The sequence below is a fragment of the Salvelinus namaycush genome, chromosome 11 (genome assembly GCF_016432855.1).
Source record: "Salvelinus namaycush isolate Seneca chromosome 11, SaNama_1.0, whole genome shotgun sequence".
Taxonomy (NCBI): Eukaryota; Metazoa; Chordata; class Actinopteri; order Salmoniformes; family Salmonidae; genus Salvelinus; species Salvelinus namaycush.
Window position 1 is genome coordinate 26,782,192 of NC_052317.1, and position 72,089 is coordinate 26,854,280.

The window sequence follows — 72,089 nt, forward strand, 5'->3', positions numbered from 1 at the left end:
GCACATACACACACACGGACATACACACATGTAAGCTTCAAACGAGAACACGCGCACAAACATTCAAACATACACAACCACATACACACACAAATCACACATGGCGTAAACATAAGCCCCAACACAGACACAGAGGCAAACATACACAAGACTAGACGCCGCAGGCACATTGTGCTGAGCTCAGGCCCCTAGCACAGCTCCAGATCCAGAACAGGTCTGGGAGTGCGTGGCCTGGAAATAAATATCATTAAACTCAGCTGTCAGTTTGGATTTGGCTCCGCTGAGCGCACCACCATCAATAAGAGCCTGGCTGTCCCCCGCACACAGACTGCCTCCTCACACCCTCTCACGTTATATACAGACACAGACACACACACAGACACACACTCACACCCGGACCACCTGGGAGATCTGTTTATGGTGCCTGCAAGGACCACACCACCAGTAACAGGCCTAACTTTCATTTCTGTTATAGATCAAAAGATCAAAAAAGTCATTAATGGCCACTAACTCATTTACATAAATACAATGAAACATAAACACATACGAACACAGAGACAAAGATAAAGACACAATGCAAAATAGTGGTCATAGAATCGAAGGTTTGTAATCTAATCTTTCTGGTGGTGTTTCTGTATCACAACCGGCCGTGATTGGGAGTCACAGGGTGGTGCACAATTGGACCAGCGTAGTCCGGGTTTGGCCGGTGCAGGCCGTCATTGTAAATAAGAATTTGTTCTTAACTGACTTGCCTACTTAAATAAAGGTTAAATAAAAAAATAAAAAAATAAAGAACAATTCTTAGTGACAGTCTGGTCAACCAAGTTCAAAGGACAAAGTGCTTACCAATGACAACAACCTCAACTACTACTGTATAGCAACCAAACAAAAACTTAAAGTCATTATAATCATCATCATAATCATTATGATTCTCAGTGAAACTACTGAGATTAAAATCAGACTTATAAAATGACAACTGCCTGTCCTCCAAAGAAAAAGGTGTGCTCTCCAGTCAACCTGTATAAAGGGTTTCGTGCAAAGCCCATGTTTCCAGGCACTCACCTAAAGGGAGTTCCTCCTTCTGTTTGCACGCAGGTCTCCTTTGTTGTTGACGCGCTCACTTTTCCCTCCCCCTCCCCCCTCCCTGCTCCTCACCCCCTCTCCTTTTCTCTTATTTGAAAATAACCCAAACAGGTTCTGTAGATGTAGGAACAGTGATATTATCTAAGCAAAGCACTTCACCTGAAGGGGGATCCCATCACAGTGCTGTTTTTTCTCTCTCTCTCTTTCCCTCTCTTCGTCTGCACGGAAGAAAGAGGCCCGGAGCAGAATGGCTTTTACAGGCCAAACAAGTTGAGCACCGCTGAGGCAGGCTAAGCCTTGCTAACACCTTTCAAATACTTTTTAACAGCCTCACCGTAAATAGTCATTTTCTCAGGTGAATACACGCGATGCGTCGGGGTCAGGACCTTTGTTTGCACAGACATCATATAAATCACAGCCACACTAATGGAGACAGAGATGGTGTGTCAGTTGAAGTTGAGAAGAAGGTGTGGGCATGTCTGTATGCATGGATAAGTCACTGTTGTCAGCCAGTCCAACTTTAGGGGCTGGTTTCCCAGACACAGATTAACTTGTCCTGGACTAAATAGCACTTTCACTGGAGAATCTCCATTAAGCATGATTTTGAGTCAAGCGCTATGCTTAATCTGTGTCTAGGAAACCGTCCCTACGTGTTTAAGACGGAATCTTACATCACTATTGGACTCAATAAATGATTAATAAAGATCACTGTGCATCTTTCAGCGCTTTACATGATAGATACAGTATGTATGTTTTGCTGTGAGTGTCTCAACTACATGCACTGTAAGTATGCAAAATCAAATCACATGACAAAAAATGGGCTATCCCAAACCATCTTTCAGATCCCACACAGTGATTCTGTTTTGGGCACAGAGCATCAGACCATGGCCTCACGCTACCGTCAACTTCTCAGATAATGGATCCTTCCATAACCATAGACAGTCAGTGTTCATGACATCAAACACACCCCAGATGTACACTAACAAAACTATAAAGTAAATGTAGTTCGGGGTAACTATCAGAGAAGAGATTAAAAGCCTGACATTCCTTGGCTGCCTTCCAGACATTGGAGACAGCGTGTGGTGAGTCTCGTTACACAAACAAAGGTGAGGAGGTTCATCTGATTGTGTAGCACTTGGGGGAAGGAAGATGTGTGGTGTGAAAATGGATGGCTTTCTCTTGCCTTGAATTCACAACACTGCAAAGTGAAACACTTCAGTGATTGACAGTTGACATAATTGCTACATTCAAGTCTGTGGCAAGGCTCCCAGTTCTTTATAGTGAATAAAATGCAAATGTTCATAACAGACGAGTTGGTGTCAAATACTTTGTAGTGAGTACTAACTGAAGACAATGTGGCCTACATTCCCCTCATCTACAGCACCACCGATGTTCCTATAGGTCCTCTTGACAAGCATCTGTCTGTATAGACACCGGTACCATTTTGCATTTGATTCCGCTGCCCGTCAGTTTGAATATAATTGGCATTGTATAAGTTATCACCATTGGAGAAGGAAATAAGAGTCAATTGTTCAGCTATAATTAGGGGTTATCCACAGGTCAACTGCACGCTCAACACTGTTCTCTGTAACTGTCGACAAAGTGGCACCAACGGCATCTGACCAGTAACATGAAAACAAGCAACAACCAATGCTTGTGAAAAAGTCCCCGCTTGATTCTTGCCTCTGTTCTTCCAGAGGCTATAGCTTGAGAGGTTCACCGAACTGAAATTTAAAAAAGGAGAAGCTTTAGAGATTCAAATGTAAATTGTACAAGAGGGTAAGGGAAAATCCAATCAAAATGTTGATATGTTATCAAGTGATAAATTAAGTGTCGATTGCAATGCCTGACTGCCCCCATTCGCACAACTTTCTGATAACTGTCTGCTGCTTTTGTGCAATGGTGCAGTTGTACCATAACCTTAAGAGTGCTTCGGTCAACTTCTCATGGTCAAAATAACTGTTCGAATTCACACACAAATAATTACATATCTGCCACTATGCCATTAAACCATAAATAGCCGTCAAAGCCAGACGAAGAGCAGGTTCTGGCCTGTTACGTTCAACTTGTTTCTATTTTGGTTTTGTGGTCTCCTCTCTACCTCTCCTCAGGGCTTGGGTACACAGCCTGCCAAACAGATGGCAACAGAAAATGTATCAAGACTGTCAATTAAAGTTAGGAGGGAGTGAAGTAAGGTTATCCACAGGTGACAGTGAACCTAGTGTATCTTGTGAAACTGAGGTAGCAACTGTATCTGACATAACTGTCTATCACGTTTTTAATCAACAATGCTTAAGGATAATCCAATGCCTACTATTCTTCATTACCTGTGTCAGGTGTGCACTGAGAATGTGTTTATGAATAACATAATATGTTATTGCTCTTAGTGAGTCCTTATGACTCTGTAGCGAACACAATGTAACTGTGCTTTTCTCTGTCATAATGTGGGACAGAAAGTTACAGTTTATGGGGAACAATATAGTTCATATGAGAAAGTTCAGCCGTTGATGTAATCATTGCATTGGATAACAATGTAGGATTCTCTGGACAGATTTCTTCATTACAATATCTCATCTAATTGCACAGTGGATGTTCGTCATTGATGAGCATCTTATGTATGAAGAGGTAATTGGCAAAGGATGTGAGTGGGTACAGATCTGGCAACTGTGAAGAGATACTGTACATCTAGAGATACTTGGTAAAGGTGAAATTGCAGCCATTGAAATACAATGTTAATTTATCATGCTGCCTTTGGGCCTTGCAATCAAGGCTATAATAACTAACATTGTACAAACTATGACTCAAACAAAGCGGCCATAGCAACTGACAAAAGTACATTTCTGTAATAATTCAACTGAAATATTCTCCTTGGTTCACTGAGTTTGATGGCTCTCAGCTAAGCTGTGAATGAGGTGTAAGGGTCTGTGACAAGGACATGACTGAGAATAAACAACCTACAGTACGACTGCACTGTTCTCTGTAGCAGAACAAGTTCAAAAGAGAAACTGTGTTGTTCCCATAGGATATGATATGTTGGCCTTGCTTACCATGTCAGAGATATACTGTATTTGACTATATAACGTTTTGTAAGACTGACAGAATTCCTCTCAAACTCATGAAACACAACCAGCAGAGTTGGGCTTTATCTAGCCTCCGTTCCAAGCCTACCTAGTTTGACATTATTGGTTGGTGCGTGGGGTGGATATGCAATGAGATGTTTATCTGATCCCTCCCTCGACAATGGTGTGGCCTTGTTAGTTCTCATAGCCCAGCTGTTAATGTAGCCAGAGTCTGTCAGTAACAGCTTACACAGATCTGTCTCTCTCTGGTCTGGCCCTTCACACTATAGCCCTCCCTCCACAAGGGCCACAACACCACCACCACCCAAGGCCTATAGAAGAATAAAGAGAGGGGAAGGATTGATCCCCATTCTAAACGCTTTAGCTGTCTGTTATCACTCACCATGTTATGACGCTGCCCCCATTCAACAGTGAGGATTTTTTCCTCTCTGGAGAGGCTCAATCGTATCTCTGATCTCCCCCTCTCTCTGCACTCTGCAGCAGGCTCACCTACAATACAGTGCTGCTGCCTTCTTGGCAGCGGTTCCACCCCTTCCCCCCTTTTTCTTTCTGTCTAAACACGAAAGAGGAGCCAAACAGCGTACTCACGCAGAGGGCTTGCACGAGATGCACCGCTTAACCGCCATACCACAGTGCCCTCCAGCACCCCCTGCTACCCTCCACCTCTCTACCTCTACACTCCACTCTGGCTCCCTCCAGGTCAGGCAGCGGAGGATGTGTTTCTCCCTAGGCTGGCTGGATTAAACCAGAAAGCTCTGGAACCCTCTGCGCTGAAAGACTAATTGGCTTTTGAGGCACAAAAAAATTATACCTGTCACCTTTTCACTTGTGTAAACAGCCCAGAGTGTTAGAGGGAGGGGAGGTAGCCTAGCGGCAGTTAGCCTAGCTGTTAGATCGTTGGGCGAGTAATCGAAAGGTCGCTGGTTCGAGTACCCGAGCCGACAAGGTGGAAGATCTACCCTCATTTGCTCCAGGGGCACCGTACTACCATGGCTGACCCTGTATAACAGCACATTTCACTGCACCTATCCTGTTTATGTGACAATAAAACATGAATAATTTATTTTCTTTCTTCCGATAAGTCCCAATGCATTTTTCATTCCTACTCATTACCAATGGCTACGTGCCCTTCACCTTACTCAGTAACCATCTAGATGATCTGGAGAAGATGTCAGTCATCTATCTGAACTAAGCCAACAACCTACCCTTTTTGAAATTGCAATGGGAACCTAACCTATTCATCAAGGACCACACGCATGCAGCAACACAGTCATAACACTTTGCATTGTGCTATGCTATCCCTTCAATCAACAACCTTTACAGTACATTTACGTATATGTACTTCATACTCCCTAAGCAGTGGCGCTGTTCGTGCCCATATATAATCTTCCCAACGTGCTGTCTTCCCCATCTATTACACACAGTTGCAGGTTGAGAGGCCTCTACGAACTGCTTTCTAATTGCACACTGACAAGGCAGTAAATTGTCAGCGAGCGCTCATTCCTCTGATTGTTTAATGGCAGCGTTAAAACGAGAGAGGAGCGCTAATCATTTAGCTTTTGACTCCTTGACCCTGTGTGGTGGAGTTTTTATGGACTTTGTTGGTGGGTGCTTATATTTGTCTTATTTCACACATGGACAAGTGTGTATTATACGCATGTATGAATTGGAAATGTTTTTTTTCTTTCATATCCCAACTCCCTCTGAGACACCTTCAGAGAGTGCAGTCACCGCCAGGGTCGACCATTATGTGGCAACACTCTAACCACTGGGCTACCTGCCACCCTAATGTTGCGGTATTTCTGCAAGGCTAAGCTTTGACTGCTCTATTTGGAGGAGACTAAGTTTGAGAGACGCAAAGCTCCTTTTCACCTGCAGATAACCGTCTCCCCGTGTCATTTTAATTGTGGATTTTGATAGATTGTTGTTGCCACCTGCTTGGCATTGATCATGTACCATAGTTGAGAGGTGAGGAGATCACAAACCAAAATATAAACTTCTTCCAACCAACAAGAGGCAAGGGCATGCTCCCTCTAAAATGGCTACGTTTCACATGGGAGGCCATGAAAGAACTTGAGCTTTGTTTACTGTTATCTTCACATCATTTCGCTTTATCAAAGCATTTTAAAAGCTCTTGTAAACTGACCTTGCTAAAAACTTACTGTATATCATAATTGGAAAAAATACTAAGTTGAACACTTGGCTCAAATACATACAGAGGAGGATTATAAAGATAAAGATCAGTGCTTGTCTTGAAAAGCAATGCTTTTGCTTTTGGAATGCAATATAATGTAAAAGAAAACAGCACCTGTTTCCATATACTGCTAAAACGGTTACGAAATAGGATTTCAAATGTCCACAAGAAGGTAGGACTGGGACCAACCCTACATGAAGAAACGGCCTCTACTGTAAGTCATGTTATTATTACCGAAAGCACACAGAAAAATATGAGGAAAATTAAGCTGTCGAGTTGGCTTAATATAAGGAATTTGAAATGATTTATACTTTTACTTTTGATACTTAAGTATATTTAAAACCAAGTACTTTTAGACTTTTACTTAAGTAGTATTTTACTGGCTGACTTTCACTTTTACTTGAGTCATTTTCTAGTAAGTTATCTTTACTTTTACTCAAGTATGACAATTGGGTAAGTTTTCCACCACTGAGAGACAAACAACCCCTCGAGCTGAAACTATGCAGACTTACTGCTTGGCAGGTATAAGATCTACAGATGAGGATATTTTTAGACAGGACAGGGTAATTAGCTGACACAGTTTACATTACTGAAATACTTATAAAGTCAACACTTTGAAAGGCTTTTCTAACCTCAACAGATGTTTCTAGATAGTAATAAACAAAATAAACTGCATCTTTTGGAAAAGCCTAGGCCTTTGCTCAAATGTACCTGTGTGACCTGTGCTCAAGTACAATAACCATATATTGACATAGAAAAATATTCTTACACTTAAAACATTTATTATGAAAGAAATACATGTAGCATACATCCATATCACACTAATGTAATATTAGCCTAACGACACAATTACAGTCCACAATTACAGTACAGTTGTTGGCACATAGGGCAAACAGTACTTGGTACAGTACAACTGGTCAACCATAATGACTGAAAAGCTTATGATTCATTCTTCAAATGAATTCAACTATTCTATTGAAGGAAGCAGGAAAGGAGAAGAGAAATCAGTTTTTCATCGATCATAACATTTGTCCTCCATACTTTCACCCCCTCCTCATTTCTGTCCTCTATACTTTCACCCCCTCCTCATTCCTGTCCTCTATACTTTCACCCCCTCCTCATTCCTGTCCTCTATACTTTTACCCCCTCCTCATTCCTGTCCCCTATACTTTCACCCCCTCCTCATTCCTTTCCCCTATACTTTCACCCCCTCCTCATTCCTTTCCCCTATACTTTAACCCCCTCCTCATTCCTTTCCCCTATACTTTCACCCCCTCCTCATTCCTTTCCCCTATACTTTCACCCCCTCCTCATTCCTTTCCCCTATACTTTCACCCCCTCCTCATTCCTTTCCCCTATACTTTCACCCCCTCCTCATTCCTTTCCCCTATACTTTCACCCCCTCCTCATTCCTGTCCTCTATACTTTCACCCCCTCCTCATTCCTGTCCTCTATACTTTCACCCCCTCCTCATTCCTTTCCCCTATACTTTCACCCCCTCCTCATTCCTGTCCTCTATACTTTCACCCCCTCCTCATTCCTTTGCCCTATACTTTAACCCCCCCCTCATTCCTGTCCTCTATACTTTAACCCCCTCCTCATTCCTGTCCTCTATACTTTAACCCCCTCCTCATTCCTGTCCTCTATACTTTCACCCCCTCCTCATTCCTGTCCTCTATACTTTCACCCCCTCCTCATTCCTGTCCTCTATACTTTCACCCCCCCCCCCTCATTTCTGCCCTCTATACTTTCACCCCCTCCTCATTCCTTTCCCCTATACTTTCACCCCCTCCTCATTCCTGTCCTCTATACTTTCACCCCCTCCTCATTCCTGTCCTCTATACTTTCACCCCCTCCTCATTCCTGTCCTCTACTTTCACCCCCTCCTCATTCCTGTCCTCTATACTTTAACCCCCTCCTCATTCCTTTCCCCTATACTTTCACCCCCTCCTCATTCCTGTCCTCTATACTTTCACCCCCTCCTCATTCCTTTCCCCTATACTTTCACCCCCTCCTCATTCCTGTCCTCTATACTTTCATCCCCTCCTCATTCCTTTCCCCTATACTTTCACCCCCTCCTCATTCCTGTCCTCTATACTTTCATCCCCTCCTCATTCCTTTCCTCTATACTTTCACCCCCTCCTCATTCCTGTCCTCTATACTTTCACCCCCTCCTCATTCCTTTCCCCTATACTTTCACCCCCCCCCCCCTCATTCCTGTCCCCTATACTTTAACCCCCTCCTCATTCCTTTCCCCTATACTTTCACCCCCTCCTCATTCCTGTCCTCTATACTTTCACCCCCTCCTCATTCCTGTCCTCTATACTTTCACCCCCTCCTCATGCCTTTCCCCTATACTTTAACCCCCTCCTCATTCCTGTCCTCTATACTTTCACCCCCTCCTCATTCCTTTCCCCTATACTTTCACCCCCTCCTCATTCCTGTCCTCTATACTTTCACCCCCTCCTCATTCCTGTCCTCTATACTTTCACCCCCCCCCTCATTCCTGTCCTCTATACTTTCACCCCCTCCTCATTCCTGTCCTCTATACTTTCACCCCCCCCCCCCCCCCCCCCTCATTCCTGTCCTCTATACTTTCACCCCCTCCTCATTCCTGTCCTCTATACTTTCACCCCCTCCTCATTCCTGTCCTCTATACTTTCACCCCCTCCTCATTCCTTTCCCCTATACTTTAACCCCCTCCTCATTCCTGTCCTCTATACTTTCACCCCCTCCTCATTCCTGTCCTCTATACTTTCACCCCCTCCTCATTCCTGTCCTCTATACTTTCACCCCCTCCTCATTCCTGTCCTCTATACTTTCACCCCCCCCCTCATTCCTGTCCTCTATACTTTCACCCCCTTCTCATTCCTTTCCCCTATACTTTAACCCCCTCCTCATTTCTGCCCTCTATACTTTCACCCCCTCCTCATTCATGTCCTCTATACTTTCACCCCCTCCTCATTCCTGTCCTCTATACTTTCACCCCCTCCTCATTCCTGTCCTCTATACTTTAACCCCCTCCTCATTCCTGTCCTCTATACTTTCACCCCCTCCTCATTCCTGTCCTCTATATGTTCATCCCTGCCTCATTTCTGTCCTCTATACTTTCACCCCCTCCTCATTCCTGTCCTCTATACTTTCACCCCCTCCTCATTCCTTTCCCCTATACTTTCACCCCCCCCCTCATTCCTGTCCTCTATACTTTCACCCCCTCCTCATTCCTGTCCTCTATACTTTCACCCCTTCCTCATTCCTTTCCCCTATACTTTCACCCCCCCCCCCTCATTCCTGTCCTCTATACTTTCACCCCCTCCTCATTCCTGTCCTCTATATGTTCATCCCTTCCTCATTCCTTTCCCCTATACTTTCACCCCCCCCCCCCCCCCCTCATTCCTGTCCTCTATACTTTCACCCCCTCCTCATTCCTTTCTCATATACTTTCACCCCCTCCTCATTTCTGTCCTCTATACTTTCACCCCCTCCTCATTCCTGTCCTCTATATGTTCATCCCTGCCTCATTCCTGTCCTCTATACTTTAACCCCCTCCTCATTTCTGTCCTCTATACTTTCACCCCCTCCTCGTTCCTGTCCTCTATACTTTCACCCCCTCCTCATTCCTGTCCTCTATATGTTCATCCCTTCCTCATTCCTTTCCCCTATACTTTCCCCCCCCCCCTCATTCCTGTCCTCTATACTTTCACCCCCTCCTCATTCCTTTCCCATATACTTTCACCCCCTCCTCATTTCTGTCCTCTATACTTTCACCCCCTCCTCATTCCTGTCCTCTATATGTTCATCCCTGCCTCATTCCTGTCCTCTATACTTTCACCCCCTCCTCATTTCTGTCCTCTATACTTTCACCCCCTCCTCATTCCTGTCCTCTATATGTTCATCCCTGCCTCATTCCTGTCCTCTATACTTTCACCCCCTCCTCATTTCTGTCCTCTATACTTTCACCCCCCCCTCATTCCTGTCCTCTATATGTTCATCCCTGCCTCATTCCTGTCCTCTATACATTCATCCCCTCCTCATTCCTGTGTAAAACACTCAATCTGTTCAAAGTATAGTTGTTTATGTTTGGCCCCATGGCGGTTGGGCACTACAGTCCATACTTCAAATGACTGAGGCCCACTTTGGCTTTGGAAACTAACTCAAAGACAGAGGAAAGGAATTAGAGGGACTATGTATTTTATGATTTACTGCTGAAGCCAGTCAGAGTATAGTTCTGCTGTAAACCAATTTAGGGATGTTTATTTGACTATGGTACTGAATAGTGTGGGGTTTTATTTTGGTCCTGTACGGGACACTGGGATACAAGCATTTAATCATGTCTTCAAAGACATCAGCGTTTTCTAACAGAATTCCATCCTTCTGACGCAGATATAATAAAACGTGTCTAACGTTTTACCTGAACATACTGTACTATATGCCTAATCATTATGCTGACATTATTCAACAACGTAATTCATGTTGGAGTGTCCGGCTAAACTGCATGTAAAGCACATTCCATGAACCCAACATGTGAACCAGTGTGTGTGTGTGTCTGCGAGACTTCGTGCATGTGAATGTGAGTGTGTGTCTGTGTGTGTGTGAACCTGACTGAGTTCGTTAACTGGAGGTGTCTTATCTGATCTAGGGCCTGTGGCAAGGCTCCTGAATGTAATCTAACGTCCTCATAAATCTCACAGCACTGATCTTGACACAGGAGAGATTGAGAAGGAGATAGCAGGTAGCAGAAGCGTCCGTCAATCACAGGTTTACTTAATCAATCAATTGGTCAGACACCATGTGACTGGAAGGGTGAAAGTTGACTAAGATTACAAATTGTTGACACTATCTTTTTATGGTCAGCTTACACTAAAGTTCAAACCCATACACCCATTCATACGCTAACAGTCTTACAACCATGGCTATATTCATATTGACAGCTAGGCTATCACACCAAGTCATCCTGGTTTTCTATGGTGGCACTGTTCTATTCTATTCCATTATGTCACGTTGACTTTCACCTGTACTCTGATGATGTAGGTCCCAATGTGATATCTCATCATTACAGATCTATGTGGGGCTTACCCCTCTCTTTCTCTCTTTCTTTCTCTCTCTCCCTCTCTCCAGTCCCACCTGCTGTAGCATATCAGCCAAGCTATTATTAAGAGGATACAGACATATACATGTACACATATAGACACACACCAACACAAGCCGCTACATGTGAGGAGAACGCATACATGCCATCTGAGCCTTAGTCATTGTGTGGTTGGATAACAGAGACCTATAGTCAACACTGAGTCTCTTCAAAAACAGCGACTTTGCCGTCACAGACAGCACAAACAGATGATCACACTTAATCTGCTCTGAAAACACACACTCACACAGACTATGACACACGCACACACCTTGATATTCATAATGGTTCTTACATAAACATAAAGGATGGGGGGCTTTGTGTCTGGAAGAACATGCGGTCATGTCTATGTCCTTATGTTGTCAACAAGAAATGGCTGAATTGTTATCATTTGCATTAACTATGGATGGATTCAATTGCATCTTACTTAAATGCACTATGTGGTGTGGGGAAGGAGAATATTTCACATACATCTAAAGTAAACATAACATCATTCTGAGCTGAGGTGTGGTAGTGCTAAAGGAGAATGAAAGCATTGGCGTTAGCCATAGGGGGAATCACATCGTAAGTCATGTTCACTCCACAGGTTGACTCTGCTACAGCATGCCTTCAGTCTGCTATGTCCCTTTGGAAGAGGTTGGAGGAGATTGATAGGGCATAGAGAGGTGATCAGCTGCTACTGTATGCCCTTTGCCATGCCAGTTCCACATAGTCCCTTGGCATACCTCTAACTTCAAAACCAATAACTGTCTGTCTTGAAATTTTACCAATAGAATTCAGGAATCCTCAAGACATCCATGACAGTTGGGCTAAATACAGTAACATTCACTGCCAGTGAAATACGATGCATTACAGAGAAGGAAAGGGTTTACAGTACAAGCCAGCTGGCTATGGTTCAGTACCACGACAAACAATGCAAAATCTCCATGATGTGAGTCACTTTCACAACCAGTGTTTTGCTAACCTTTTGGTGGGCATCCCCTGGATTAGATGGCCTAACCAAACCCTGGAACCAACACCAGAGATAGAGAAACAGACAAATGCTTTTTCACAGTGACCAAACAGCATGGGTGATCTTCCTTCTCTTTTGCTAAACTGTGCATGACCTTGAGATGAATACTTACCCAGAAAGCATTGGGCTTGCCTTGCTCACTCTTTGCATATCTTCCAGAAAACCTGTTCCATCATGGCTTCCAGCCAGACGCTCGGTTTTCACAATTATGGTGTCACCTTCGTATAATATCTGCATAACTTGCCGTGTTCCTTTAAGTCATCAGTAGCCTTAAGGCTATTTATGTAGCCCTTTCCTGCAGTCAAATGACCAAATTGCCCTCTAGTGTCCTGGGTGGAACGTTATTAATACGTTTCATAATTTCATAATTAATAAACATGTATATTTTTTATTTTTACTCAAAAAATGCGGTGTTTCTATATCAAACGGTTTAGTAATATTTCAATATTTCAGAAGATCGCCCTATTTGGTAAAAGACCAAGTCCATATTATGGCAAGAACAGCTCAAATAAGCAAAGAGAAACAACAGCCCATCAATACTTAGTCATGATGGTCAGTCAATCTGGAAAATGTCAAGAACTTTGAAAGTTTCAATGCAGTCGCAAGAACCATCAAGCGCTATGATGAAACTGGCTCTCATGAGGACCGCCACAGGAAAGGAAAACCCAGAGTTACCTCTGCTGCAGAGGATAAGTTCATTAGAGTTACCAGCCTCAGAAATTGCAGCCCAAATAAATGCTTCACAAAGTTCAAGTTACAGACACATCTCATCATCAACTGTTCAGAGGAGACTGCATGAATCAGGCCTTCATGGTCTAATTGCTGCAAAGAAAACACTACTAAAAGAACACCAATAAGAATAAGAGACGTACTTGGGGCAACAAACACGAGCAATTGACATTAGACCGGTGGAAATCTGTCCGTTAATCTGATGAGTCCAAATTTGAGATTTCTGGTTCCAACCACCATGTCTTTGTGAGACACAGAGTAGGTGAATGGATGATCTCTGCATGTGTGGTTTCCACACATGGAGGAGGTGTGATGGTGTTGTGGTGCTTTGCTGGGGACACTGACAGTGATTTATTTAGAATTCAATGCACACTTAACCAGCATGGCTACCACAGCATTCTGCAGCAATACGCCATCCCATCTGGTTTGTGCTTAGTGGGAGTATCATTTGTTTTTCAACAGGACAATGACCCAACACACCTCCAGGCTGTGTAAGAGCTATTTAACTAAGAATGAGAGTGATGGAGTGCTGCATCAGATGACCTGGCCTCCACAATCACCTGACCTCAATCCAATTGAGATGGTTTGGGATGAGTTAGACCGCAGAGTGAAGGAAAAGCAGCCAACAAGTGCTCAGCATATGTGGGAACTCCTTCAACACTGTTGGAAAAGCATTCCAGGTGAAGCTGGTTGAGAGAATGACAAGAGTGTGCATTGCTGTCATCAAGGCAAAGTGTGGCTACTTTGAAGAATCTAACATGTAAAATATATTTTGATTTGTTTAACACTTCTTTGGTTAGGACATGATTCCATATGTGTTATTTCATAGTTTTGATGTCTTCACTATTATTCTACAATGTAGAAAATAGTAAAAAATAAAGAAAAACCCTTTAATGAGTAGGTGTGTCCAAACTTTTGACTGATACTGTATATAAAGTGTAATATTGGGATTCAAAATCAAAATTGAATACATTTCAGCTATATATCTGACATGGTACAGAGGTGTCTTCTTTTTGTTAAGACCATAATCATGTGTGTGAGGTGTATACTTTTGTTTCAAAGTAGATTTGTTTAAGACTACCAAGAAACACTCTGTGTGACCCTGATTTAGCCCACTGCAGGCAAATGTTCAAGATAAATTAATTCATCAAAATAAGTAATTCATCAAAATAAGTAATTCATCAAAAGAGGCCAACATTCAGTAGCACAGCAACAAGTGGGAACAAGTATACACAGGTAAATAGTCTAGCTGCTGCTGTTTAGGAAAGAAAGACTCACACAACAACATCGGTCTCTACGTGGGTGCAGGAGTTGGCATGAACATGCTTTCAGCTGCATCAAAAAAAGTGCTTTGACGTGTGATCATGAGAACACTTGAAAATGTCACTTTGCACTTTAAAACTATTTGTTTTTATTTTGTCTTCTTCACCCTGAAATCCACAAGTGTGAATGTTCTTCAAGACAAAACAACTTAAGACTCACTACTAGGAGTTCACCATTAGCCCCGAATGCCCTTAATACCTGCCTTGTGATCAGTGTTGGGGAGTAGTGAACTAACTACATGTAGCTCAACGAGTAATAAAACTACATTTTGCAGTAGCTTGGTGGTAGTTCAACTAAATTCAAATCGAGGTAGTGTTTTCATTACTTTTTTCCCATGTAGCAGTGTAGCTAACTACTGGAACAACACTACTTTTTTTGCAAAAATTTGATTAAATATGGTTGAAGTAGAGGATAATTTCCATTATTTTTCAGCATCAGTCCTGCCTAATTTTCACTTGACACATTGCTTTTGTGTTTAATAGGCTAAGTTACACATTCTGTTAACATATGACCCCAAAGTTATCTGTTCTTGCAATTTGTAGTCTGTGACATTTCTGATTTACATACTATATGATCATTTTTAAACGCAGTAGTTTGGATGTAGTGAACTACTTTTTCAAAGTAACTTTAGTTGAGTAAACTATAGTTTTCGTAGGGGTAACTTTAGTGGTGTAAACTATCGTTTTCGTAGGGGTAACTTTAGTTGAGTAAACTATAGTTTTCGTAGGGGTAACTTTAGTGTAGCTTAACTTCATTTGGTGTGAAGTAATCGGGAGCTTGGTAAACTATCTTTTCAGAGTCGTATCCCCAACACTGCTCGTGATGTCCTCTCTACATTAACCATAGTTTAATAAGTATGGAATTCCCACACACCAGCATAGGACAACTGAATGTTAACTATTTATAATGGCATTTTAAGTTTTCAGCTTTTTACAGTAACATTAACCTACTGCTGACTTTACAGAGAATGACTTGACTATGAGTGTGCTTCTGGGATGTCCCCATGGTTGACAGCTGAGATATCTCTAATTTGTTTGATGGAATGCTTTTATCCTAGATGTAGAGCAGGCAAAGACTAGAGAAACTGTGGGAAAATAATATTCAAAGTAATACAAGCACTGCATAGCATCTTTATATAAAAAAAATATGTTTTTTTTCAGCGGAGGCTGCTTGAATCAAATAGGGCATTATTAAGTGTATCTGCAGACATATGATGGCCAAACTGAAACATTTGAAGAATTCAAACAAAACGATAATAAATCAGGTATAACTCTCCATAATGATGGTATCATTCTAGACAGAACGGATGGAAAGGAAAATAACGCCACCTGTTGTCTCAGGTGAAATACTCTTGAGGTGTCTACTTCCACAGCCTGATCGAGTTACACATGAAAGGTAGCCTATACCTGTCTTGTTATGCTGAAAACAGGAGGGTGAAAGGGCTATTCATCGCAATCGTATTTCCAAACAAACATTTACATAAAAATAGATATGATGATTTACGATGTGTCATAAACATTGAGAGTGCATGATATTTCAGTTGTTCCAAAATATCCATATCATTATCTAGCCCCGCCTAGTTGGGTTGGTACTGAGGTGAGCCTGTGCTATAAACAGGTCACCAGACAGACAGGAGGTGAGACGAGCTAGTGAACCCAAAGGTATGAGGACGGTGACTTCATCAGGTACTTCTAGGATATTTTGACTGAAAGCGGTCTGCGTTTTGACACTTTTACGCACTAGACTTCATCTGAGGACGTGTCTGTTTTTACTTGAGATTCCGATACAATTTGGATATAGAAATAGCAGTAGGCTATAGGATAAATAATCATAGACAACATGAAACTTGAAGTATTCTGTGGAAACCACCACAACGAGGTGAAATCTTTGCAGGAGCTGTGCAGCGATGCCGAGGGCAGCGTCCGCTCGCCTCTCTCCGGTGAGGAAGAGTTGGGTTCGGATGGGGACTGCGTGGCGCACAGCCCGCCACCTGTCACACCCGGCGCAGACGGCATAGGCATGGGCAAACCGTACATACGGAGACCAAAACCTCCGTACTCTTACATCGCACTTATTGCCATGGCTATCCGTGACTCAACATCTGGTCGTCTGACTCTGGCAGAGATCAATGACTATCTGATGAAAAAGTTTCCATTTTTCCGGGGCAGCTACACTGGTTGGAGAAATTCGGTGCGCCACAACTTGTCACTTAACGACTGTTTTCTAAAGGTCCTCCGGGACCCGTCTAGACCCTGGGGAAAAGACAACTACTGGATGCTGAATCCTCACAGCGAGTACACCTTCGCTGACGGAGTGTTCCGACGCAGGAGAAAGCGCATCAATAAAAAAACAGGCAAAGAGCAAGACGTCTCTGACCCTGCTGCCGACGAGAACGCACAAGTCACCATAACCTCCACACCACCAGCCACTAACACCGGACCCAGCAGTGCCAAGTTCTCCAGTTCCTTCGCTATAGACAGTATCCTCAGCAAACCGTTCAAGAGACAGGAGTGGGCAGAGGATTCTCCCACCGTTGCTGCATTACCGTGGCCCGGTTACACTCAGATGATGCCACACATTATGAGAGGATCACCTGTCGCCTTGCCACATCACGCCCAGTCGATGTTCCATGTGGACTCATACGCTGCGCATGTGCTAAGGGCATACGGTGGTGGATTTTATTCAGAGGTGGACAATCGAAAAGACAGTTACCCCGCAGAATATTATTCAAAGGCATAATCAGTTTACCAGATAATCTCTACAGTACCAACGCCAACTACTTAAAAGAGCTGACGCTTACCACCTATTACAAATAGACAGTTTGTTGTCGTAATGGACCCGAGGGGTGTAGCAAATGGAATGAAAACACTGGGTTTGCACTTGTGTACTTTGCCAGTTATTATTGTGTATCAACTAAATGCTTTTCATTGCATTACCTTAAATTTGGACAACCAGTCACCTAGACAGGGCGTCGTATTATTTCATCTGGACATTTTAGTATGGACATTTAGTGTGGAAGGAGTAGGCTTTATGTCATTCCTTTGAGGTTCTGTGGTAATTTCCCTTTCAATCAATGGCATTTTTTGTGCTATACAGTGTACAGTTTATGATGTATAGATTATAGGCTATTTATGTCGTTGGTTTGTTGAAAAGTTGTTACTTTCGACAATCAGTTGACCTTCAGAACATGCTGTTAATAACATTTGGCATGTCATTTGTGCAAGTCGAGCTGTTTGTATGTTTTTATTTAAAAAAACACGATTAATATTTGTAATAAAGAGTCACTTTAACGTTGAAATGTGATGTGTTTCTATCTTTATTATCTTATTGAATCCATAGCGCATAGATTGTGAAAAAACAGATATACAAGATATCTGCGCTACAAGTTGTTTTCAAGAAAAATGATATTCAAAACGGCAAAATGCATGGAACCTTTGAGAGATAGGCCTATTAATTACTAAATCCCAACATACGGTCAAAGCCACTGGCAGGTGTATGGTGTAGGCCTGCAGGTGCATTTAAAAACAAATAAAGAAATTGCCTAATCGACTTGGTCTATTATCCAACCCTTTTCAAAACACTGCTTTACCATTTCTATCAAGGCGACATATAATTAGGCTAATTTTATTCGCTGGCTGTCAAATTGAAATTGATTGGGACATGCGCGTGACATGATGCCTAATGCGTAAAGCTTCGTTGACTGAAAGCTGTCATTCAAAACGTATCCCTATCATTGTCAGCACTCAAACAATGAATGTGCTGTATGAAACACGTTGATAATGTTGTAAATATTCTTACAGTATAGGCTATTGTCGTCTCGCCTAGACTATCGCTGTATGAAATAGCTTAAACACATTAAAAGGGAAAGCAAGGGAGGAAGGCCAGAGAAGGGAAATAAGGACGGACGAAAGTATAAGGAAGGAGGACCTGAAGATATCGAAAAGGGTTGCGAAAGGGTAGGCTAATGGTAGGCTATATATCACATCTCACTTGAATCAAAATCACTTAATATGATCCGGTCCCACTTTAAATGACGTTCGGCTTATAAAGGCTTCATAAAACCCTCGTAATACCTTCATAAGCACTACATAAATGTGTTACAAACTATCTATAACCTTATGTCATGCTTTATAAAGGGTTCCTAAATATGGCATAACTGTGTGACATAATCACCAATGTAAAATGTGACATAACCCACTATGTCGAATATGATATAAACACCTGCTTTATAAATTGTGACATATTGTGCTAAAAGATGGCAGACACTCTATAACTTGAAGTCATAGTCACATTACACCTAATCTCATTCCCAGACCCTTCCTCTCAAAAGCGCGGAAGGGCTGGTAGACCAAACTATCAAATTTGAAAAGTATTACTCTTTTGTATAATCTACCAACCAATCATCTCCTACAACACCTTCCGCCACGTGTCGTTTGCACTTCTGTCCTATCGGTCCGACACGTCTTGGCAATAAAGAGATGTTTTGTAACTCTTATTGGGATAGTTTTCCTCGCACGCGCGACACACATTGACCATAGGTTGTAAGGGTGTAGTCTTTCTTCTTCTCTGTAAAGCCATTAAATAGCTAGCTATGTCCTTTGCTAATTAGCTAGCTGGAAGGTAGGGCCTGTTTTTTCTCTCCCTTGAGGCCAGGTGGAATGGTTTCCACTAGATAGCACAGCCATAAAGTCAAAATTGGCTTAATTGTACAAATTTATGAAAACAAAAATGAGCTTATTGGTTTTAAGGTTAGGTTAGGCATAAGTTTAGCAGTGTGGTTAAATTGTGGCAATGGGCAGAGTTTAGCCACAATTCTGACTTTCTGGCTGGATTAACTAGTGACGACCAGGGGTAATGTTTTTGCTAGCAAAGAACATAGCCTGATGACAAATACTTGACTCAGTAAGGTCGCTCCCGTCAAATTACATGGTCACTCCCACTAAGGTCCAAGTTTGAATGGTTGATATCCCAGGCTTATATGTGATGTGTGAGCAATAGCGTTAAACGTACTGTAGTCTACAAAAGGAAATTCAACATAAGGAACTTGAAAGTGTCTTTATTCTGGAACCAAGCTACATGTTCCTCAGTACACAAACAAGCACACAACAATATAACGAGCCATACTGTGCAGGTGCTGGGCCCAGTCAGGTCTTTGACATATTCACCCACTCATCTGACTTCACCCACTCCCCCGCTGAAAGATCAGCCACAAAATGATGGCACCTTTGTAACAAGTTGTAATCAAGCCCTAGTCTCCATTATGGGAACAGAAGAGGAATACCTGTTGCGGTAGTCTCAGGTAGGACTACTCCAAATAATCTTGGCTCTGACACACACACGCACACCCACTTAAACTCAGGCTTTGCTGGTCCATCAACCCATCTAAATACCTCTCACACCGTACAGCAACCTGTAGATCATGAGAACCATAGATGTATAATCTATTTATTGACAATGTATGTAGTGTCCTGTAATACTTTAAAGTCAGACACCTTTGGTCATTCATAACACATACAATGTATTGATGTATTAAGACTTAGGGAATTGTCACTAACAGCTAAAACAAATAAATATTAAAGACATCTTTAAACCATACATTTCCTTTTATTTTTACATTTTTAAAACAATACAAATACTTTAAGTTTAAAAAAGTCCAGCAATGCAATTACATTGAACATTACACAGGGCTACGAATAGAATAGCTTGTCCCTGAGCTGGTGGACAGATGGTTCTTGTCTCTGCCTGCTGGAGGTAAACTACTGCATGTTGGTTCCAACCTTAAAAGTAACAACAAAGAAAATTAGCAGGTCTGTTAGGAAATACCTTTGCCACACCACCTGGATAAGGACATTTCTGTGCTGAACCAGAAATACTCTAAATGGGGGAGAGAGAAACTCATTTTGATTCGTTTTATTAGATTCCTCTTAAATTTACAAATCTCATGACATGACTATGAGACATTGATGTTTATTGGGGGATTTGTATTTAGTTGAGCATGTTAGTTAGCTACATTTTGTGTTGGTATAGTTAGCTAGCTATGTAACTTAGCTGGCTAGCAATTGCTGTGAAGTCCCCAAAATTATTTGAAATAACGATTGAGGTAGCTATGTAATATAACTCATCGCTTAACTACTACAAACTAATTTAAATTACAATAGATAACGCTTAACTTACAATTTTTTTGCTGTCCAGTGGCACCACAAGTGGGAATTTGATTTGCGAATTCCATCACATGGGAGCTTACTGCACTGCAGAAACACCAGTTAACCAAACAGTGCATGCTTTAAATGGGAATTAAAGGGAAACTACACTCAAAAATGTACGTTTCTAAGATTTTTCCCAGACCTCTTAAGGGGTCCACTGATGCATTTTAAGCATTGTTGTGAACACAGAAAATCTAATTTTGTGGTTTCTCTATTAAAAAAGTGTGAAAAAAACAGAAAAAAATGGGGATATCCGAAACCTGGAAAAACAAATCCAAGAAAATGGAATTTGCGGAAAAAATTGTAAGGATTAGGCAAAAGAGAAAAACGGATTTAAAATGCACTACTAAATTGTTGTTTTTTTGCTATGCAAGACTGCACTTTAGATCGTGTCATCCTGCAGCACAGCATTATTGTAAGGCCTGGGTGTCGGAGTGTGAAATCAAAGCGCAGGAAACAGCAGGTGCAAATACAAATGTTCTTTAATGAACACGGACAAACTAGGCCACCCTACTAACACACTGGGTGTACTTCTTAACCAACCCCAGACACGGGGGAAACGAACACAGTCCAGTAAACACGTAGCACAAAACCAACACCACTACTTACAAACAAACAATCCCGCACAAAGAAACGTGCGGGCCGGCTGACTAATAAGCCCAACTAATTAACCCTAATACAAAACAGGTGAACCCAATAAACACATAGGGAGGGGGAGAAAAGGATCAGTGGCAGCTAATAGGCCGGTGACGACGACCGCCGAACGCCACCCGCACGGGAAGGAGAGCCTGCCTCGGTCGAAGTCGTGACAATTATGGGGAAAGTTAAGGTCAGGTCCAATATTGGCTATGCACCCAAGACGGAAAGAGGTTGGGCCATCCTAGAAATGTTTTAGAGAAATATATATGCCATTTAGCAGACACATTATCCAAAGCAACTTACAGTAATGCGTGCATACATTTTTACATATTGGTGGTCCCGGGAATTGAACCCACTATCTTGGCGTTGCAATGCTCTACCAAGATGTGTGACATTGTTAATATGATTTCTAGAGCCTTTATTAAGCGTTGCTTATGCCACCCTTTATAAAGCACAGGTTTATGTCATATTTGACATAGTGGGTTATGTCACATTTGACATTGTTGGTTATGTCACACAGTTATGCCACATTTATGAACCCTTTATAGAGCATGAAATAAGGTTATATATGATTTGCAACACATTTATGTAGTGTTTATGAAGTCTTTATGAAGGCTTTATGAAGCCTTTATAAGATGCAGGTCATTTAAAGCGGGACCAATGATCCAATAACAGTTATATGCATTCAAATGTTTCATATATATTATTCTAGATTTAACCTAACATTGTTACCAATATCACAGTAGGCCACTTCATATTTAGGCCTACTGCGTTACAATAATCATTAATAACTATCGTTATTTACAAAAATATGGTATACTATTACTACTACTAATAATAATAACAACTACAACAATAATAATAGATTCAGCTATTATGTTCTTTATATAAATAATGTTTATCATTATTAATGTGGCACAAATGTCATTATTAATTGGTCCCTGTATTGGGGAAGAAATACGCCAAAGTATTTTTTCTGTGTCCGAGAAGCTTGCTGTGAGTGGATACAGACATTCAGAATATATATATATATATATATATGTCTGAAGTTACAAATAGCCGACGCCTCAAATAGAGACACATGAACAGGGTGAGAGACAATCACGAAGTAGACTTTTAGTAGATTTCAGTCCACATCGATTTTTGTTAGATTTTTACCAAGACGATATGGCAGTATCTCTCATTCTGTGCATAAAATTTTCAAAGCCTTCCAAGTATTCTTCTGTGACTGAGACAAAAAGTTCCTTGAACCAGCTGTGCATCCTGAACGCAGCGGGGTTATTATTGCCGGAAATTCTGAGGAGATTATGTTCTCTACCTTTGTTTTTATAATGAAAAATGATCTTATCTCCACATCCTTGTTTGGTTAAGAGTTTGAGCTTGTCATTTCTAACTGTTGCATCAAAGCTATTGGCTTAAAATACCTTACTGTTATTACACATTCAACGGGTAGGACAAATTGCTAACACCGCGTCTCCAAATAGCTTCAATGTCGTCATTAAATCTTTGACTTGATCATTTTTGTTATTTTCCTGTATTGCCTTATAGGAATATAAATGCATATTTGGGTTAAATTATATTGCATGTACACTCAAAAGTGTCGTCGATCCACGTTTCCTCGATTATTTTTTATTTAGATTGCCTGAACTGACTTGAATTGAAATTGAATTTATCCTGATCACATTAATTGGGAGATGCGACACTTCCTACCAGTTTTCGTTTGACCTTCTTTTGTTTTCCCAAACATAATCTCCTTACAAGCATTGTGTATGCATTACGCATGGTACAATGTTCCCCAGCATATGGGCACAATCGGCATGCATGCATGGTTTCTTCTTTTACATTATAAGGAGTAGGGGCCTAGACTCATTTGTTTAGCTTTTAAATAATTATAAACTCAAAACGACAGAAAAATAACAACAAAAGAACATCATAATCATCATCAATAGGGTACTATCAAAATGGAAACATTTACATCTATCTCCAAGACCTCATTTGGATCTGTGCAATTAATTCAGCTCTCGGGGGATATGATCCAGGCTCGAGCCCGTAAACTGACACTCGCGCGATGTGTGTGGTATACTGGCAGCGTCTGATGGAAAAAGCATGCTTCCACTCATGGCAAAGTCCTATCCTGAACATCCACTAACAAATTAACACGACAACTAAGGACTATTATTACCTTTGCTAGACAAAACCACAAACTCTAAGAAGCTCTGACTGTTCAGCAAAATACCATTATCTGTAGTTATCTGCTCTTCTTGGCTTTTTTTCCATCTTCAAGTACATCATAGGTCCAATGTGCTATCATTCAAGCGCAACCTATTTTGAATAAGGACAACAGAGAGCATCATGCATGAACACAATAATTAAATCATTTGAATACTATCACAGTATATATATCCAAAGCTCCAATATATATATATATATATATATTGTATAACTAAACTAGAATTCTACTAAATAGAATAGGGCTATATTGTGTTTCTGTCTCACTGGTATATATGCAAGCGGTGTCATGGTTAATTTGGAACCATTGCCTTCATCCTTTGGCTGTTGCAGTGTTGACTGCAGTGTCTAAATAAGTTTGATAAATGGTGTAATTGCGTGTATTAGAGTGGTGAGGAGCGGGTGGGAGGAGGTCTCTGTTAGTCCTCTACTCTGCGCTGTGTTATGTGTGGCTCTTGCTAGAATTATGTCTGGACGGAGGCCAGATCTGGCAGGGGTTGGATCTCGAGATCCTAGCGATTTCTTAGAGGGATTTACCCGGGATCTATAGAGCAGAGAGAGATTGAAGAATTGATAGGTGGTCGAGTATTGTTTGGCCGAGTGGATATGCGCAGGAAAGTCGAAGAGCTTTATGTTTCCCCTCTTAAGGGGTTATTTCCAGAGATGGCCACAGTGAGACGGAGTTGGAGCAGCGGCCACACCGATACACAGCTGCTGTTCCTGATTAGAACAGCAATACACGTGCAGTGAATCGCCACTGGACACTAACTTCTTCGATTATCCATTTGGAAACCTATTTTTAGAACGTCTGAAGTAATTGACTGAAGAGGATTTGGTGTAGCCTACTTCTTAGCCATTTCAGGTCAGTATTAGACATTTCAGGTCAGTGGAACAAGAGTCGAGCAAGGTATTGGTCATAGCCTACACTTGTCCTTCTGTGTCTCTAAAGTGGACGCAAACATGACGACTGAGAGCTCACAGCAACATCTGGTGCCGTCTCATCCTCTGAGATGCAGCCCAGCAGCCGGAGTGATGCACGCCACACTGATGAGCGCACAGCCAGTGGCGGAGAGCTCACCAAATGCATCAAACAAAGGGAAAAAGGGCAACTCTGGCTTGAGGCGACCTGAGAAGCCGCCCTATTCATACATCGCCCTTATTGTGATGGCTATCCAAAGCTCCCCGACAAAGACGCTTACTCTGGCAGAAATATATCAGTTCCTTCAGGCCCGTTTCCCGTTCTTTATGGGGTCTTACCAGGGCTGGAAAAACTCAGTGAGGCACAATCTGTCTTTAAACGAGTGCTTCATCAAACTGCCTAAGGGCCTCGGCAGACCAGGGAAGGGCCACTACTGGACTATAGACCCGGGCAGCGAGTTTATGTTTGAGGAGGGATCCTTCCGTCGCAGACCTCGCGGATTCCGTAGGAAATGCCAAGCTCTGAAACCAATGTATCGAATGATGAATGGCATCGGTTTTGGAGCGTCGATACTGCCCCAAAACTTTGATTTCCAGAACCCCTCCGCGTCCTTGGCATGTCATGCTAACGGTTACAACCTGGACGTGATGGGGAACACGGTGCCAGGGAGCTACGACGGGCTGGGTGGAGGGCATCATGTCCCTCATATGTCACCAAGCCCCGGGTCCACCTACATGGCGGCTTGTCAGGTGGCGTCTAATGGAGACTACTGCCCGGACAGCAGTAGTAGCCCTTTGCACACCTCCCCGGCTGCGATGGCAGTGGGCGCTTTGGACTGTCATTCTCCCTACGCCAGTGCTTCTCCCTATGCCAGTGCCCCCCCACACTGGGCATCACCTGGTATGTCTCCATATATCAAGCAGCAATCCCTGGCCTCAAACAGTCCCACATCCTCCACCTTGCACTCCAGCATGCCCCCATACTCTATGGAGCAAAGCTATCTCCATCACAACGGAAGGGACTCATCTGACATTTCAGGTAGGCTTTACTTTCCTGTCAATATAGGGCAACACAATCTTTAATTGGTGCAATATATGGCCAATTATAAAATATACAACTCGTATACAACCAATCGTCCACTCCGAAGGATAGTTTGCATTAAATAGTTCGTATTTATATGAGCTATTTCATTTGTAAGTAGTCGAGATGGGCAATTGCAAATTGCGAATCAGAGGGAAGTAGACATCTGGCCTAGTTAGGCAACACGGACATTACTCTGCTTGTCCACTTATGACCAAAAGACTATTACAGAACTATGAAAATTTGACGAAAAATAGAAACAATAAAGTCATATTTATAACAATATTAAAGCAAATGCTATTGTCAAGATTAACAGAATCATTCCCAATAAAGTTGAACATGTAGCCTCGATTTTATTTCAAGTCCTTATTGAAAATGCTCCAAACAACAATATGACATGACAATAATATGACAACACCCAATTATGTGTAAATTAATATACAATAATACATCTATAATGTCAACACTGAATACAGTTTTACCTATCTATAAAAATGGTTTATTGTGACCATTGTGAACATAGAACTGCCTGTGACCTTTACGCAATGGTCTCCAAAAGGTATACACTTATTGAACAACACATAAATGGTATAACGATAATATTACTGAATTAAATAAATAGGTTCAACAGAAATACCACTGCTGTTTTTGAAATAGTTATAGATTTGACAGATATTAGGCGAAATCAGCATTATCCCAATATTGTCGTGCACGTAATAAATAGAAGGCAAATTCAGGACTAAAGAGAAAGCAAAGTATTTATGGTATATATTTCAAATGTAATGAAAATAGAACGACACTTTTCCATGAGAACATGCACAACATTTTGAAATGCTAACCTTATATTTACAAATAGGTCTACTATTTTCACATTGTAAAAGTAATGTTTCATAAATTTGTTTGTTTTTCGTGATCATGTATGCTCTAAATGATCTGCATGTTTAAGGAAAAATGAAAGCCTACCGTTTTAGAAGAATAATTGGAGTATATTCCATTTAGATAAATACAACGTCCAAATATTGACACCTATAGGCCGAAACACACGCCATGGATTGCAGTCATTATGTGTATTAGAATAAATTGGTGTAGTATTTACAAGGTTTGTGTTTGACTGTCACGTCTCTTCCATCCGTTTGCAGTGGGATTATCTCGATACTCAAGCCCTTCATCGCCAGTGTGTGACAGGAAAGATTTTTTTTTAAACTTTAACGGAATTTCTTCGTTTCACCCGGCGACTGCCAGTGGATCTTACTATCACCAGCTACATCACCACCACCAGAGCGTCTGTCAGGATGTCAAGCCATGCATCATGTGAAATAAACGCAATAAGACCATTGCCATCTTGGATGAAGATCACATGAACTACACTATATACAAGCTATACGCTTATACCATTTGTCCCTTGCCAAGTCCGGTACAAATATCTAAGATGAATTAGGGGAATGTAGGCTATATATACATAACGTCAGGCACTCTATTTGTCTCTGAGAAGGTCTGTGTCACGACACCATTCCGGAGAAATTAAAAACGACTGAGTGCATGAAGTAAAAATTGAAGAAATGCATGTATTGCCATTGTCCAACACTTTGTCAATCACGGCTCAGACAGCTCTTCCATGCCACGATCTATTCAGGAGTTATTGTATCATTCAATATTGTAGGTTAGTGTGTGAGTACCAGTTATCGACACGGATAAAATGCAATATCCAACCACATTAAATATCCAACCACATCAAATGTGTTTACTGAAAAATACATGCACATTCTCCCCGGGTTATCTTTAGCTATTTGCACTTAACTCTAGACCCCAGAGTTTAAAAAAAAATATTTCGCTGTAGGCTACAACAAGCCAATAAATAAATATATTTTACTACTGTTTGGGTTAGTTCTTATTCGAAGGTAAATGTATACAGCAAGGGAATTATTTCCCGAGATTGTGTTTGAGACAATTTGACCACTTTATGACAATTAGGTGTTTTGGTATGTTGTTTTTGTTATTGCAAACCTTAATATAACTGTTGTTATTGTTATAGCATACTATTTTAATTTAATGAATGCACTGTTGACAAATAATTATACATATATTAATACCTATAATGAATTATTCAGCATATACAAATGCAATGTTTGATTTAGTTATCAATCAGTAGCCTTGCGAAACATGAATATTAGATGGACATTTCAATCAGAACTGTAATCAAAGGTCAAGTTACATTGCAACAATGAGAATGGGAACCCTGGTGAATCGGGTAAGACACGAGAGCCAAGCAAATCCACATCCCTAAAATCTGATATCTTTAAAAAAAAGCATAGCTAAAATTACGATTACAGGCAGCTCACCTTCTCCATACTACATACAACTGAAACCTATTACTAGTTTAACCCTCCTGTTGTGTTCGTTTCATGTTCATTCATTCTGTGTTCCCGGTCCAAAATGACCGCCCCATTATAGCTGATTATAAATCCATAATAATACATATATTATCACCTCATGTTGTGTTAGATCTTTTTATCAACTTAAGTTCTTGTGAACATTACAATTTTTGAACTTCTATTTGCTATTTATGGCCTGTAGGCCTCATTGACCTGAGCTCATACAACTCGTTTTTGAAATGTAACAATGACTCTCTCCTCCTCACCAGTGTCATGATGAAAGATGTGATCAAGAGCCTCACATACAGTATATCGTTTGGTCATTGTGCTGCCACAGAATGAATTGTGAGCAAGGCCTCAAAAAAGCTTTATATACCAGAGCTGCGAGAAAAGTTCTATATATTACTGAAAGAATGTTGCGATTGTTTGTGAGAATGCCAACAGATGTGGTTCCCGTGGGGAAAATATTATATTGGGGAAAGGTTGCCATGGAAGCCAAGAAGGGGAGTGAGGTGTGTGTGTGTGTGTGTGTGTGTGTGTGTGTGTGTGTGTGTGTGTGTGTGTGTGTGTGTGTGCTCAAACACACATGCATGTGGGGGTCTGGGAGAGGGAAGTGTGTACATCTGATTAATGGGCATGTGCCTGAACTCAATTTTATACACTAATTGTAGTGTATAAACACCCATTCATTTCTAATGACCGGTCATTTTTGACAGGGAACACCACACACAGGTGTACAAAAGTTACATAAAACACCCAAAATGAAATGAAAATCATCTACATTTATTTTGTGTATTCAGATGCCCTGTGTGGACAAAGTCATGGAACCTTATGACAATCAGATTAAATTAACTACATTTTTCAGAGAGAAACCTCGTAAATCGGTCCAATTCGACCGGAACACAGCAGGAGGGTTAACATCGACACATTTAGAAACATTGCGTTTGAAAACGAACATCTCCTCATGCTAGAGATATTAAGATAAAATAGCTCATCTGAATGTTGTGCGCTTTCTTGCCGATCTTCGCAACATACATATGACTTGTACTCTACAGTGTCAATTGAAATTATTTAGTGAATTAATAGCCAGTGTGATCGACTATCTAACATGTTCATACTAATATGAACATATTGTTACAGAATTGTTACATGATACATTTGACAAATAATCATGAGGGCATTAGCGTACATTTAAAATAAATAAATAGAGAAATCTGTGAAATGTGGACTTTGAAAATGCAGCATCCACTACAAACTTTTAAACATACTTAGGCCTGCTATTCAAACAATATTGTTTCTTCTCTAAATCCTGATATATAAATCTGATTTAGAGGAATGACTCTGTTGTGTGTGGACAGATATTTTCTAGATATCACTTGGTTTGACTTATTTTAAACAGTAATAAACGTGTCGCGTACACGTTTGGATGAAATTGAGGGATAGCTGTGTAGAGAGAAAAGAGAAATAAAAATAAAAATAAGTTGGAGAAGCTTCCTTGGTTGGCCTTTGTGAAATGAATAATAGCTAAAAGGCATCAATTGTTTTGCCTGAAATCTGCATAAGTGAAACAATAGTGAAACAGAAGGTTACTCAAGTTTGGATTTGAGGCTATTAGTTATGCATACAGTTTGGTCACAAGTCCATCTATTGCAATAATGTAACGATGTCACCACCTAGTGGTACTGGCTTACCTGTACACCTCTCATGGACAGAGAAATGGGTAGAGGGATATTATTTTTAACTTTGTATTTGTATTTATTAAGGATCCCTATTAGAAGCTGTGGTCAAGCAACATTAAGGCAGTTATATACAGTTTAAATATTACATTTCATAACACTTTACCCAATACACATTTAATGTGTTCCCTCAGGCCACTACTCCACTATCACAAATTTACAATACAACATCCATGTGTACATGTGTGTAGAGTGCCTTTCTTATAATGTGTATGTGTGTCTGTACCTGTGTGTGTGTCTCTTCACAGTCCCTGCTGTTCTATAAGGTTTATTTTTATCTGTTTTTTTAATCTGATTTTACTGCTTGCATCAGTTACCTGATGTGGAATAGAGTTCCATGTCGTCATGGCTCTATGTAGTACTGTGCAACTCCCATAGTCTGTTCTTGACTTTTGGTGGCCTTTGGTGGCATGTCTTGTGGGGTATGCATGGGTGTCTGAGCTGTGTGCTAGTAGTTTAAAACAGACAACTTGGTGCATTCAGCATGTCAACACCTTTTACAAAAATGAGTAGTGATGAAGTCAATCTCTTCTCCACTTTGAGCCATGAGATATTTACATGCATATTAATGATGTTAGCTCTCCGTGTACATTTAAGGGCCAGCCGTGCTGATCTGTTCTGAGCCAATTGTAATTTTTCGAGGTCCCTCTTTGTGGCACCTGACCATATGACTGAACAGTGGTCAAGGGTGCGACAAAACTAGAGTCTGTAGGACCTGCTTGTTGATAGTGTTGTTAAAAAGGCAGAGTAGTGCTTTATTATGGACAGACATCTCCCCATTTTATCTACTGTTGTATCAATATGTTTTGACCATGACAGTTTACAATCCAGGGTTAGTCCAAGCAGTTTAGTCACCTCAACTTGCTAAATTTCCACATTATTTATTATAAGACTTAGTTGAGGTTTAGGGTTTAGTGAATGCCTTGTCCCAAATACAATTCATTTAGTTTTAGAAATATTTTGGACTAGCTTATTCCTTTTCACCCATTCTGAAACTAACTGCAGCTCTTTGTTAAGTGTTGCAGTGATTTCACTTACTGTAGTAGCTGACGTGTACAGTGTTGAGTCATCTGCATACATAGACACTCTGGCTTTACTCAAGACTAGTGGCATGTCATTAGTAAAGATTTTAAAAAGTAAGGGGCCTAGACAGCTCCCCTGGGGAATTCCTGATTCTACCTGGATTATGTTGGAGAGGCTTCCATTAAAGAACATCCTCTGTGCTCTGTTAGACAGGTAACTCTTTATCCACAATATAGCAGAGGGTGTAAAGCCATAATACATATGTTTTTCCATCAGCAGACTATGATCCATAATGTCAAAAGCCGCACTGAAGTCTAACAAAACACCTCCCGCAATCTTTTTATCATCAATTTCTCTCAGCCAATAATCAGTAATTTGTATGAGTGCCGTGCTTGTTGAATGTCCTTCCCTATAAGCGTGTTGAAAGTCTGTTAAAATAGCATTGTATCTGGTCAAACACCATTTTTCCAAAGGTTTACTAAGGGTTCGTAACAGGGGCATATATGGGGGTTGGACATGATGCAGACAATTACATTGATTGAAGCCACAATCTATCTGCAATATTAAAGCTGATTTACCCGCTAAAAAACAACAACAAAAAAACAGGCTGATTGGTTGGCTATTTGAGTCAGTAAATGGGGCTTTACTATTCTTGAGTATCGGAATGACTTTTGCTTCCCTCCAGGCCTGAGGGCTCACACTTTCTAGCAAGCTTAGATTGAAGATATGGCTAATAGGTGTGGCAATATAATTTGCTATTATCCTCAGTAATGTTCCATCCAAGTTGTCAGACCCCAGTGGCTTGTCATTGCTGACAGACAACAATATTTTTTTCACTTCTTCCACACTCACTTTATAGAATTCAAAATTACAATGCTTGTCATTCATAATTTGATTAGCTATACTTGGATTTGTAGCATCAGCATTTGATACTGGCATTTCATGCTTAAATTTGCTAATCTTGCTAATGAAAAAAATCATTAAAGTAGTTGGCAATATCAGTTGGTTTTGTGATGAATGAGCCATCTGATTCAATGAATGATGGAGCTGAGTTTGCCTTTTTGCCCAAAATGTAATGTAAGGTGCTCCAAATCTTTTAATTATCATTCTTTATGTCATTTACATTTATTTCAGAGTGGAGTTTCTTCTTTTTATTCAGTTTAGTCACATGATTTCTCAATTTGCAGTACGTTTGCCAATCGGTTGTACAGCCAGACTTATTTGCCATTCCTTTGCCTCATCCCTCTTAACCATACAGTTTTTAGAGTAATTTTCTTAACGGGTGCATGCTTATTACTAACTGGAATAAGCAATTTCATAAATGTGTCAAGTGCAGCATCTGGTTGCTCCTCATTACACACCACAGACCAACAAATATTTTTTACATCAACAACATAGGAATCACAACAAAACATATTGTATGACCTCTTATACACTATATTAGGCCCAGCCTTCGGAACTTTGATTTTCCTAGACATGGCTACTATATTGTGATCACTTCATCCGATGGATTTGGATACTGCTTTAAAGCAACTTTCTGTAGCATTAGTAAAGATGTGATCAATACATGTTGATCACAGTGCCTGCAACCTGAATCAGGTTGCAGGCACTAGTTACAGTTTGAAGCTTTTTCTTACGTGGGCAGCTTGATGAAAGCCAGTCAATATTTAAATCACCCAGAAAATATACCTCTCTGTTGATATCACATACATTATCAAGCATTTCTCACATGTTATCCAGATACTGACTGTTAGCACTTGGTGGTCTATAGCAGCGTCCCACCAGAATGGGAGGTGAGGCAGATGAACCTGTTATCATTACTTCAACAGTATTGAACATGAGATACTTTCTAAGCTTTACAGGAATGTGGTTCTGAATATAAATGGCAACACCTCCACCTTTGGCATTTCTATCTTATAACCATGTATTGCTACCACTTTATCATCAAAGGTATTATCTAAGTGAGTTTCAGAGGTTGTCAGAATATGAATGTCATCTGTTACTAGCAAATTATTGATTTCATGAACATTGTTTCTTAAGATACATATGTTAATATGGGCTATTTGTAACACTTTTCTGGGATGCTTGATTGTTTTCATAGCTTTACTGGGAAGCTCAGCAGAAGTAGCCATGCTCAAGTAATTTATGATAGTGCAGGGTGAGCTGCACACAGTGGATTTCCTACTAGGGCACACCGCCTCGATTAATGCATTCAATAGCTGTAGGATCAGCAAAGGCCTTCAGGGCAGTTAGAGGGACACACATTATGTTACTTACATTGTGTCTTCCAACGCCCATGGGATAATGTACATTTGTTGAAGCATTATGACAACTCAGCGACACAATGGTAGGGATTAACCTAATTGGGCTTGGGTCATTGATAAGTAATTGTCTCAAAGCACCATTATAACGCTGTGAAACGATCCAGGAACCAAAATGATTGGGTGTATCTAATCCTCCTTTTAAAACAAGCTTTGTTTCCAGAAGGTATCAAAATTGTCAATTAATGATACACCCAAAGAGCGGTAATAGTCTCATAGCCAGATATGGATGGCTAAAAGTCTGCTGAAACGTTAATTCCCACAATTTAGGGAGGTCACAGGGCCAGATATTATGGGGAATTTGTTGGTGTCAAGCAGAGACCCTATCAGTTCTTTGAAATCTTCAGCTGTTCTGAGCTGCCCTTCATAATGTCATTGAATCTCACATGAACTATGATAGACTACATTTCCTGATGCAGGTTTAAAATGTTTGGGAGCAGCTTATTGATGTCTTGTACTCGTGCTCCTGGATAGGGCAACGTTTTTGCTACAGGGACTGAGACATTTCTTACCATTGAACTGCCCAATACAACGGCCAGAGAAGGGGATGGAGAAATCTGCCCATTCCTACCCCTCACACAATTCAATGAAACCTTCACGGGCCCACGAGAAGCAGGATAGCATACGCCCGCTGCTTCCGACAATAGGTTCAGACCTCTCACAGCAGGAGATCCCCCCGTCGGATCCAGAGACAGGGAAAGGAGCCTAACTCGACGACAAAGCTGCTGCTGGAGTCATCACAGCCGTCGCAGACACAGGCAATTCCAGCGATGAAGGCGCAGGTTGAACAGGAACCAGTGCAGCTATTCCTTATGTCATTCTGCTCCGAACCTCTTGTAGACACTCCAGTCCACTTAGCATCATGCCTCTGCCTTCGGTTTCCACGAATTGTGACATGGGACCAGCACTGAATGGAACAATCTTCTTGCTGTTCTCCGTCTACTCCACTACAAGATGGAGGAGGAGAAGCAGATGGAGACAACTTCCTTGGCAGGCAAGTTCCAGGTAGCACAGGCCATTTGGATAGGGACAGATGACAAGGCGGGGAAACATCCATCAGGTACGAGCGGCATCCAGCCACAGGAGTTGAGAAAGTTCCAATTTGCGTTTTCTCCATAAATTTGCGCAGAATTTAAATTTGAGAGGATGCAATCATATTGTGAATATTGGTATTTAATTACCCAGAGTAGTTGTTAAAGTAATCTGCAGCTATACAACCATCAAATATATACGTCTGATGTCTGGAATGGGAAATGGTTCAGGTTCAATACAGCATCTAGACACTGGTAGGTGCTAGTGATCCTTTCCTCTTTCATGGGCATGATACATAACTGAACATATAGACAAGACTCAGTCTTGAGCCTTCCCTCTGCCTCATTCATTACCAGGCTTACATCTTTTCTATATGACTGGCCAGCGAGCAGCAACAACTGACCTCCAAGATTTCTCAAATTGTGGTTCATACAAAACAGGTTGAATCTGCAGTTGAATGGAAATGTATCTACTATATCATGAAGGTAAATGGTATTGGATTATTCTGCTTAGCCGTAGTGTATCCGAATTGAATTTGAACCAAAACAACCAGAGGTTGGTTCATCATTTCAGAATATACTGTATATGGGGTCTATGTTGACTCTGGCTGGGGTCCATTCATTGTGAAAGGAAGAAAATGAAACAAATCATTTTCAAAGTACCGTATGTGTAACCACACAAAGTTATGCAGCTAATGGCAGTTACTTATTAAAAAAAACACAGTCCTATCATTCTAATCTGAGTTTAGATGATGTATTCATTATCATCAACATCATCATGAAAAATTTAACCACAAGAAAAAATAAGAATGGTAAAAGTGCTCTTTCATCATCTGCAGTCATTTTTCAAATCTAAACATCATACTTTCCACTAACAGCTTCAGCAGATGTGCATGATGCATTGTGTGAAAGTATAACATTCAGAAAATACTAACATTTCAGAAACGTTAAAGCAGAAAACTTTTTTCTATATGTAAATGCATTGCCAAAACTGCCCCTTAACATTATAGAGATCTTATCCCTATTGCATAGATCATCATTGCACTGCAGGTTATGTTAAATTATTAATAATCTGGATGGTCCAAAAAGGCAACCCACTTCTGCAGCTATAAAATGTTTAGAGAAGTTTTTCTTCCAACTGACTTGAGAGAGCTGGTGGTTGATTGATTTGTTTGCGCTCAAAGAGAGGGTGTGATAGATACGTACAGTGGCTTGCAAAAGTATTCACCCCCCTTGGCATTTTTCCTATTTTGTTGCCTTTCAACCTGGAATATAAATATATTTATGGGGGGTTTGTATCATGTTGGGGCAGCAGGTAGCCTAGTGGTAAGAGCGTTGGGCCAGTAACCGAAAGGTTGCTAGATCAAATCCCAGAGCTGACAAGGTAAAAATATGTCGTTCTGCCTTAACCCCCTATGCCATAATTGTAAATAAGAATTTGACAGGCCTAGAGAAACAAAGGTTAAATAAATTTAATTTACAAAACATGCCTACCACTTTGAAGATGCAAAATATTTTTCATTGCGAAACAAACAAGAAATAAGACAAAAAAACAGAAAACTTGAGCGTGCACAACTATTTACCCCCCCAAAGTCAATAGTTTGTAGAGCCACCTTTTGCAGCAATTACAGCTGCAAGTCTCTTGGGGTATGTCTCTATAAGCTTGGCACATCTACCCACTGGGATTTTTGCCCATTATTCAAGCCAAAACTGCTCTAGCTCCTGTAAGTTGGATGGATTCTGCTGGTGTACAGCAATCTTTAAGTAATACCACAGATTCTATATTGGATTGAGGTCTGGGCTTTGACTAGACCATTCCAAGGCATTTAAATGTATCCCCTTAAACCACTTGAGTGTTGCTTTAGCAGTATGCTTAGGGTCGTTGTCCTGCTGGAAGGTGAACCTCCGTCCCAGTCTCAAATCTTTGGAAGACTGAAACAGGTTTACCTCAATTTCCCTGTATTTAGCGCCATCCATCATTCCTTCAATTCTAACCTGTTTCCCAGTCCCTGTCGATGAAAAACATCCCAACAGCAAGATGCTGCCACCACCATGCTTCATTGTGGGGATGGTGTTCTCGGGGTGATAAGAGGTGTTGGGTTTGTGCCAGACATAGCGTTTTCCTTGATGGCCAAAAAGCAATTTTAGTCTCATCTGACCAGAGTACCTTATTCCATATGTTTGGGGAGTCTCCCACATGCCTTTTGGCAAACACCAAACGTGTTTGCTTATTTTTTTCTTTAAGCAATGGCTTTTTTTCTGGCCACTCTTCCGTAAAGTGAATTTGGGTGGGCGGCCCTTTCTTGGCAGGTTTGTTGTGGTGCCATATTCTTTCCATTTTTTAATAATGGATTTAATGGTGGCTTGTGGGATGTTCAAAATTTCAGATATTTTTTTATAACCCAACCTTGATCTGTACTTCTCCACAACTTTGTCCCTGACCTGTTTGGAGGGCTCCATGGTCTTCATGGTGCCACTTGTTTGGTGGCGACCCTTGCTTAGTGGTGTTGCAGACTCTGGGGCCTTTCAGAACAGGTGTCTATATACTAAGATCATGTGACATTTAGATTGCACACAGGTGGACTTTATTTAACTAATTATGTGACTTCTGAAGGTAATTGGTTGTCACAGTCATCATAAACAGGAGACCAAGGCGCAGCGTGGTAAGCGCACATACTTATTTTAGTGTAAGAACGAACACTGAACAAACTAAACAAAATAACAAAATGAACTTTGTGTAACGGCAGCCTTCCTCCTCTTCACGAGAAGAGAGGGTGTAACAGGGATCGGACCAACACGCAGCGTAGCCAGTGCTCAACATGTTTAATAAAACAAAACTGTGAACACTTACAACGATACAAAATAACAAAATGTGGCAAACCGATACAGCCCTATCTGGTGCAGAGAAAACACAAAGACAGGAAACAACCACCTACAAACCCCAACACAAAACAAGCCACCTATATATGATTCCCAATCAGAGACAACACAAAACACCTGCCTCTGATTGAGAACCATATTAGGCCAAACATAGAAACAGACAAACTAGACACACAACATAGAATGCCCACCCAGCTCACGTCCTGACCAACACTAAAACAAGCAAAACACACAAGAACTATGGTCAGAACGTGACACTTTGAAGCATATATGAGAAGTGCAGACAGGCAACTAAACATAGAATAAGAACCCACAAACTACCCAAGGAATATTGCTACCTAAATATGGTTCCCAATCAGAGTCAACGATAAACAGCTGCCTATGAGAACCAATCCAGGCAACCATAGACATATAAACACCTAGACTTACAAAAAACCCTAGACATACAAAAAACCCTAGACAATACAAAAACTAAACAAACCACCCTCGTCACACCCTGACCTAACCAAAATAATAAAGAAAACAAAGATAACTAAGGTCAGGGCGTGACATTGGTTGCACCAGATCTTATTTAGGGGCTTCACAGCAAAGGGGGTGAATACATATGCACGCACCACTTTTCAAAAAAAAAATGTGTCAAATTTTTTCACACAAGTAATTTTTTTCATTTCACTTCACCAATTTGGACTATTTAGTTTATGTCCATTACATGAAATCCAAATAAAAAGCTATTTAAATTACAGGTTGTAATGCAACAAAACGCCAAGGGGGATGAATACTTTTGCAAGGCACTGTATGTATCTCTCTCACAATCCGTAGGCTACTTCCAATTGGTGGGTCCCTTACACATTAAGCATTTACAGTCACACAGGCCTACCTCTATCCATAGGACTCCTGTGGAACTCATCACCTGATTGCATGGCCTCCTAGTCCTCCCAGGTATAGGTGAATGTTCCATTAGATGTCTGAATCCCCACCATACTCCTCTTTGCCACAGGCCTACATCCTTGCCACAGAAAAGCAGCGTATCTCTCTGTTGAAGAAATAAAAGGTCAAATAAGTGGGATATTTTCCAGATAATGTAATACGTATAGACTGTGTAGTTCAACCTGGCTTTCACTACTACTTTCAATGCTGTCTAATATTCCTTCAACAACAATAACAACCACCACCAGAAACTACTAGCAACACCACTACATATCTTTATGATTCACAATCCATCATAAGTCTATTAACCCAATACTTCTGAGAGTTTTTGTTAGGCAAAAAGCAGTCCAGCTGCCTTAATCATGCCTCATTAGTGAACCATCGCCTCATAAGAAGCCCTGACATGATGAAAAGATCGGTGTTATGTATGATTGATGATGGATAGATTTAGAATTCAGCCTGCCCATTCCCAGTTGAGACAAGACAGGGCTCTTAAAAACTGGATTCTGGAGGGTGATTGCTTGACGTTTCAGGAAGGTTACTTTGCTTTAGAAAATAAAGAAATCTCTGACTGGGACATCTATTGGTTCAGCTGTGGCTGTGTAATTCCAATTATTATCCACTTTGCTCTGATTGTCAGCCATCACCTGGCAATGATGCCCTGACTCTATTTTGAAGACTATTGTCTGCAGGATAAAGGCATTATTTTCATAGATACATTACTACCTGAGCCTGGTTCCCTGCTAGGTTTCTTCCTAGGTTCCTGACTTTCTTGGGAGTTTTTCCTAGTCACCGTGCTTCTACATCTGCATTGCTTGCTGTTTGGGGTTTTAGGCTGGGTTTCTGCTTAGCACTTTGTGACATCGGCTGATGTAAAAAGGGCTTTATAAATATATTTGATTGAATTTGATTGATTGCATTAGGGGTTGTAGCTGCGTGCGGCTCAATACTAAGGTAAAATTCCTCAAGTGAAACAGCAACCGCAACGTGGAAGTTGATCAAAAATGTGTTTATATTGATACAACTAAACCTGGTGGGGCGAACATTAGAAAAAGCTTAAGTTTAACCTGGACCTCAGTCTCAAAATGTGCTTCAGCCAATTACAATCGTTGACATAGTTGCACGTGATAGAACGCTACATTGTAGCTGGTCCTTTCAGTAACCTGGCACACGTTAGCCCTATGCTAACCTCACCAGCTGACAGTGATTATTTCTTGCAACAAATTCCACATCAGCCTATCAAAGATCTTAGACTTTATATCCACCAACCTGTGCCATTTCTTAGGTCAACTTGGCCACCAGAGAGATATTTAAAACCTCCAAATTCAAGGTTTACTTTTGTTCCACTAGGTCTGTAAAATGTAGTGTCCCAATAGGCTATTGTATGATGCATCCTTGACTAGGCTACGTTACAGACAAAATTAAAAAGGCACGTTTTCGCATATAAGCTTTTGCCTGTCAGTTTCACACACATTCATAGGCTTTCGCAGCAATAAAAATGTAGGAAGATTACACATGTACGTTTATAAGTTGAAGACACTCGTGGTCATGTCAAATAGCTGTAATTTACCCCTTACTGCAATCACTAATTGGTGGCGTGATCCACTAAGGCGGTAAAGCCCAGACACGGCCCAGAGACGACAGTTAGTCAGAAGCCCCCTCGGGGCAAGGTTTTTATTTGAGGAAAGAGCTCTCAAGTCAAATAATGCATATGTGACAAAGTAGATGATTATAAAAATGCATATAAAACTTTGGAAGCCTACATTTAGGTGATGACTATTAGGCCACAGCAATGTATTTGGCCGAAAGGCTCAAGAAAGACGTAGTTCCGTATTAAATTCATTCTAAATGTTCATTTTCAAGCGTTTGGCTGCACTTCACTTCTCAACACACTAACACAATAAATGTCATTCTACATTTCAAAGGGGAAAAAAACTCACATGGGTCTCAAACACTTGCCACAATCTGTGATAAATAAGAGGAACTAGGTGTTCAACACTGGAAGCTACACTGAACTAAATTATGAACACAAAATGTAAAATGTGGGTTCCATGTTTCATGAGCTGAAAAAATTAATCCCTGAAATTATTTATCTTAAATTCTGTGCACAAATGTGTTTACATCCCTGTTAGTGAGCATTTCTTTTTTTCCAAGATAATCCATCCACCTGACAGGTGTGGCAAATCAAGAATCTTATTAAACAGCATGATCATTACAAGGGTGCACTTGTGGTGGGGAGAATAAAAGGCCACTTTAAAATGTGCAGTTTTGTCACACAACACAATGCCTCAGATGTCTCAAGTTTTGAGGAAAAACTCATTCTGATTGGTTGGGCCTGGCTCCCCAGTGGATGGTCCTGGCTGCCAAGTGGGTGGGCCTATGCCCTCCCAGCCCAACATAGCTGCACCCCTGCTCAGTCATGTGAAAACCATAGATTAGGGCCTAATCAATTCATATGAATTGACAAATTTCTTTATATGACCTGTACCTCAGTAAAATCCTTGAAATTGTTGCATGTTGCATTTATATTTTTGTTCACTATATATGGCCAGTCAGTCAAATGCATGTGATCTAGTATGATTATCAGAATCTGCTGTTGGACTTCTGTTAAAGGGATAGTTTGTACATGACGTTATTAGTAAACATGTTTAAAGGTCAGGTGACCTCGCCGGGTCAGAAGGGAGCTTGATATTTTCCAGTGAGCAACATCTGCCATCAATCAACAAACAACTGTTTCGAGGTAACTAAATCTGCTGCTCTAACGGGATATCAATTATTAGGCTATCGCTAAAGTTTTTTTATGTCCTCCCGGTGGCGACCCGTCATTCAGGTGGCAGAGCCCCACCTGTTCAGCTAAAATAATAATAAAATCAAATAAATTATTGCCTGTTTTGCACTCGGAATTCCAAGTCGGGTACTCTGGCGTCTTTCTAGAGCTCCGACCTGAAGATCACTGACGTTATGATTCAACCTTGTTTTTTTCAGAGTACCAGTTGTTTTGAAAGCACCAAGAATCCAGAGAATGCCAGACTTTGATGACAAAGTTTGATGACAAAATTTGCCCACTGTCACGTTTGTCTTCCTCCTCTTCTGAGGAGGAGTAGTTGGAAGGATCGGAGGACCAATGGTAAGCATGGTAAGTGTTCATCTTGAATTTATTTAGAAAAGAGAACACTGAACGAACTATACAACAATAACAAACGTGACGCTATATATGAAAAGTGCAGACACAGGCAACTAACACATAGACAATCACCCACAACCCACAATGACAAAACAGGCTACCTAAATATGGCTCCCAATCAGAGACAACGACAAACACCTGCCTCTGATTGAGAACCATATCAGGCCAAACACATAGAAATAGACAAACTAGACATACAACAAGGAATGCACACTCAGATCACACCCTGACCAAACAAAACATAGAAACATACAAAGCAAACTATGGTCAGGGTGTGACACCCACGAAGGACCACTGCACCAGCTTCCTGTTCAAGTGAGCACAACAAGGTGAGTCCAAAAATGTATTGTATGCTGCTGCATAAATAATGCAATATGCCAGGGAGATATGTATACTGTAGCTAAGAAAATAATACTAATTGTATGTGTTGTTTAGTTAGATGTTAGCTGTTGGTGGTGCACATGTAGCTTATAGCCTGTTTTAGAGAAATGTCATCATCGAATATTGTAAGAGCTTTCATTGTCTGCGTATATGCCCCCTTTATTTATCCTACGGTTCTGACTTGGCGTACAGGGAGAATACTGTAAGAACAGCACATGTTCTGAATTCTGTCGCTGTACACTACAAAAGTGCTGAACAAATAGTTATATTGACTACGTCCGTCCTAGCTTGCTCGTTAATGTCTTAATCGAAATGACGGATTGACTCTTATCCACTCGTCGTCCCCTCATGCCATAGTTTGTACATCTCAATTGTCAGTAGAAACCACATTTGTTCAAGCAAGTCAGCCATATCAGCTATGTTTTTTAAAGGCAGTAAATGAGGCTGAATTAACTGTTTCACTGCCAGACAAGGCTCCGCTGATAGCCAGGTGTAGCAGTGGTAAGGATTCACTCCATGGTGCTGAAAAGAAAGCTCTGCTGTTGGGACAGCTTTATGTAGGCCCTGACAGTTTGTGGGCATATTTGTCACTGTTTGAGTGAAATTAATATATTATTTAGTGTTGTGTTGTGGTGTGGCTTTGCTGGCATGTGTCTAAAAAACTAATTGGGGAGTTTGCCCCACCAAGATTTACATGCTAAAATCGCCACTGTGTCCTCCATTGCGTTATTTATTTATTGCCAAAACGACAAAAGAAGCCAAGTTAAATATAATATGGACATAAAACACATGGGGGCAGTAGCGTCAATTCTAGGAAACAGCCCAATCAGCAGCAAAGCCAAATTCCAAGTGCCCAACTAAAACTTCTGTCATAGACAGCCCTTGACATTTACCCACACTGAAATAAAGGTAATAAGAGTACAGTAATAGGCTGTAATATGTCTGGTATAATTTATGAGGTTATTGATGGGATGGTTGTCATCAAATTTAGGACAAAATCGAGTCATTAAAGAAGTGGGTTGGATAACTTTGGTGTAATTCCCTGGGGAGTTGCTTCTTGCCTGGACCTCTGGTGGCTCAGTGCAGTCAAGCAACAACAACAAAAAACACTGCTGAGATTTAAAGCTACGGCGACAATTTCAGAATGTATCAGGCTGTTACTACAATTTCAGAATGTATCAGGCTGTTACTACAATTTCAGAATGTATCAGGCTGTTACTACAATTTCAGAATGTATCAGGCTGTTACTACAATTTCAGAATGTATCAGGCTGTTACTACAATTTCAGAATGTATCAGGCTGTTACTACAATTTCAGAATGTATCAGGCTGTTACTACAATTTCAGAATGTATCAGGCTGTTACTACAATTTCAGAATGTATCAGGCTGTTACTACAATTTCAGAATGTATCAGGCTGTTACTACAATTTCAAGAGTCGTGGTTCAACGAAAAATGTAATTGTCGAGTCAGTTTAAATCTTTGTGCGTGTTATGTGTGTGGGAGCAAGTGAAGTGTACTTGTGTGTGTGTTGAAGTGTCAGTGTGTGTGAGTGTGTAGAGTCCTGTGAGTGTGCATAGAGACAGTGCAAAAATAAATAATACAAGGGTCAACTCAGCTAGTCCATGTAGCCATTTAGCAGTCTTATGGCTTGGGGAAAGATGCTGTTCAGGAGCCTGCTGGTGTCAGACTTGATGCACTGATACCGCTTGCCATGCGGAAGCACAGAGAACAGTCTATGGCTTCAGTGGATGGAGTCTTTAACGATGTTTGTGGCCTTAATTTCACATCGCCTGATATAGAGATCTTGGATGGCCAACCAGGTCACTTGTGATAAGCATTTGCCTCTGATTCCAAAGGTTGCAAGTTCAAATCCAGCGATATACAGTTATTTTTTTGATTTCTGCTTTAAGACTATCCCAAACCTTAACCCTTACCTTAAACCACTTGGAGTTAATGCCTAATCTTAATATTTAGGACTTAATGCCTAAACTTCCAAATGTTGCAAGTTCAAATCCAACGATAGAAAGTAATTTATTTGATTTTAGTTTTAAGCCTATCCAAAACCTTATGCCTCAATCACACAGCGTCATTGCACAAAATGGAACGCAGCATCACCTGGATGTGTGTGCAACAAAAGTTCAACAATCACCTTCTGCTACCATTTCTGTCAAGTCGCTTATGTATACAATGTGATGAATACGTTCGATAAATCCAACGTATGCACCACACAGAACGCACTGCAACTGCCTCTGTAATGCTGCAAGGCAAACGTAGCGTTCCATTGGAAATGAATGTACTTCTGGTGTACCAAAATGCAAGATCAAATCAAATCAAATTGTATTAGTCACATGCGCCGAATATAACAGGTGTAGACCTTACAGTGAAATGCTTACTTACGAGCCCCTAAACAACAATGCAGTTTAAAAAAAATATGAGTGAGAATAAGAAATAAAAGTAACATGTATTTAAAGAGCAGCAGTAAAATAACAATAGTGAGACTATACACAGCGGGGTACCGGTACAGAGTCAATGTGCAGGGACACCTGTTAGTGCAGATAACATGTACATGTAGGTAGAGTTAATAAAGTGACTGCATAGATGATAACAACAGAGAGTAGCAGCTGTGTGTAAAAGAGGCGGGGGGGGGGGGGGGGCAATGCAAATAGTATGAGTAGACATTTGATTAGATGTTCAGGAGTCTTATGGTTTGGGGGTAGATGCTGTTTTGAAGCCTCTTGTACCTAGACATGGCGCTCTGGTACCGCTTGCTGTGTGGCAGCAGAGAGAACGGTCTGTGACTAGGGTGGCTAGAATCTTTGACAATTTTTAGGGCCTTCTTCTGACACCGCCTGGTATAGAGGTCCTGGATGGCAGGAAGCTTGGCCCCAGTGATGTACTGGGCCGTAACAAGCAGAGTGCCTTGTGGTCGGTGGCCGAGCAGTTGCCATACCAGGCAGTGATGCAACCAGTCAGGATGCTCTCAATGGTGCAGCTGTAGAACCTTCTGAGGATCTGAGGACCCATGCCAAATCTTTTCAGTCTCCTGAGGGGGAATAGGTTTTGTTGTGCCCTCTTCACGACTGTCTTGGTGTGTTTGGACCATGTTAGTTTGTTGGTGATGTGGACACCAAGGAACTTGAAGCTCTCAACCTGCTCCACTACAGCCCTGTTGATGAGAATGGGGGCGTGCTCGATCCTCTTTTTCCTGTAGTCCACAATCATCTCCTTTGATGTGTTTGTTGTCCTAACACTACACGGCCAGGTCTCTGACCTTCTCCCTATCGGCTGTCTCGTCGTTGTCGGTGATCAGGCCTACCACTTGTGTCATCAGCAAACTTAATGATGGTGTTGGAGTTGTGCCTGGCCATGCAGTCATGAGTGAACAGGGAGTACAGGAGGGGACTGAGCACTCCTGAGGGGCCCCTGTGTTGACGATCAGCATGGCGGATGTGATATTACCTACCCTTACCACCTGGGGGCAGCCCGTCAGGAAGTCCAGGATCCAGTTGCAGAGGGAGGTGTTTAGTCCCAGGGTCCTTAGCTTAGTGATGAGCTTTGAGGGTACTATGGTGTTGAAGGCTGATCTGTAGTCAATGAAAAACATTCTCACATATGTGTTTCTTTTGTCCAGGTGTGAAAGGGCAGTGTGGAGTGCAATAGAGATTGCACCATCTGTCGATCTGTTAGGGCAGTATGCAAATTGGAGTGGGTCTAGGGTTTCTGGGATAATGGTGTTGATGTGAGCCATGACCAGCCTTTCAAAGCACTTCATGGCTACGGACGTGAGTGCTACGGGTCGGTCGTCATTTAGGCATGTTACCATAGTGTTCTTGGGCACAGGGATTATGGTGGTCTGCTTAAAACATGTTGGTATTACAGACTCGGACAGGATGAGGTTGAAAATGTCAGTGAAGACACTTGCCAGTTGGTCAGTGTGATCGAGGCGTTAACCCTTACCTTAACCATTTGGAGTTAATGCCTAACCTTAAGATTTCAGAGTTAATGCCTACACTTAACCCTAACCTTAAACATTCGGAATTAACTTAACCAGAAACACTTCGAAATTTGACATTTGCAATAACTTCGAAATTTGACGTTTGAGATGAACTTCTATTTTTAACGTGAGAGCTAGTTAGGATGGCAGGGAGCTCGGCCCCAGTTATGTACTGGGCTGTCCACACCACCCTCTGTAGAGCCATGCAATCGAGGGCAGTGCTGTTGCCATACCAAGCAGTGGTGCAGCTAGTCAAGATGCTCTCAATGGTGCAGCTGTATAACCTTTTTAGGATCTGAGGACCCATGCCAAACCTTTTCAACCTCCTGAGGACTGTGCGCGTGTGTGTACCATTTTAAGTCCTTAGTGATTTGGACACTGATGAACTGGAGCCCCATTGACGTGGATGGGGCGGTATGCAAATTGGAGTGGGTCTAGGGTGTGTGGGATGATGAAGTTTATGTGTACCATAACTAGCCTTTCAAAGCACTTCATGATTACAGATGTGAGTGCTACAGGGCGGTAGTCATTATGGCAAGAAGCCATAGAGTTCTTGGGAACAGGAATGATGGTGGTCAGCTTAAGACATGTGGGGATTACAGACTGGGACAAGGAGAGGTTTAAAATGACCGTCAAGATGCCTGCCAGCTAGTATGCGCATGCTCTGAGAACTTATTCTGGAATACCGTCCAGCCCTGCAGCCTTGCTAGTGTTGACCTGTTTAAAGACCTTACTCATGTTCAGTGGAGATTTTTGAATGTAAATCTTGGTGGGGCAAACATCAACAAAACAGTTTGGATGCATGCCACCAAAGCCACTACACAACAAACACACTAAACAATACATTAATTGCAGTATAACAGTGACAAATGGTGCCCACAAACTGTTATGGCCTACATAAAGCTGTCCCAACAGCAGAGCTTTCTTTTCAGCACCATGGAGTGAATCCTTACCACTGCTACACATGGCTATCAGCGGAGCCTTGTCTGGTAGTGAAACAGTTAATTCAGCCTCATTTACTGCCTTTAAAAAAACAAACATAGCTGATAAGGCTGACTTGCTGAAACAAATGTGGCTTATACTAACAATTGAGATGTACAAACTATGGCATAAGGGGACGACAAGCGGATAAAAGGCAGTCCGTAACATCGATTAAGACATTAATGAGCGAGCTAGGACGGACGTAGACAACATAACTATTTGTTCAGCACTTTTGAAATGTACAGCGACAGAATTCAGAACATGCGCCGTTCTTACAATATTCTCCCTGTACACCAAGTCAGAATTGTGTGATAAATAAAGGGGGCTTATAAGCAGACAATGAAAGCTCATACAATATTCGATGATGACATTTCATTTCATGCTACATGTGCACCACCAAGTCAGAACAGTAGGCTAAGTAATGAGGGGGATAGGGAACAAATTATGAGGGTGAGGCACATGGGCTACTAACAGCTTACTACACAACATACACATAGTATTACTTTCTTAGCTACGGTATACAGTTAAAGTCAGAAGTTTACATACACCTAAGCCAAATACATTTAAACTCAGATTTTCACAATTTCTGACATTTAATCCAAGTAAAAATTCCCTGTTTTATGTCAGTTAGGATCACCACTTTATTTTAAGAATGTGAAATGTGAGAATAATAGTAGAGGGAATGATTTATTTCAGATTTTATTTCTTTCATCACATTCCCAGTGGGTCAGAAGTTTACATACACTCAATTAGTATTTGGTAGCATTGTCTTTAAATAGTTTAACTTGTGTCAAACGGTTCGGGTAGCCTTCCACAAGCTTCCCACAATAAGTGAGGTGAATTTTGGCCCATTCCTCCTGACAGAGCTGGTGTAACTGAGTTAGGTTTGTAGGCCTCCTTGCTCGCACACGCTTTTTCAGTTCTTCCCACAAATGTTCTATGGGATTGAGGTTAGGGCTTTGTGATGGCCACTTCAATACCTTGACTTTGTTGTCTTTAGGCCATTTTGCCACAACTTTGGAAGTATGCTTGGGGTCATTGTGCATTTGGAAGACCCTTTGCGACCAAGCTTTAACTTCCTGACTGATGTCTTGAGACGTTGCTTCAATATATCCACATAATTTTCCTACCTCATGATGCCATCTATGAAGTGAACCAGTCCCTCCTGCAGCAAAGCACCACCACAACATGATGCTGCCACCCCCATGCTTCACGTTGGGATGGTGTTCTTCGGCTTGCAAGCATCCCCCTTTTTCCTCCAAACATAACAATGTTTATTGTGGCCAAACAGTTCTATTTTTGTTTCATCAGACAAGAGGACATTTCTCCAAAAAGTACGATCTTTGTCCCCATGTGCAGTTGAAAACCGTAGTCTGGCTTTTTTTATAGCGGTTTTGGAGCAGTGGCTTCTTCCTTGCTGTGCGGCCTTTCAGGTTATGTCGATATAGGACTCGTTTCGCTATGGATGTAGATACTTTTGTACCTGTTTCCTCCAGCATCTTCACAAGGTCCTTAGCTGTTGTTCTGGGATTGATTTGCACATTTCGCACCAAAGTACGTTCATCTCTAGGAGACAGAACGCGTCTCCTTCCTGAGCGGTATGACCACTGCGTGGTCCCATGGTGTTTATACTTGCATACTATTGTTTGTACAGATGAACGTGGTACATTCAGGCATTTGGAAATTGTTCCCAAGCATGAACCAGACTTGTGGAGGTCTACAATTTTTTATCTGAGGTCTTGGCTGATTTCTTTTGATTTTCTCATGATGTCAAGCAAAGAGGCACTGAGTTTGAAGGTAGGCCCCGAAATACATCCACAGGTACACCTCCAATTGACTCAAATTATGTCAATTAGCCTATCAGATGCTTCTAAAGCCATGACATAATTTTCTGGAATTTTCCACGCTATTTAAATGCACAGTCAACTCAGTGTATGTAAACTTGTCACGACTCCGACCGAGGCAGGCTCTCCTTCCCGTTCGGGTGGCGCTCGGCGGTCGTCGTCACCGGCCTATTAGCTGCCACTGATCCTTTTCTCCCCCTCCTTATGTGTTTATTGGTTACACCTGTTTTCATTTGTTGGTAATTAGTTGGGCTTATCAGTCAGCCGGCCCGCCCGGTTCTTTGTGCGGGATTGTTAGTTGTTAAGCGTGGTGTCTGTTTTGAACTACGTGTCTACGTGGTTACTGGACTGCTTTCATTCCCCCCGTGTCTGGGGTAGTTTTTTGTGAGCACCCAGTGTATTAGAAGGGTGACTTTAGTTTCTCAGTGTTCATTAAAAGGGAACATTTGTTATTGCACCCTCTGTTTCCTGCGTTTGACTTCGCACTCCGACACCCAGTCCTTACAAAACTTCTGACCACTGGAATTGTGATACAGTGAATTATAAGTTAAATAACCTGTAAACAATAGTTGGAAATATTACTTGTGTCATGCACAAAGTAGATGTCCTAACCGACTTGCCAAAACTATAGTTTGTTAAGAAGAAATTTGTGGAGTGATTGAAAAACGAGTTTTAATAACTCCAACCTAAGCGTATGTAAACTTCCGACTTGGCATAACTTCTCCCTGGCATATTACATAATTTATGCAGCAGCATACAAGACATTATTGGACTTTGTTGTGCTGTGCTCACTTGAACAGGAAGGTGGCGCGGCGGTCCTTCGTGGGCAAATTTTGTCATCAAACTTTGTCATCAAAGTCTGGCATTCTCTGGATTCTTGTTGCTTTCAAGACAACTGGGAACTCTGAAAAATACTTTTTGAACAGTCATCCAAGTCGGAATTCCAAGTCGGAACCTCGGGCCTCTTTCTAGGGCTCTGTCCTGAAGATCACTGATGTCATTATTCAACCTTGTTTTTTTCTGAGTTCCCAGTTGTCTTGAAAGCAACAAGAATCCAGAGAATGCCAGACTTTGATGACAAAGTTTGATGACAAAATTTGCCCACGAATTTGCCCACAACAAAGTCCAATAATGTCTTGTATGCTGCTGCATAAATTATGTAATATGCCAGGGAGAAGTTATGCCAAGTCGGAAGTTTACATACGCTTAGGTTGGAGTTATTAAAACTCGTTTTTCAATCACTCCACAAATTTCTTCTTAACAAACTATAGTTTTGGCAAGTCGGTTAGGACATCTACTTTGTGCATGACACAAGTAATATTTCCAACTATTGTTTACAGGTTATTTAACTTATAATTCACTGTACTCCGGATGGAGGTGATGGAAATCCCTCAGCATAGACGGATCCAAATGTCCCCCACCGGTACCCAGCACCTCTCCTCCGGACCGTACCCCTCCCAGTCCACGAGGTACTGCAGGCCCCTCACCTGGCGTCTCGAGTCCAGAATGGCCCGTATCGTGTACGCCGGGGACCCCTCGATGTCCAGAGGGGGAGGAGGGACCTCCGGCACCTCACCGTCCTGCAGGGGACCAGCTACCACCGGCCTGAGGAGAGACACATGAAACGAGGGGTTAATACGATAATAGGAAGGGAGTTGTAATCGATAACACACCTCGTTTATTCTCCTCAGGACTTTGAAGGGCCCTACACACTGCGGACCCAGCTTCCGGCAGGGCAAGCGGAGGGGCAGGTTTCGGGTCGAGAGCCAGACCCTGTCCCCTGGTACAAACACGGGGGCCTCACTGCGGTGGCGGTCAGCACTCCTCTTCTGCCATCCACTAGCTTGTTGGAGGGATTCCTGGACGGCCCTCCATGTCTCCTTGGAGCGCTGCACCCATTCCTCCACCGCAGGAGCCTCGGTCTGGCTCGGATGCCATGGTGCCAGGACCGGCTGGTACCCCAATACACACTGAAAGGGGGACACGTTAGTAGAGGAGTGGCGTAGTGAGTTCTGGGCCATTTCGGCCCAGGGGATGTATCTCGCCCACTCCCCTGGCCGGTCCTGGCAATACGACCGCAGAAACCTACCCAGCTCCTGGTTCACTCTCTCCACCTGCCCATTACTCTCGGGGTGATAACCGGAGGTCAGGCTGACCGAGACCCCCAAACGCTCCATGAACGCCCTCCATACTCGGGACGTGAACTGGGGGCCCCGATCAGAAACGATGTCCTCCGGCACCCCGTAGTGCCGGAAGACGTGGGTGAATAATGCCTCCGCAGTCTGCAGGGCTGTAGGGATACCGGGCAACGGGAGGAGACGGCAGGACTTAGAGAACCGATCCACAATCACCAGTACCGTAGTGTTCCCCTGAGACGGGGGAAGATCGGTCAGAAAATCTACGGACAGATGCGACCAAGGCCGTTGTGGAACGGGGAGGGGTTGTAACTTCCCTCTAGGAAGGTGCCTAGGAACCTTACTCTGGGCGCATACCGAACAGGAGGAAACATAAACCCTAACGTCCCTAGCCAAGGTAGGCCACCAATACCTCCCCCGAAGGCTCCCCACTGTCCTCGTCACCCCAGGGTGACCCGAGGAGGGTAGAACGTGAGCCCACCGAATAAATTTGTCCCGAACACCAAGCGGCACGTACTTCCGACCCACCGGACACTGAGGAGGAGCGGGTTCCGCCCATAACGTCCGCTTGATGTCCGAGTCCACCTCCCACACCACTGGTGCTTCCAGCCTTGATGCAGGAAGGATGGGAGTAGGTTCGGTGGACCGATCGTCCGTGTCGTAAAACCGGGACAGGGCATCCGCCTTTACGTTCTGGGAGCCTGGATTTACGATAACGTAAATTGGAATCGGGTAAAGAATATGGCCCACCTTGCCTGACGTGGGTTCAGTCTCCTAGCTGCCCGAATATACTCCAGATTCTGGTGGTCGGTCCAGATGAGAAAAGGGTGCTTAGCCCCCTCAAGCCAGTGTCTCCACACCTTCAGAGCACTGACCACTGCTAACAACTCCCGGTCCCCCACATCATAGTTACGCTCCGCTGGGCTGAGCTTCTTCGAGAAGAAAGCGCAGGGGTGGAGTTTTGGTGGCGTACCAGAGCTCTGTGATAGCACGGCACCTACCCCAGCCTCGGACGCGTCCACCTCCACTATGAATGCTAGAGAGGGGTCCGGATGCGCCAACACGGGTGCATCCGTGAACAGCGCCTTCAACCTGTTGAAAGCTCCGTCCGCTTTTGCTGACAACTGCAACCGCACCGGACCCCCTTCAGCAGTGAGGTAATGGGAGCTGCTACCTGGCCAAAACCCCGGATAAACCTCCGGTAGTAATTGGCAAAACCCAAAAACCGCTGCACCTCTTTTACCGTGGTCGGAGTCGGCCAATTACGCACGGCCTTAATGCGGTCACCCTCCACCACCACCCCCGAGGTGGAAATGCGATAACCCAGAAAAGAGACGGCTCGTTTGGAGAACACACACTTCTCAGCCTTGACATATAGATCATGCTCCAGCAGTCTACCAAGCACCTTGCGTACCAGAGACACATGCACGGCGTGAGTGGCTGAGTAGATCAGAATGTCATCGATATAAACAACCACTCCCTGCCCGTGCAGGTCCCTGAGAATGTCGTCTACAAAGGATTGGAAAACGGCTGGAGCATTCTTTAACCCATACGGCATGACGCAGTACTCATAATGGCTCGATGTGGTACTAAATGCGGTTTTCCACTCGTCTCCTTCCTTTGTAGAATACGCACCAGACTATACGCGCTCCTGAGATCCAATTTTGTAAAGAACTGCGCTCCGTGAAATGATTCCATTGCCGTAGCAATGAGAGGTAGTGGGTAACTAAACCCCACGGTGATGGCATTTAGACCTCTATAATCAATACACGGACGCAAACCTCCCTCCTTTTTCTTCACAAAAAAGAAACTCGAGGAGGCGGGTGAGATGGAGGACCGAATGTACCCCTGTCCCAGAGACTCAGTGACATGTGTCTCCATAGCCACCGTCTCCTCTTGGGACAATGGGTACACGTGACTCTTGGGAAGCGCAGCGTTTACCTGGAGATCTATCGCACAATCCCTTCCCGGTCGATGAGGTGATAATTTAGTCGCTTTCGTTTTACTGAAAGCTATTGCCAAATCGGCATACTCGGGGGGAATGCACACCGTGGGACCCTGGTCTGGACTTTCCACTGACGTGGCACCGATGGAAACTCCCACACACCTTCCAGAACACTCCTTTGACCACCCCTGGAGAACCCCCTGTCTCCACGAAATTTTAGGATTGTGCCGGGCCAGCCAGGGAATCCCTAGCACCACTGGAAACGCAGGCGAATCAATAATATACAGACTGATACGCTCCTTATGATTCCCCTGCGTCACCATGTCCAGGGGAACCGTGGTCTCCCTGACCACCCCTGACCCTAATGGCCGGCTATCTAGGGAGTGCACGGGAAAGGGAGAATCTATCGGCACAAGCGGAACACCTAACTTAAGAGCGAGTCCGCGATCCATAAAGTTCCCAGCTGCGCCTGAATCGACTAGCGCCCTATGCTGGGAAGAGGGAAAAAATTAAAGAAAAAAAATTAAGACAAACATGTGACCAACAGGGGGTTCTGGGTGAGTTTGGTGCTGACTCACCTGGGGTGATCGAGAAGCGTTCCACCTGCCATCTCGACTCCCAGACGGACCCCCCCAGCACCGATCGGCCGTGTGTCCTCTCCGACCACAGCTGGTGCAGGGGGGGCATCCTCCTCCGGTACCCCTCGGCACGGCCCCTCCCAACTCCATCGGAATGGGAGCGGAGGTGCTGGGTGGTGGAACGTACAGGACCCTCTCAGAACGCCCGCGGGCAGCCAGCAGATTGTCCAGTCGGATGGACATGTCAATCAACTCATCCAGGGAAAGAGCGGGGACCCGACATGCTAGCTCCCTACGGACGTCCTCCCGGAGACTACACCGGTAATGGTCAATAAGGGCCCTGTCGTTCCACCCAGATCCTGCAGCCAGTGTCCGGAACTCTAGCGCGTAATCCTGGGCGCTCCTCTTCTCCTGCCTGAGATGGAATAGTCGTTCTCCCGCCGCTCGGCCCTCTGGAGGGTGGTCAAACACGGCACGAAAACGGCGGGTAAACTCTGGGTAGTGCTCCTTCGCTGAGTCTGGGCCATTCCAGACTGCGTTCGCCCACTCCAGAGCACGACCCGTGAGGCAGGAGATGAGGACACTCACCCTCTCCTCTCCCGAGGGAGTGGGTCTTACGGTGGCAAGGTACAGTTCCAGTTGGAGTAAGAACCCCTGGCACCCTGCCGCCGCTCCATCATAATCCCTCGGGAGTGTCAGACGGAGAGTGCTGGAGCCGGGGGATGGAGAGTCCTGGGTAGGAAGAGCCGGAGGTGGAGAGAGGAGACCACTCCTCTCCCATCGGTCCATTCGCTCCATCATAGAATCCATCGCCGATCCGATACGGTGGAGAACGGTGGTATGATGGAGCACCCGTTCCTCCATCGATGGGAGAGGGTTGGCCGCTGCTCCTGCTGACTCCATACACCGGTGCGGGATTCTGTAAGGACTGAAGTCTGAGATTTCCCAGTTTCCAGTTTCCAGTTGTTTTGAGCGCAGAAAAAGTATTGCTGGATCGACAGCATGGCCAATGTATTCAACATTTTTGAATGTTTATGCCTTTAAGCTTGGAAAAGAGACCCTTAAACCCAGACTTCAGTGGACCACACACCCACTCCACTGAATAGCAGGCTAGTGATTGGTTTGCAATGCTTGCAGTTAGCCACTGATTCCTTCCAAACCAATCATTGTTAAATTGACCATTTCCAACTTGTGTAATTTTTATTTCTAATGGCTGAGGAGCACCGATAAGTTTTATCTATAATTTATCGTCATATGAGAACTATTTGCCAGTAGGTTGTCGATTTGATTCATGAAGATGACTGCTTGTCTAGCTTGCTAGCTAAGATTTTGAAATACCTTTTTTGCACTGTTGGTTAGAGCCTATAAGTAAGCATTTCACTGTAAGGTCTACACCTGTTGTATTCGGTGCACGTGACAAATAAACTTTAATTTGATTTGACATGATCAGTCCAATCAAAGCTACGTTAGATATAACGTGATTTGATGTCATTTTATATGTGACCAATGACCTTGAGCCTTCTTGGATGAGCACGTCTAATGTAACTCTATAGCAGCACCCAAGGGGCTTGAATTTTCGAGCTCTCCCCGTATATTTTGCGGTGCTGTAGTGTCCCCATGAGTGACAGAACACTGAGCCAATCATGGCGCAACAAGAAAACATTACCAACCCCTACTGTGGTTGGCTGCCCCACCACCACAGAAAGCACAGAGCTAGGCTGAAACACCTGTATTTTGGAGCTGCCTTACTCAAGATTGCAAAAAAAGAGAACATGTTTGTATGCAGCTTAAATTGCCAAAATAAAATGCAAACAGACAACAACAAAAAAAGTATATTTTATTTTATTATTTTATTTTGTATTTTTAGCTAAACAGGTGAGGCTCAAAACAGGTGAGGCTCAGCCCTGAATGACGGGTGGCCACTGCTCACGTTGGCCTCGGAGAGCGAGAAAGAGGGGGCGAGTGTCATGAGCTACCTCTGGACAGGGGTGCTGCCAGGGATTTTGGGCCCCATGAAAAGATATCACATTGGGCCCCACCACCACAGGCCACACCAACCCTGCGCAATTGCTGTAATCACACGCCTCCAGAACCCAATCAACCCGTTCAAAGCTTTAACTTCTACTTCATCACAATCCCGGATCCGGGAGCACCCCCATCAGTAAAAAAGCTGACTAGCATAGCCTAGCATAGCGTCACAAGTAAATACTAGCATCTAAATATCATTAAATCACAAGTCCAAGACACCAGATGAAAGATACACATCTTGTGAATCCAGTCATCATTTCTGATTTTTAAAATGTTTTACAGGGAAGACACAATATGTATTTATATTAGCTAACCACGATAGCAAAAGACACAACTTTTTTTTCCCACCATTTTTTTCCTGCATAGGTAGCTATCACAATTTCGACCAAATAAAGATATAAATAGTCACTAACCAAGAAACAACTTCATCAGATGACAGTCTGATAACATATTTATTGTATAGCATATGTATTGTTAGAAAAATGTGCATATTTCAGGTATAAATCATAGTTTTACATTGCAGCCACCATCACAACTCTCACCAAAGCAACTAGAATAACTACAGAGACCAACGTGAATTACCTAAATACTCATCATAAAACATTTCTGAAAAATACACAGCGTACAGCAAATGAAAGACAAAGATCTTGTGAATCCAGCCAATATTTCAGATTTTTTAAGTGTTTTACAGCGAAAACACAATATAGCATTATATTAGCTTACTACAATAGCCAACCACACCACAGCATTGATTCAAGCCAACAATAGCGATAACGAATAAACCAGCAAAAGATATTAATTTTTTCACTAACCTTCTCAAACTTCTTCAGATGACAGTCCTATAACATCATATTACACAATACATATAGAGTTTGTTCGAAAATGTGCATATTTAGCGGCACAAATCGTGGTTATACAATGAGAATAGTAGCCAAGCTGCCAACAAAATGTCGGGAGAAATCTTGGGAGAGGCACCTAATCTAATCATTAACTAATCATAAACTTGACTAAAAAATACAGGTTGGACAGCAAATGAAAGATACATTAGTTCTTAATGCAACCGCTGTGTTAGATTTTTTAAATTAACGTTACTACGACATACAGCGTGCGTTAAAGCGAGACCGCACCGAAATTAATGGCGGAATAGGAGTTTTACATTTTTCAACAGAACAACGAATTAACATCATAAATAGTTCTTACTTTTTGATGAGCTCCCATCAGAATCTTGGGCAAGTTGTCCTTTGTCCAGAGGAATCTTTGCTCGGTTGTAGATTGTCGCCTTCAACTTTGGAATTAGCAGTAAACATTAGCCATGTGGCGAAGACGTGTCCAACTCACTATAACGCAGCACTAAGAAATATCCGAAAATCGCAATATACTGATATAAACTGATATAACTCGGTTTAAAATAACAACATTATGATGTCTTTAACACCTATATCGAATAAAATCAGAGCCGGATATATCTAAGGCCTATAACGGGAGCTTTGCATGAACGCAATCCTGAGGTCTGTCTTGCGTCATGGCGAATGTTGAAAAGACTGCACCCCACGTTCCAAGCCCATTTATATGGCCTCAGATCTGCCTAGCAACTCCATTCTAATTCTCACTATTTGCTGACATCTAGGGGAAGGCGTATGCAGTGCATCTCGACCAATAGAAGACATGCAAATTAATAAACTGACCCCAGAACAGCCTGCCTGATTTCAGATTTCTCACTTCCTCACAGGAAAATTGCTCCAACTTGAGTTCTGTTTTACTCACAGATATAATTCAAACGGTTTTAGAAACTAGAGAGTGTTTTCTATCCAATAGTAATAATAATATGCATATTGTACAAGCAAGAATTGAGTACGAGGCAGTTTAATTTGGGAACGAAATTTTTACAAAGTGAAAACAGCACCCCCTATTGAGAAAAGGTTTTAAGTAACCGTAGCTTTGCAGGCTTGCAACTCTCTTGTAGTCCAATATTTACTGTACGATATTTACTGACAGTGAGCTGTGAAAATATAACACTGTGCAGACATGCATGCAACATTCGGCATACAGTGGAATTCACTATTTGATGCAAGACTGATACCCTCTATAAGAAATGTGCTAAAGGCCATCTTTTACAGTCTAAATGTAATTTTAATGGAAAATTAACTATTAACATTAAATTAAATTAACTATTAACATTAATGAATAACTTCAAATAAATATAACTTAAATATACATTAACCTCTTCAATTAAAATAATTAACATTATCATCTATAGAATGACATAACAAACAAAATAATAAAATCAGCAGCAGATGTTTGAACTAAGTATACATACCAACTAGAAAATAAGCACCTGTAAAAGTGGAAATGGAAAATGGAAAACAAAGTGGAAATGGAAATGAAAAGGCCTGATAGTGGCGCAATAGGAAAGGTCAAGTGGTCACCAAATCAATAGGTTTCTTCCACTTGGGGTCTTGATTGTGCACAACACATTTTATGAGAATCCAGCCATTACTTTGAGATATATCTTGTTCTCAGTCTGTTCTCAGTCTTGTTCTCAGCCTTTGGGCATCATGTGTGTAGTGATCCAATATCCATAGCCATTTAACAGTTATCACTGGCCCTTGCTCAGTCTTACTCACCAAGAGCCCAGTGCCGAGCCTTCTTGCTAGCAAAGTCACTGATCAAGTCTTTGAAGTCCAGCTTTCTAGCTAACTGACTTTCAATGGACAGCATGGAAAGACTGCAAACCTGTCCTGGGACATAGTGGACCTCAAATAGTTTTTGATCCATTTTAGCTTACTGAAAGCTCTCTCGCCACCAGCAACAGTCACAGGCAGTGTGCAAAATATACGTAATGCAATGCACACTTCTCCAAAAATGCTTTGCAGCTGCGTCTTACATATTGCATTCAGGAGACCAAGAGGGGACACCTGCATTGCTTGCTGTTTGGGGTTTTAGGCTGGGTTTCTGTACAGCACTTTGAGATATCAGCTGATGTAAGAAGGGCTATATAAATACATTTGATTTGATTTGACAAGTTAGGGGGGAAAGTGGCAGCAATACAGTGATCAGGTCTCTTACTTCATTTTGAAACTCATGTGTAAGATCTATGGAATACTTCATGATCAGTGGTTGGCACACAGAAGGGACTCCATCCTCACTAATTTGCCCAACTTTCAGAACAGCAAAAAATGATTCTACAATTTTTGCAGTGGTGTGGAACCTAGTGTCCAAGTCACTTATGATGTTGTCCACAGTAAAAAACACTGTGTTCTGAAACACCGTTGCTGCACTGTCCTGAGCTGTCTCCTCTTGAGAGGTCTCATCATGGAATCTCTTCCTTTTCCTCTGTGTTCCTTGCTAAATTTCGGTGCAACATCCATTTGCGTTGCAATCAGTGTTGCCTCAGACAGGAGAGACTCCCATCCATCTCTAAGAGCCTGCATCTCTTCCTTTAAGGCTCTGATATTGGCTGCCTCTGTGTGAGATTTTTCCTGACTGGAGAATCACATTCCTGTCTTCAATGCATTGCAGTACCTGCAATTATGCCAACTGACATGTCATTCACCACAATGCTGCTCACCTCCTTCTTCAGTTGGGGGTAGGGCTGGTTCAGGGTATGGGGATGTGGAGACAGGGCTGGTTCAGGGGTATGGGGATGGAGAGACAGGGCTGCTGAGCCTGAAGCTGCATCTGTTGGGCCTGGCACCAGGGAGGGGCAAGGATAACTGATTTAGTAAGTTTGCCTGCATTGATTAAATGTCGGCTAAAAGAGGAGTGAAAATAAACACTCCGAATTTTCTGTGAAGATATTATTAAGTAACTAATGTTTGGGGAGCAAAAGTAACCTATTTCACTATGGACTAAGCTAATTTCCACCACTCATGGACTACACCCACCTACCTTTGTGAAAAATTGGGTGACACTTTCTTTTCTCTCATGTCTTTCTTTCCTTTCTTTTCGTTTTTGGAAGCCAGATTTTCCGTTAGGATGCTCTACCGGCACTCCTCGCAATTCACTGCTAGCAAGTACCGTTCGCGCCTGGTTTGGGGGCAGGACCGAACCATTTCATTTACATTGTAAATAAAATATTATATTAATGATGATAGGTAAATGTTTTTCAATATAAAATTATTAACCTAATGTTCTAATAATTATTTAGGGCCCCTTTCAGTCAAAGGCCCTAAGAATCGTCCTACCTCCCCCAAGTTCGCAAGTTAACATTCCAGTCTGTCACTCTTACAATAAACTAAAATGTGCAAATACCTAGAGCTATGTGACTGATAGGTCCCGTATTGATCGCCAGGGGGCGCTAATTGCACACCATCAAAATGGTCTCGTGTCTCTGGAACTCACTTCATGATGCAGAATTAGCTCCAATCCATTACCCATACTGGAAAGCCAATGAGCCATAACTAAAAATGATTTAGCCCTGCCACACAATTTTGAGTAAGGGCTATTCATATTCTTTTCCCATGTTGGACTTTGTATATGGATATTTACGTGGTGGACTTTTTCCCCATACTTTTCAGGTAGTCGATATAAGCCCCAAAAAGTATAGTATGACACAACAAAACTAACCTACTACCCTGACCTACTGATGACACGCATAGTAGGGCTGTACAGTCCCAGTAATGCTTCTAACATGTTGAGCTTCGCTATAATATTTTGTATTTTGTTAAAATAGATGAATTTATATGTTGTCGATAATTGTTCCTCTACATGATTTCAAACTACTGTAGCCCATTATTAGCTTCAGTGATATCACAAATAAATAACATATCGCCTGGGCCTACTTGAGTAGTAGTAGATCTACTAAATGCATGGTTCAGAGGAATGGGGTACTGGGTGGGCAGAAGCATGGGGTTAAGTAAGAGACACGTTGTGAATTGTGTTAACAGCCCCGGGCAGTGGAAAAAGTTCATGCCCGGGTCCCTGTAAGAAGAAACCGGTGGAGCGCCAGTGCACCGCCATTTAATCAAGACGACCTGTAGGGCGATATTGAGGCCGTAATTTAGCCTCACAATGACCATTAACAATTTCATGTTTTCGCCTCTTGTGTTTATTCTCTAGAAAGTTAAAATGTGTGAAAAAAGAGCAGCTGTAGGGGAGCATCTTATTCATCCTAAATTATATAGACTTTGTCCACAGGCATTCACTATGACTGGCGCACCGATACACGTTTGTGTAGTATGCATTCGTTTATTGGCAAATTTTAAGAACTATGGAATCACTTAATTGCATGAAATATATTCACGATGAAAAAAATACATCATGTTGCTGAGGGTGGGCTAATATCTCTGGTAAATATGCCTAATTTATTAATACAAAATAGCTAGGTATGCATTAAGGAATATTACACTTAGAAAAAAAGGTTCTGCATAGAACCAAAAAGGGTTCCATATAGAACCCCGTATGAAACTCAAGGGTTCTATATGGAACCAAATGTCAATTCAAATGAATGTTTATTGATCACATACACAGATGTGCAGCTGTTATCGCAGGTGCAGCAAAATGCTTGTGTTTCTAGCTTCAACAGTGCAGTAATACCTAGCAATTTTTTTTTTTTAAATACACACATTTTAGTTCAGTGAAGAAGAACCCCTGGGGTTCTGATCAAAGAACCTTACAAGAGGGTTCTTTATAGAACATTTAGGGGTGCCATCTAAGAAGCGTGTTTTCATAGTGTAGGCTTAATTAATATCAAAACGATAATACCACTTATATCACTTCTATATAATTAATATAATTGTTTATATATAGTGCTAACCTGATCATCCATAATCATTTCTGATAGGCCGACAATTTTATTTTGAATAGTGTGTCCCTGGGATAATTTTGAGTGAATATTTAATTTTTTTGTAATAAAATTGACACACAAAAAAAAGATTTACAACTGAATGTCATGGTGTCCACGTTTAGCAGCATATAAGAGAGGCTGTATAGAGAATAGATAAATACAATAAAACGGGTCTTAAGCGTGTTAGACACATTCAACTTGATACAATCTGTTTGAATTTAGTTAGTTGTCTGAGCTAATAGATAAGAGGCTTTCCCATGCAACAAAAACTAACGGTAACGGCCTATATAGTTTCTCTTGTCTAAGCTACATTATAATGTAATTATTCCGTTAGTAGTCACATCTTTTGACCACAAGAATGACACATGTTAGCTGTTTGACCACCCCATTTGGTTCCTCTGTTTAATCTGCTTCTCACTTAGAGCAAACTTTCGCACCTTGACTCTTTCTCTGGCCAAACCCAGCTTTAATTCTGTCGTAATGAGATCTCACATACCGCCCACTGCACGGGATGAGGAGCACTCCGTGGAGCTTTGATCCGACCGCGCGTGTTGATTGAGACTTTTTACTAACAGACTGCGTTAATAAAGCTTGGTATTAGGACACTAAACTGCAGGAAGCAAACACTTGGGGTTATTGCCGTCTCCTAACGCGTATGTATTGCTTATTTGAAAACAGATGTGCGGCAAGATAAGCTTGTAATTGAGTGATTCACCCAAACTGAAGTGATAGAGGACTTTTTGTTGTCCAATTATTTCAGAATGAATAGCAACATGTAAGCACATTCTGAATGAAAACTATTTTTAAACTTTATTGTAATAGCATATGAATGAATTTGCCAATTAAGGTCACACGATCACCAAATGTCTTAATCTAAATGTAGGCCTATATGGCTGCATTTGTAACTTTTCACATCAGATCTTTTTCAGAGCTGATTGGTCAAAAGACCAACTCCTGGAAAAAACAATCATAATTCGGGTGCCTACACAGGCAGTCCAATTCTGGTCATTGTTTTGGGACTGCCTGTGTAAATGCAGCCTATTAGGCCTACCAGACAATAGTTTCAGAATTGATTCATTATTTATCATTCCACCTGTTGGTTTCGCTAATGTGTTTGCTCATGTTTGGAAATATTCTTCAGTAACAAATTTAGTCCATAATCTGATTGTGTACGTGAGCAGGCAGCGCGCACACGCTTGGAGTCTTGTGTCTTTGGCTGGAAGGGACTGGGAGTTACCAACACCTCCTCTCTTTTTCTAAAGTCGTGTGTGTGGCCAGGAGATCCGTTGCTGCTCACTCTGTACTACCTGACCTCCAATTGGGCGCCTCGGATTCTTTTTGGGAGGAGCTTTACACGCAGCAAAAAGGGGGAAAGAAGTTAACTCCGCAAAAGTATTCTGTAGTGACGGATGCCCAAAGTTCAGAAGTTTTCCCATGTGCGCCTCAGCACACAGAGATGGAAACCGCGTATATCTATTAAGACACGGTACAGCGCGTTCCTGATATTATCATTTTTCAAGTGACAGGACTGGAACTCCTGCTTTGAGCACCTCAGCTGTTCAGAAGGAAAAAGTGGAGCTCTCCGGCTGCATACATTGGGAAGTTCGTTTTACGCAGGAGCATAGTTGAGCTGTGGATAGAAGAAGACATGCAGGCGCGCTACTCCGTTTCGAGCCCCAACTCTCTGGGCGTCGTGCCTTACATTAGTAGCGACCAAAGCTACTACCGGGCCGCTGCCGGTGGAGGATACACCGGGATGCCGGCCCCTATGAGTATGTACTCTCACGCGGCCCACGACCAGTACCCGGCCAGCATGGCGCGAGCCTATGGACCATATACACCGCAGCCCCAGCCGAAAGATATGGTAAAACCGCCGTACAGTTACATTGCGCTTATTACTATGGCTATCCAGAACTCGCCTGACAAGAAGGTTACCCTGAATGGGATATATCAGTTTATCATGGAGAGGTTCCCGTTCTACCGAGACAACAAGCAGGGCTGGCAGAACAGCATCAGGCACAATCTCTCTCTCAACGAGTGTTTTGTCAAAGTTCCCCGTGATGACAAAAAGCCTGGCAAGGGGAGCTACTGGACCCTGGACCCGGACTCATACAACATGTTCGAGAACGGCAGCTTCTTGAGGAGGAGGCGACGGTTCAAGAAGAAAGACGCAATGAAAGACAAGGATGACCGGGGTGCTAAGGAGACGCCGTCTAGACAGGGCCGGGACACGGAGCAACCAATACAGGGCTCCCAGCCAGTCAGGATTCAGGATATTAAGACCGAGAACGGGAACGCTACACCCCCACAGACCGCCTCGCCCTCCCTGAGCACCGTGCCCAAAGTCGAGAGCCCCGGCAGCAGCAGCAGCATGTCCAGTGGTGGCAGCCCCCACAGCATCCCGTCCAACAGGTCAATTGGCATGGAAAGCTCCGAGCAGCAGCAGCAGCAGCAGCACCACCACCACAGCCAGGCCCAGGCACAGGGCTTCAGTGTGGACAACATCATGACTTCCCTCCGGGGGTCCCCACAGGGTGCCACAGAGCTTGCCCCATCCCTCGTCGCCTCATCCAGGACAGGTATAACACCGTCTTTGTCCCTAAGTTATTCACCGAACCAGACGTCAGTCTATAGCTCACCCTGTAACCAAAACTCTATCTCAACTACCTCGAATGCGTCCTACCATTGTAATATGCAAGCAATGAGTTTATACGCTGGGGATAGATCTAGCCACCTAGTTCCGACTACCACCGTGGATGAAACGTTGCCAGATTACTCCATCACTACCACCTCCTCCTCTCTGGCCCACGGCAATCTAAACTCTGCGCAGGAGGGCCACCATCCCCACCAAGGGCGTCTTCCCTCATGGTACCTCAATCAGGCCGGGGACCTGGGCCACCTCGGGGCGACCTACCCCACCCAGCAGCAGAACTTCCACTCCGTGCGCGAGATGTTCGAATCTCAAAGAATTGGCTTGAATAATTCTCCAGTGAACGGGAATAACAGCTGTCAAATGTCCTTTCCCTCTAGCCAAGCCATCTACCGCACTCCGGGAGCTTTCGTATATGACTGCAGCAAGTTCTGACCAAAGTTTATTGTATTGATCTTTTTCATAAAAATAACTTGAGTCGTTTCACCCACCACCTGCCCCTAACGATGGACTAAAACGAACAGAAAAGGACAGAAAAAAAGACATGATCTTGGTTTGTAAAGAACAGTGTTACTGCAAATAACACGTAAGTCTCTTCTCGCTTTTGTGAAATGTTTAAAAGATATGCTAAAGATATGCCAGTCTTTCATGGACATACTATAACGTGTAAATTGCATATAGTAATTTATTTCTAAACTGTAGCCGGATATTATGGACCAAACACCAAAAAGTGTTTCTAAATTGAATTGCCTTAATTGTCCGAATATGTTCCATTATAAAAGGCGGAACTTGTATATCGTCCTACTCTTTCAAAGTTTCTCCTTTTGTTGAAAAGTATTCTGAAGGAATTTCATGTTTAATAAATTGACATTTTATTTGAGTTAAAGCTACGCTTGATTTCTTATAGACTATGACATTCTCAACACTGAAAATGGTGTAGGTTATGGTCTAATGTCCTTGCTTATTTTTCAATGTTGGATGCAAGCAAATAATAATGGAAACACGTATTTAATCCTTAAATCGATTGGGTGTTAGGGCTACTGTTTGGGAACCAATTATTGATCAAGGATTTAACTGCATACGAGTTTAGTTGTTAGTTTGCGGGATTTTAACCAGACCTTAAGTATATGTCCGTCAGGCTTTAGGCCCTGATTCAAAAGTATCGACGTGGGATCAGTGGCAGTGATTGATAAATCTTGAATCAGTATTTTTTCAAAGACAGGTTAGATTACCATCCTCACTGTAAATGTTCACAGAAAAAATATAATTCTAATCACGGAGTTGGGTCGGTTCGTTTAGGCTAGGACTATGGCCAGACGAGTCCCAATCTCCTAAATAATTATAGTCTGAAAAATAAGTGTTGCCTGATAACAAACTCTAAGTCGAGTTGAATAATAAATAATTGCCTACATTATCATGGAATGTTTTTAGATTAGGAATAGATGTATTTATGTATTTTCAAAAGGTTGAATTTGAATGCAACTCGCTATAGTCAGTTGTGATTGAATAGTAGGTGCTGTTCTCCAAGAGGTCAACTGCATATAGCCTACAAACAAATTGACCGTATGTGTTTTGATGACTTGAAGTAGCAGCGCATGTAGATGAATGTTTTACTTCATATTTAAAGGGACACAGCTCTCCTCTTGTCAGACACGAATGGTCTGGCAGCATCTTGACCTGGGGCCCTCTGGCCTCATAACAGTTAGTCGATGCATGCTAGCAGTCCGCACAGCAAAACTGACTTGTTTTGAATAGCCACGTGTTTTACAGGCACATTCCAACGCTTAGTTAATATCATACCATGCATACCAAAGATGTACCCAAGATGTAGCCACACGAGGTTTGGGGACAGCGATCATTTTGACTACAACTTGACAATGCATCTCTATTTGGGAGATGAGAGCTAAACCCATCATAAAGCGCGTGCGCCAAGCAGTAGCCTATATGCCTTTTTATTGAATTACAGTTTTTGTATTTATAATTTAAAACATTCACAAGGGTATCTCCTAATTTGCATCTTCTTTAGAAATCGCGAAATTTGTAAATATTGTAAATGGCAGGTTAGGGTAAATTTGAAGATTAAAAAAAAAAATTCAGACAGCTGGTTTGCCTCAACTGGTTAGTGAATTGACATATTTCCTCTGTTGTCACGTTAAAAAATTACAGAAACATGTTCCACTGCCTAAGTTTAAACCTTTGGGGACAGCACGATATGATGTATGGTTGAAGAAAATTCGATTAATTTGGTGAATTTGCCATGATTGGAAACATGGGAGCGTATAGCCATGTTGTGCGTAAATCAGTATATTTATCGTAGACTTCTATCCCTCCAGTTGAATACTCTTATACATTACATCTTCAGTTATTTACGGTTTTGTAAATTAAATGGACATACATAGGCCTACTGTATTGTTTCCAGGTGTGACGGTAGACCTGTGCGTAATGTAGGCCTGTGCCTAAATTAGGCCTGTGCGTAAAGTAGACCTATACCTTGCGTAAAGTATATACCATATTCTCAAGTTCCGGGAATAAAATAAAACAATCCACTAATTATTATAATAATATAATAATATAATAATAATTATAATAATAAACAGTCATTTTTTACATGTATAATAAGGCGCATTATATCCATGTACCTACATGTACAGTAAGTACATAGCTACCTCAACTACCTCGTACCCCTTGCTCATCGACTCGGTAATGGTACTCTCTGTATATAGCCATGTTATTTTTCTACTTCCTATATATGGACATGTTATTTTTACTCAATATTTTTATTCGTTATTCACTGTCACTATTTCAATTTTTTATAGAATTTTGTATCTTATCTTTAACTCTCGATTGATGGAAAAGGACCCGTAAGTAAGCATTTCACTGCTAGTCTACACCTGTTGTCTACGAAGCATGTGACACATTTTTATTTTATTTGAATTGCAAAACAACATACTGGGCTATATCGCAAAACAGTTATCAGAGGCAAAAGGGGTTTTCACAGTACGAACATGTATAGGCTATACGATTTTTTCAAATAAGAGGCGGTTGGTAGTGATTACCGTGGTTAATTTAGCTGCTAATTGCCTGGATAGGGTCAACAAAGCAGTTTACATTTATTTAGAACTTCTACTGCTATAGGTTCTGTTAAGCGCTCTATTATTTCACTGTTAACTTTGGGCCATAGCCTAATCTCAATATAACGACATTGGTTGACTTGATGTTCTATTCAAGCGGATGAGTTGTATGAATCGTTTTTTGTTGTTGTTGTTGTGCATAAATAACTGTTATCAAGGAAGCCCTCGGGGCGAAAGGGTCAAACGGGATATGATTATATGAGCATGGCAGCGTGTCGTGCATCCTCTGGGCACAAACATAGGCCTGGAGATATTCAATGAATAAAACAATTGACTTTTTAGTTTGTATACGGCCTACAGTTTAGCTGATCGTGTGGGCCGATAACAACATTACCAAAATTAGTTATAATAGCTATAGATAGGCTATTTCCTTTTACAATATAAACAACTTAAACAAAAACAACAAAACAAAAATACTCATAATAATAGCTAGGCCTATAGTAGTAGCCTATACTAGTTGCAGGCAAATATAATAATAAATAGGCCTAAAGATAGTAGGAACAAGCTGAATAATAGCCACAATCAAAAAGAATAACTATACCCATAATTACAGATTGTGAATCACAATAACAATGACAACAGAATCACAGTGGAGACCAAAAATAAACTGTTAGAAAAATAATTGTGTTTAATTGAGCAACACTTTGGCGTATTGAAAAACGATGGAATGTAGTTCTGTAGGCCCCATTCTCCCCCACGGTCGAATAGTTGTAATCAACCTCATCAACCTAATTAGATCCTTTCCCAAGTAATAAACAAACGTCGTGTTAGTCCCAAGATTGATGGCACCCTCGCAGAACTGGCCAGGTCAGGAAGGAATAAAATTCAATCAGAGCGCTGGAATCCTTTTTCATGGGACGGAAAAGGTAGAGAAGGAGAGCGGGGTCAATGGGGAGGATGTCGGCCGCCGGAGCACCACCAACAATACCGCAAGGGAAAGCAAGGCAAGGCAGGAGAAAGAGACTGTGCTGTGTGGGTACATATCAACACTCTTGACTATACAAAACATAATTTCTAGCTTTCTATTCTTGGACCCTACTGCGCAGTTGGAACGTGAACTGCGACGAACACATCCACAAATAGCCTATAGATCTGGCGAAATTCAAGATCAAAATGTGCCATAGTAGTATTTCTACATAATTCCTAAAAGTATCTACAGATTACAGAATAGCATGCAAACCGGTCCCACTCAAATCTTTATTCAAAACATGCCCTGAATTTATTTTATTCATTTGTCTAGATCCTATGACAACTAACAGTAGGCCTAAGTCTTTAACATGCATAATGATAATACCATTATTTATATTATTCAATAGCTATTGTACACATATTATTGATCTGTTGTTGTTTTCCTCTTCTTGTTAGGCCTGCTACTAAGCCTACCACTATATCCACTATAGCCTACTACTACTAGGACTACTACAAAACAACAACAACTACTACTACCAGCCTACTACTACCACCATTACTACTACAACTACAACTACAACTACTACTACTACTATTACGTCTACTTCTACTATTAGGCTATTACAATGAGATATGACTATTTACATCGATGTTATTACTTAAATGTGTGTGCGTGACTAATTGTGAGTTGTATATTGAGAAATAGGCCTACTTTGATTTCTTTACAGATAACAATGACCTGTTTTCTTCATTGTAAGGCCTCTATGAAAACGTATTGATTTTGGTATTTAGCTAGGCCTATTGTTTTGAAAGCCTGCACGAGTAACGCTATATTCTTGCTTTCACACTGTACATTTGGCAAAACGTCGTTTTTCTAGACACTTTCTCCTCTCTGACTTCACTGTCCCCTCAATATTCTCCCCTTTTCCTGAAAGGTTCCGCTACATTCCTGAAAATAGACCGCTTCGCATGCACGTCAGCACGCATCCATCCCTTCTCACACTCTCTCCCACATTGTTTTGGCTTAAATACCCAAAACAAAGCGACAGTGTTCTACATTAATGTGATATTTAATAGTAAAAAAAACACGATTTCAATATCCGTTTTTTTACGTAAACAGAATTAGACTAAAAATAGAGAATATATATTTCTGATCCCTGGTTGGACATTATTTAAAATGAATGGAGATACATATATTCAAATGCAATAGTCCTGAACTTCACCTACTTCATGGTTGATTTACTGATGATTGATAAATTACCATGCGAGTTTAGTAGGCTATAGACTATAGCCTATTTATAAGCATTAGACTTCCCGGGTCCTCACACAAAAGCATCACTCAATGGAAAATACATTTAATTGTCTTGGTTATGTCGCCATTTTAACAATGCCGTATGTGCCTAAACTAGAGAAAGGTAAAATCACGTCCAATAACGTGTTAAACAATTCATTTTGAATTTGAACTAGCCTACTTGGTTGAAATTCGCATAACTTCGATGCCATTTTCAGTTAAATGTATCAGAAAGAGACCCATTGACACCAGGAGGTTTTAAAGAGAATATAAAGAGTTGGAGGTCAAAGTACAAGGACAAATAATTCCTCAATCACCAACTGATAAACATAATTTAAGATGTCCATGTGTGCAGCAGAACAGCTAACCAACAAGATTACTGACAAACGATCAGGGACTTACTTCGTTTGTTAAAATATGTCTTTTAACAAAGCAAGTTCTCTGAGAAGTCAATCATAAAAATAATTAAAAAGTAAACTTTAAGGAACTGGGAAAGTATAGGAACAACTACAGTGGGATCACCGCGCGTGCTATTTGCTCTGTGTTCTGCTGTCACGTGCCAAAGCCTGGGGCCCAGAAGAGCTCAACTCAATGGACCCGCACAGGAGATTGGTAAAATCAGCTAGCTCTTAACCATTGTTATTTCTCTAATACGAATTAAAACACTAAAATAGCTTATTCTACACAGTATCCTAAAAACGAACATTTATTTAACAAACACTAAAATAAAAAATGTACGAGAACTTAACAAAATATAGCCTATCGTGAATTGAAATAGCACTAACTAACGCATTATGTCAGCCTTGTACGCTCCACAGTGAAATAGTATATAGGCCTATATTTTTTTTTTAACAAATATTGAACAACTATATATTAGCGGATAACAATGATAGCTTGCCTTTATAAAAAACAACAACAACAACAACAAATCCCATGCTGCAATAACAACAACATAACGCATAATAGGCTGATGATAGTCTTAACTATTGTGCTAATCAGATTTTTTAACATTGATGAATTCGAATCTAAAGGAAATGGCTGGGATTTAAACCTATCAAATGTATTGGATTTCACGAATAATTGAAGAGGTGCCTATTAGTTTTTGTTCGATGGGGTTTGTCAATAGACCTTCTTTTAATAGCGTTTTCGTGTTAAGTAGCCTCGCATGATTAAATCAAACTGATAGCATTTCCAAACAGCACTATAAACGGAACAAATGGGTCAGAGGAGACTCATTTAACCGCATTCCTCACTTTTACCATGCCCCTGAAACAGTGGTGTCACACGCCACCCTGGACTGTGCGCACTTTTCCAGAATAACTCAACCCATATTAATTTCCATTTTACCCCGAGCAAGGGGGCAGGGTTGTCACTAGTTAACACAGCCACAAAGTCAAAATTGTCTAGCAGGGTTTCCCAAACTCGGTTTTAGACCCGTTCGGGGTAAGGTGTAAGGTTACCAGTGTGGTTAAGGTTATGGTTAGGGTTAAGGTTAAGATTTGGGTTAGGTTTATAATCAGATTTAGGAGCAGCGGGTAGCCTAGAGGTTAAAAGCGTTGGACCAGTAACCAAAAGGTTGCTGGTTTGAATCCTCGAGCTGACCAAGTGAAAAATCTGTTGATGTTCTGTTGAGCAAGGCACCCTAATTGCTCCAGTAAGTCGCTCTGGATAAGAGCTTCTGCTAAATTACTAAAATGTGAAAGAATGTAAGAAGAGAAATTGTAGAAAATGGGTGGGGTTTATCCATAATTATGACTTTGTGGCTCTGGTAACTGGTGATGGCAGCGGTGAGGAAAGAGGGGGGAACACCGTGGCGGCCCACTGCGGCCCTGGAGACTGTGCACCTGTGTGGCTGGGTGACCGACTCAGTCAGCTCAAAAACTGCTGTGTTTCAGCTCACAGTTGGTTACAATGCCCGATCTCAAAGCGTCATCTGTTTATAATTAAGAGTCCATATAGACGCAAGCTCGACCTGACAGTCAAACTAGTGAAAGGCTCGAGGTCTTATAGATAAAAAAAATAATACCCCACCCACGCCATTGCCTCTTCTCTGAAACTCACAATGTCTCATTAAAGTTCAAGGTCGAACGTCGGTCCCTAAATAGACATCCAGCTATTTGCAGGTAGAATATTTATGTAAAAACATATAATGACCTATTACACCACAATGTTTTCTATAGGTAAAATACTTTCAAGTTAATCCAGTGCTCACAGCTGAACGTAGTCCTATCTTGGTACCGCATGTAGCATATTCAAGGCCCAAATCAAGACACATGTTAAATTTAAGCAATAAGGCACAAGGGGGTGTGGTGTATGGCCAATATACCACGGCTAGGGGCTGTTCTTAGCATGACGAATCGCAGAGTGCCTGGACAAAGCCCTTAGCGGTGGTATATCAAATCAAATCAAATGTATTTATATAGCCCTTCTTACATCAGCTGATATCTCAAAATGCTGTACAGAAACCCAGCCTAAAACCCCAAACAGCAAGCAATGCAGGTGTAGAAGCACTTATATTGGCCATATACCACAAACCCTCGAGGTGCCTTATTGCTATTATAAACTGGTTACCAACATAATTAGTGAACTAAAAATACATGTTTTGTCATATAGGTGGTATATGGTCTGATATACCACGGCTGTCAGCCAATCAGCATTCAGGGTGCGAACCACCCTTTTTATAATTAAGCAAAAGGCCCGAGGAGGTGTGATATATGGCCAATAAACCATGGCTAAGGGCTGTTGTTAAGCTCCACGAAATGCGAGTGCTAGGACACAGACCTTAGCCGTGGTATATTGGCCATATATCATAAACCCCCAAGGTTCATTTTTGCTATTGGTTACCAACGTAATTAGAGCAGTAAAAATAAATGTTTTGTCATACCCATGGTATACGGTCTGATATACCCCGGCTTTTAGCCAATCAGCATTCAGGACTCGAACCACCCAGTTCATAATCAAGATTTTACTCTGCAACAAGGTTATGGCAAAGGTCTTGAACTCGTGGGGTTAGACTATATTAAACAGACATATTGCACAGAAAACGTTTCATATTTAACACATCCAAGCGCGCGCTCCAGCAGTTTTGGAACTCAGTGCACAGGGTGGAATAAAATAAGTAGTGTGATTTCAGATCGAGGGGAAACGGCCGTGCCCGGCGACCTACGGATAACCCGAGAAGCCTGGCACGAAACTCAGAAACTACACACCGCCTTGCCTTGAAGTTGTCCCTTAAACCCACCTCTGCTCTGCTCTACTGCTCGGTCGTGTGTGGAGACTGGAGACTGAGGCTAATTGTAGCCGATTTTTTACGCACGGTGCCGGGCCATGAAGTCTCGATTCT

The 72,089-nt window shown here is 41.9% G+C and overlaps 3 protein-coding genes across 3 annotated transcripts; all 3 read left to right on the forward strand.

Annotated features, from left to right (window-relative positions):
• The first annotated feature begins 11,430 nt into the window (after positions 1-11,430).
• On the forward strand, positions 11,431-17,288 carry LOC120055313 (forkhead box protein Q1-like). Its single transcript, XM_039003188.1, has 2 exons — positions 11,431-11,475; positions 16,389-17,288. Exon 2 carries the CDS (start codon positions 16,389-16,391, stop codon positions 17,286-17,288), a length of 900 nt encoding a protein of 299 aa, XP_038859116.1. The 5' UTR covers positions 11,431-11,475.
• A 7,015-nt stretch (positions 17,289-24,303) lies between these two features.
• foxf2a (forkhead box F2a) lies at positions 24,304-27,421 on the forward strand. The gene is made up of 2 exons (XM_039003460.1): positions 24,304-25,577; positions 26,759-27,421. The coding sequence occupies exons 1-2, from the start codon at positions 24,581-24,583 to the stop codon at positions 26,932-26,934; spliced, it is 1,173 nt and encodes a 390-aa protein (XP_038859388.1). The 5' UTR covers positions 24,304-24,580; the 3' UTR covers positions 26,935-27,421.
• Positions 27,422-62,174: 34,753 nt separating this feature from the next.
• On the forward strand, positions 62,175-64,305 carry LOC120055578 (forkhead box C1-A-like). The gene has a single exon (XM_039003461.1). The coding sequence runs from the start codon at positions 62,414-62,416 to the stop codon at positions 63,848-63,850; it is 1,437 nt and encodes a 478-aa protein (XP_038859389.1). The 5' UTR covers positions 62,175-62,413; the 3' UTR covers positions 63,851-64,305.
• The last annotated feature ends 7,784 nt before the right edge of the window (positions 64,306-72,089 follow it).

Excerpts from the sequence above, each read along its gene's own strand:
- LOC120055313 (XM_039003188.1), top strand. The coding sequence starts at position 16,389 with ATGAAACTTGAAGTATTCTGTGGAAACCACCACAACGAGGTGAAATCT.
- LOC120055578 (XM_039003461.1), top strand. The coding sequence starts at position 62,414 with ATGCAGGCGCGCTACTCCGTTTCGAGCCCCAACTCTCTGGGCGTCGTG.
- foxf2a (XM_039003460.1), top strand. The coding sequence starts at position 24,581 with ATGACGACTGAGAGCTCACAGCAACATCTGGTGCCGTCTCATCCTCTG. Across the intron at positions 25,578-26,758 it reads GGACTCATCTGACATTTCAG|TGGGATTATCTCGATACTCA; the intron begins GTAGGCTTTACT and ends ATCCGTTTGCAG.